At 46.0% G+C, this 68007-nt stretch overlaps 2 protein-coding genes across 2 annotated transcripts; one reads left to right on the top strand and one right to left on the bottom strand.

Moving 5' to 3' along the window:
* Positions 1-9753: 9753 nt before the first annotated feature.
* TSSK6 (testis specific serine kinase 6) lies at positions 9754-10617 on the bottom strand. Its single transcript, XM_074145711.1, has one exon. The coding sequence runs from the start codon at positions 10585-10587 to the stop codon at positions 9754-9756; it is 834 nt and encodes a 277-aa protein (XP_074001812.1). The 5' UTR covers positions 10588-10617.
* Positions 10618-57904: 47287 nt separating this feature from the next.
* NABP1 (nucleic acid binding protein 1) lies at positions 57905-67443 on the top strand. The gene is made up of 6 exons (XM_074145481.1): positions 57905-58231; positions 58387-58525; positions 61670-61741; positions 63020-63092; positions 63367-63433; positions 65002-67443. Exons 1-6 carry the CDS (start codon positions 58141-58143, stop codon positions 65184-65186), a joined length of 627 nt encoding a protein of 208 aa, XP_074001582.1. The 5' UTR covers positions 57905-58140; the 3' UTR covers positions 65187-67443.
* The last annotated feature ends 564 nt before the right edge of the window (positions 67444-68007 follow it).

The following is a 68007-nucleotide window of genomic DNA, read 5'->3' as shown; positions in this document are numbered from 1 at the left end:
GTACTGGGTTAACAGTAGGACTTGATGATCTTAAAGGTCTTTTCCAACCTAAACAATTCTATGATTCGAAGAAGTAGATACAGAACCTGCTGCCACGTCACTGTCTCTTAACAAAGCACAGTTCAATATTTCTCTCTCCCCTGGTGCTGATTTTATTGTTACAAACCAGGATTTGTATGGGATTTGTTTGGGGAGTGCTGGTAGCACCACCATGTATGTCCTAATGAGCACAGCTTTTGGATGCCACGTGGGGAAGCCAGACGTTGCAAGGCAGAAGGTGGTACAAATACAGGCTACTGTATGACTGCACCACAGCCAGGCGGATCGTTCAGAGAAACTAAAGATGAACACAAAATTAGTGACCCTGTGAAACCTTCACCCCCCTCTGGCTGATGATAAAATTCTCATTGGCTCTGCGGGGGCCTGAACCTCTCTCTGTTCACATGCAGGTTTCTGCACAGACACCAAGCAGATCATTACAGAGCTCCCAGCTGGGATCACAATGTCATTTCCTCTGCTATTTTCTCAGATTCCTTTTTCATATCTTCCCATTCCCTCCTCAGCCTTGCTGGAGAAGTGCTTTGTGAATCTACAGTTTACCTACCAGAGCTCTCTGGTGAAGAGGTTCTCCCGGGTTGCCAGAGAAATCCGTGCACCAAATACGGAGCTAGTGCCTACAGGAGGAACGGAGCAAAGTGTGTGCCACCACCTCGGGTCTGCGGATGCGATACGCAATGCGCACACTTTGACGTGAGTCCTCACGCTGGCCCACCTCCAGGCCAAGAATCGCATTTCCCAATCCCTAGGGGACGTGACGTATAAATCACTGCAGCTCGGCGATGCAGGGAATGTGCCACCAGTAATCCCCAGCCGTGCTCCTCTTCAAAGCAGGCACCGTCCGCTCCCTCCACGCACTTACGGCAAATCTAGACCATGGACGTATTTTCGGGGCCTTTGAGCTTTCTTTCTCGAGCTACACATGGTCTGACAGTGGACACGGAGATGGAAGGAAGAAGAAATGCGGGGAGGCAGCGCAGTGCTGGCATGCTTTAAAAGCCGACTCCTTTGCTCCAGATGTTCTAAATCACATGTGGAGAAGTGTTTGTGGTCAGATGCTGCTTGAAACCGATTGTTGATAGTCTCCTGAGACGGCTTGTGACAAATTGTATAATAAAAATGCTAAAAATAGCATAGTTATTCCCTGGAAAAGCAAAGTTCCCACAATCCAATGAGCTGGGAAAATTGTTGAACTTTCTTTGGACACAACATGGTCTTTTGTGTGTGTGTGTGTTCTTCAACCTTCCGTGGGCCTCTGGGGTTTTTTCTTATGACCCTTCCTCCTCCTACCAGCTCCAAGCAACCACATTTCCAGCCTCCCCAGCCCCAGTAGTAGCTGAACTGATCACTAGCCATCGATGTGAAAAACAGTCTCCCGCACTCTTGAACCTCGTGTTTTGTTCCTCAGTGTCGCTGGTTGTTGCGAGTTTGTCTTGGTAGAACATTCGGTTTTTTTTTTGAACTGTCAGGAAGGCTAGCTCACAAGACACGTAGTGCTAACACCAAGAGATCTTCACCGCAATAGACCATTCTTGGCAGCAGCAGTCCTCTAACCAGCCCAGCATGCCCAACCTATGCCACTGTTGATTTCTTTCCAACGTTGTCTGCTCATGGCGCTGCAATGCACGCTACTGTCCGCCCTTCATCAGTGCACAGGCAACCTCCTCTCGAGGGTTTGGTAGTGCGTGTGTTGTCCCCTAGGCAGAAAAGTTGAGGCCAGCAAGGCCAGGACTCCCTTCTGCAGCAGTGCTGGGTGAGGCCAGGTCCCACTCGAGAAATTCATAGTTTAATGAGTGGAAGTGGGTTTTTTAGTGTTGAGAAGGTTTGCTACGGTCTGCTTATGCCGCAGTAATGAGTTGCAAATCTGGTGGCAGAGATAAGAAAAGCCACGGGTAATGACAAGCTGTGGAAATGTTTGGTGTGCCCAGAGTGAGATCATGTGTGCTCTGCTAGTCAGCAAGAGCCCTTATCAGTTGGTAGATGCTAAATACATACAAGTGACTTGAGTCTGCTTACTACTGGAAAAAATATCCCTGTTACAAAAACTACCCTTCTGTGTGCAATTTTTTGTATTTCTCTGATACTGGAATTAGCTATAGATCCTGTCCTGTTCTGGCAGGAACTGCGGCTCTGCAGCCATCTCTTCTTAAAAATTTCTTGCCAGTAAATTCAGGGGAAGATCAACTTACGCAGTGCATTGTGATGATCTTTTTGTGGGTGATGATTTCAACCGTAACTCAACATAGTGATTTGTTTTATCGGACCATTCATTCTGGAGACGTGATATTTAAACTTTCAGCAGAGTTAATAATTGCAGTAGTCAGCATTTTAACATATGCATTTAGGTAAAGTCCCGGTCCTACATGCCAAAGTCTCCTCCGATGCACTTTGCTCGATGGGAAATTCCACACACACACCAACCCACTTACCAAAACCTCTGTTGCTCCCTTGCTGTCGGGTAGGTCATCAGACGATGTGCATTTTTGTGTCCTCCCTGATGGCTGTGGGGCCATGGAGTTTTGCTAGCGAAGCATCTGAGGTGCAGCTGTTCCTTGCCCTTGTAAAAATCTGAGGCGTGCAGCAAATTTAGGGGTAGAGTAAAACCACAGACATGGAGCAGGGGGCAATGAAGAGCACAAATGTTTTAGAAGCATTATAGACAAAATATGGAAAGACTCCAGTTTCATAATGAAATAAAGTTTGTGCTGAGCTGCTGGTCCAAGGTTTAGATCCCGCATGATGTCTTGAGAATAGCATTTGTAATAGATTTAATCTGCTGACAGACTGATGCTTTGTCCCAAAACCACCAGCACAGTTGTCTCCACGACCGTGTCCCTGCCAGGCGCTGCCTGAAATAGAGTCTAACAAAAGATAGAAAACTGAATTTGCTTTTTCTGCCATGAAGATGAAATGAAATACATGGTGGCTACAGGAGAGGCTGCAGTCACCACTGTGAATTTCCTCCAGGGAACGTTCTGGATATTTTTTCTGCCCTGAGTCATGTCTCGCTCCCATCTTCACAGTTAACCATGCCCCTGAATCAGAAACAATTGCATCATCAGCTCACAATGTGCTCGAGCAACAGTCTTGCTTACCCAGGCTGGCTGCACTCTGCCTCCCTGTCCCCAGCGAGCCACCTGCGCCACCGCTGCTCTCCCGCCCGACGCCACACTGCTTCCCCGGGCGCATCGTTCCCCATCCGCCCTTCTCAGACTCGGGAGGTCCATCCTCGCCTGTGCCTGGGCCACCCCTTTGCCCAGCAGGTGCTGCCTTCACCAGTAGTAGTTTCCTTCTACTGACACAGTTTGAAGACCTGTGGTTTGTGAGGACTTGCTTTTTGATATTTCTCCCCCTGTTTATAAGAATATATGCATTAATTTGGAGGCTGCTAGTAGCAAGTCCCTGGATCCATCACTAATAAATAAACACAGTTGTCAGTATTGGAAAAGATAATTGGCTGCATAATGCATGGAAAGCAAAATTGCCTTCCCCAAGATTTATTCATCAATTATGGTTTGCCCTGGATAGGGCAATTTGAGCCATTTTCTGGACAGGGGAGAAATATATCAAATAGAAAGAGAGGAAGCTATTGTTATAATAAATGACTGGGTGCATATGTGTATGACTGTGTGTTTTAGGTCTTCCATAATAGGTATCCTATTAACAAGCTAATGAAGAGGAGCCAAGGATTATCATTATATTTGAGACAATAACGCGTATGTTGTCTGGTTCGCTGGTGTCCCCTGGGTGAGGCTGTTTGTTCGCTGTGCTCTGCTAGGAGGATGCAGCAGCCAGCGTCCTGTGCAAGTCTTGCCTCTTCTTTCAGCACACTTGCTTTGGCATCCACCCACCGAGCCCTACCCTGTGCTTGTGGTGGAACTCCAACATCTTACCAGCCTTCAGGCTGGGGATGCCAATGCCTGAGTCAAAGCCAAAGCCAAGTCAGCTGCAGTAAACGTTCAAGCTCTATTTTTAATTAAGGTTTTCATGGAAATGGCATATTTGTCCCTCTCTGGAGAACATACTGATATGACAGTGCTGTGCAGAGTATTATGAAAAAAAGAGATGCTGCCAGTTACAGTTCCAGTGGATCAATATGGTACATGAAAAATATGCAAAGTCACCATATGGAGGAGAAGTGGTCAGGGATTTCTTAAGGGCTTGTCTGGTGGTGCTCAGTTTCCTCAGCTACTATTTACTTTAAAACCATTTAATGGGACTTGGGAGCTCTCAGCATCTGGTGGGATCCAGCCCCTTTGTAAATACACTCTTACGAGGGTGCAAGGTGGCCTGTGAACCTGTCAGCTACTATGCTGGCTCTGATGATGCTGCTATAGACCTTGTCTCATTATTGGTGTTAAATTGGTTTGCTAAGAGGCATTTAATTAGTTTCCTATTTATTAGCAGGAATCACTTGTATTGTAAAGCATACTGTGAGCCCTACTGCCCAGAAATGCTCCTCTGATGCTAGGTAATACATGAGGCAAACAGATCACCATGGTGTCCTACCATCCATTCTCTGTGATGCCACCTACAGATTGCATGATGCAGAAGGAGGTCCTATCCTGTGGCTAAGGTACCTCATTTAAGAGGTGAGATCTTCTGAGGCAGGGATGATCAATAACAAAATCTGTATGCAGAACCTCTCCCAACAGCTCTCCTGTGACATCTGAGATTTCAGGTGCTACCTGAATATAATGAACGTCTGTCAGCTGAGAGAAAGAAAAAACACTACATATGTCTTTCAAGGAATCTGTTGGTTGCTGCTGCAGCTGCTGCTAACATGAGAAGGAAGGAAGGACAACAGATACCTCACTCACCATTGTACAGCTCTTTAACTTCAAAGAGAAACACCTAACGACTGTGCTCAACCCTCTGTTCTGTCTTTTTAGGTGCTTATGTCGTGTCACCACCTATAAGTAAATAATAACCAAAACATAACTGGCAGATGCAGGCATTGCTTGCTGCCCCACTTTTTCACAGGTCTAGAAACTTCAGTTATTTGTTTCCCTTGCTGTCAAAATAATTGAGAAGTCTGCAAGAGAAGTAATTGTTGTCACCTCATAGCAGAATTTTGTGTTCATTGAATCACAGGGCAAGTCAGGCAGGAGGGGACCTTGGAGGTCTCCAGTCCACGGACCTGCTCAAGGCAGGGTCAGGACTGAGATCAGACCAGGTCAGCCCTTGAAAACCTCCAAGGATGGAGATCGCACAACCTCTCTGCGCAACCTGGGCTCACATTGCATCCTGTGGTGTGGGTGCTGCCTTGACTGTTGAAAATGAGTGTTAAATGCAGTTAAGAAATTTGGATTCCTTATTCAGGGCATGGAGAAGAAGCTCAAGCCATCTGCTTTTGTAATATATTCCCTTTCATTTATTTATGAGAGAAAATGAGATTGATTTGGAAGCAGTTTTGGGAGAGGGGAATTCAAATGTCTTTCCAGGCCATCAAATATTGTTGAATTTATTATTGTTTCAAGACAGAGTCATGATCTGCCTAGAAGACTGGAGAATATGGAAGTTTTGAACTGTGGTGTAAAATGAAATCCTCTTGGCTTGAGGTAAGCCACTTAGTCTGCTCACTATAACACGGGCAGAATAATATTTACCACTTGGTGCTAGTGTGAGGATTAATGTTTGTTAGGTGCTGTGAAAATGAAAATATTCTTCACAGAAAGCTTCTTGTCTGCAAGGAAGACTATGCACACAAGGAGCCCCTGGATCATGTCCTTTGGTGAGAACCTCTTATTAGCTTTTTTAAAATTATGCTTAATATAATCAAGTGTCTTAAAACAGGAAAATGTTTGCCTCCTTTCTCCCCCTCTATCACTTCCAACAGACAAGTAAGTGTAGAGACCCACAGGGTGATGGACTATGAAAAGAGAAGAAGAGGAGGTCTTAAACCAAAGAAGAGTTCAGACGTACACAGGAGCATGGGAGACCCATACCTTGCTGCGGTGTGGGGTTTGAAAAGAGAGAGGAGGACGCTAGGTAGCTGGATAAAAAAGCTGCTAGCACTAAAGACTGCAATTATGGAAAGGTTAATGTATTCAAGCAAAGTGAGGTCTATTTATTTGCTAAATTGCCTGTTGAAAGCTTTGCCTTCCCAACGAGGCAGGGTCACTCAGGTATGTCTCTCGCCCAACCTGCCTGCGCTGGCTCGGCCAAGGGTAATTGAAGCAGGTCATTAGCTACAGACTGGGCAGCTCAGCTTCGCTGTAGGCAGAAATGTACAGCCCTGAGAGAGCCAGCTCCAGAGTTCATGCAGGAATACATGAGGTGTTTGATTACCCAGCAGTGTTTTCCCACAATTCATGAATATATTTATCTCCAGAGTTTTGTAACATGTAGACTTTTAAATAGCTGAGTCCTAGAGCTTATCAGGCACATCAGCTATGACCTAAAATCTTGAAAGCAAATTTTGCTTACCTGAAAAGGGAGCTTTAATGTCAACGTGCAGTGAATTATCTCCCTTCCTTTCATTTTCCTGAAATAAAATCTGTATTTCAGGCAAGGTGATGCTGAATTTGGACAAAGAAGCAGTGGGTTGAAAGCTATACTAGAATCTGGAAGATGTCTTTGAAATGATTAATGCTCTTCTCAGATTAAATGGGGTAATATTGCTTCAAGATGCTTAGAAAATATCTTGAGAAAGTACTGTTCTGCTGAGTGTCATTTTGAGAGTCCCTCTAATTGATTCCAAGACATGAGTTTAAAAATCTGAAAGACAGAGAAAGCCCATTGAGTGACATAGGGTACGACAGCAGCCAACGACAGGGCTATGGATGGGGCAATGCTCGGATCATGCAGTAAGCCAACAGGAGCAAGATGGTGGCATACTGCAGGATTGCCTTACACAGTCTCTGAACATTTGCCTTCTTGTCCTTGAAGAGGGATTAAATAAAGTATATTTATTGTGTATCTTGCATGGTGATCAGCTCCCCCATAGAAAGTTATTTATTCAGTGCTGGTAATAGACAGGACCCTTCATTTCCAGATCGTACTGCACCAGGACGTTACAAACAGCCTGAGGAGGACAGAATCACATTGCAGAACGACTCCGGTGGGACTGATCAGGATATTGATAACCCAGTGTAGCTGTTTATGCTTCCCATGGGTGCTTGTTCAAAGTTCAAGGGCTCCCCCATAAATACAGGGAGCTGTGATTCACAGCCAGGATAGTGGGGCTCATCTGCCAGAAGTCAGGGAAGAGGCACTTCCATTGAATGTGTGCCTCCCAGGAAGGTTAAAAGGAATTTCTACTCTCCTGAGGCAGGCATAAACTCAGGGAAGCGGCAGGGTTAGCACACACAGAGACCTCAGGAGTCCTCCCGGAGCAGAGTGAGGAGGGGAGGAACGCTCGAAGGGCTCGGCCCCGGCCCCACTGCCTCCTGCCCAGCGCCTCTGGTTCTGCTCCCCTTCAAAACTGATTTCCCATCGGTGTGAATTAGATAAGAATTGGTTCAGCATCTTTAATTGTGATTTTTATTTTTAATCTGCATAATTAGATTTGTAATGGGCTATTTTCACAGTCTTGGGACTGCTCTGAGATCGTTAGTGCTGGGCCCTGTGAGATTGCCATCTGCGTGAAGGCGAGGGCTGCGGGGCAGCCTTACAAGCCTCCTGTGGCTCGTTCAAAGCACTTGCCACTTGAACCCCAGCTGCTCTCCCAAGCCACTCAAGGGGGTACATCCTTGCAAAACATTAGTCATCTGTCCCAGCTCAGGTCCTCAACAGATGCAATTGTTTAGGAAAATATGAAGCTGAGGTGAGATTAATAGGGTCCGGGTTTTAGAACAAGTCATTTTACATTAGCTTTGTCTTTAACGAAAGACAATGAAAAGAAAACAATAAGAGAAGCAATATAGTAGCACCAGGTCTGGCACCAGGTTTCTGCTTCCCAGGTTGTGGGGAGGTACTTGGAGGTAAGAAAGGGCTGGAATGAGGCAGGGGATGGAGATGAGAGGGTACCTGGATATCCTGGGGTATGGACCGGAGAGCTCTTCCAAAGGAAGGTGGTGGCTTTGGAGAGGGATGAGGCTGACAGGGTGGTTGGAAGATGAGTAGGAAAAAGAGAATTGAGCCTTGCTGAAAATCTCACTACCCTGAAATCTGCCTCCCAGCTTCCCATATCCTTACGACTTCTCTCCTTCTTTTCCATACCCAGCATCCTCCTGATCCTTCCCAAGCCTGTTTCTCCAGCCATGAATGGCCCCAAGACACCCTTCCTATCCCTTACTCTGTCTACTTTGGACTTTGTTGCTGCTATGAAGTTTCACTTTGCAGCTGCAAGGAGGCAAACAAAATAAATCTTCATTCTGGGGTGGCAAAATTCACTGTAGCCCATGTGCTGAAAAGGCTTGGGCTGGCTCTGCTGCCACATCTTGTTCTACTTAAACTGCTGCTTTTAATAGACCCAAAATGCGTGCTTTGCCAAAGATGTTTCCTTTTCTTCCAGCAGAACCATGTGCACTGGTTTGCTCATGTAAGACGTAGCCTGGCTGTGGGAGCTGCTGCCAGGGCTGTGTTGTGTTAGCTCACGTGGCACCAGCAACATGGAGGCTGACAGACCACCCAACTGGAAATCTTCTGCTTGACTTCAGTTTTGGTGGAAGCCAGATCGAAGATTGTTTAAAGGGGATTTAAAATGTCTCATGAAAGCACACTTCAGATGCCAGCTCCTACCTTTAATTGACCCTTTGAAAATGGGACTTGCCTGTAGGGATCTGTAGTAGGTTTTGGGGGTTGCATTCAGAGTAATTGGTAACTTTCTACATTGAAGCTGGACAGCAGGTGTTAGCAAAGTAGTTCTCCTTTATATCATTATCTCTTTCCCATTTCAGGTTCTCCATGGCCAGTGGCGTTTCTTTCTCATCAAATATCTTTTGGCAGAGATTTCAAATATTGGTAAGAATCAAAATCTGAAAGATATAGTTGAAGTAAGGTGTGGATCTCAAACCCACACCAAAACTTTTGGCTCGGTAATGCTGTCCAGTTGCCTGCAACATCCTTCTCTGAATTTGGCCTGTGAATATCACTGTGAGATTTAAACGGTGGTATACAAAAAACCCAGAAATTTTCTCTGCAGTAGTGATTTGCAGGACTACTTCTGCCCTCCCACCAGCTCAAATACAGTTTGATGGCGAACAAGGTTGAGCACAAGGCAAGACTCGTGTGAAAGCTGCTTTCCTCCTGCGGCGCTGGGCAGTGTCCTCTGCATACGGTGGCAGAGGGTGGGGAGCAGCAGAGAGGGGTAGCTGTGTGGGAGTTCTGGCATTCATTACATGCACTAAGGAGCAGGTAATTTAAAGGACGTTTAAATTACTGCTGCATGTAATTTAGATCAGGGAGAGCCCTGTGACCTGCCTGACGGGGGGTGCAGGTCCCCTCTGCAGTCAGGCACCCACTGCTGGTGTAAGCAGCCTCACGCTTTGCTCTTAACCCTACCTCAGCATGGTCATTGTGTCCTGAAACCCAACCTGCAGCAGACTCACATGTCTCCTTTGTGGAGGGATCTGACCACCTTCAGAGAGCACAAGGTCTTGTGAGTGCTTGAAGTTTAATCAGTTCCACAGACAGGCAACCCAGGGCTCAAAACGATCAATAAACCACAGAAACACTTTTTTTTTCCACTACAGCATTGATTGCACTAAAGTGTTGCTGCTCTTGTGGGATCTCTGGAGATGGCTTCCTCATTCAGATGTCCCCCTTCAGCCAGCTGTTCTTGGCCACCTGCCCCACACCAGGCCGGGAGGCTGGGCAGAACTGGAGCAGCTGGGCGATGAGGGCTCGGCAGGGCTCCGGCAGTGGGGGCAGCCCCTCTGGGTACAGCACCCCTTTCTTCTGCCGCTGGGGCATGCTGCGGATATGGGTATCGTCAAAGGGAATACAGCCAGTCACCATCACGTAGAGCATCACCCCCAGGCTCCACATGTCATACTTCTTGGCGTCATAGGGGATGCCCATCAGCACCTCTGGGGAAGCGTAGGCTGCTGACCCGCAGAATGTGGTGCTCAGGTCTGGGTAGCTGTTTGCCTCCTTGCTAAAATCGAAGTCACTGAGTTTGGCCCGGCGGCCGTCATCCGTGAGCAGCACATTCTCACACTTGAGATCCCGGTGCACCAAGTTGCGGTCGTGCAGGTAGCGCACGGCCGCTACGACCTGTGCAAAGATGTCCCGGGCCCTGGGGACACAGGGTAGCTTCCCTAGCTCCTGTACCAGCTGCAGCAGGTCAGTGGCTGCTGCCTCCATCACGATGTAGACCCTCCCGCTGCAGACCTCGATGAGCTCGAAGACGCGTACAATGTTGGGGTGCCGGATCTTGCGCATGATGGAGACCTCCCGGGGCAGAAACTTGTACATGAAGGCTGGGGGTGCTCGTCGCCGATCCACCATCTTGATGGCTAAGGGGCCCTTGTATTTGTTGGAGGTGGCTGCTTTCACCTTGGAGAAGCTGCCCTCCCCTAAAGTGTGACCCAGGCTGTAGCCCAGCTCACAAAGGAGCTTCTCTCCTGCATCGTTTTTTGGCATGATGTGTGATCCCACTGGGCTTAATCAAAGCTGGTGTTTTGCTCCAGTATTTGAAACATTTAATATATGGTGTGTGGAAGCTGTTGAGCTTCGTTCTCCCCCATGGTCCCACAGATGCCTCAGTGGGCTCCAGGGCTCACCTAGACATTGTGATGGGGTGGAGCGTTGCATGGCAGCACCTTTGTGAGACAACAAGGGTGGCTGATGGGGCCCCTTCTCTCAGGAGTGTCCCAGGCATGCCCACACACATGCTGGGGGAGAAATCCCACAGATGAGTAGTTTGGAGATTTACTGTTTTCTCCTCTTCACTTGAATTTTCAAAACGGGGATATTCTGGTGATGAGAGTTTAAACGTTAGTTTTCTGGGGTGAGGAATCCAACTGGGGACTTATACTTGTTTTCTGCAGGGTATTATATTAAAATCAGAACTACACAGAGTGGTACAAAGGAGTGTTTTCTACTGTCCCTAACTACAAACTACCTCGGATGGCTGTAAACATTTAGGTTTTTATTACAATGGTGCAGGGAGCTATTTTTCTAGGTAGGCTTTCTGACTTTGTCTGGTGTGGATGGGGAACCTTAAACTCATCTTTCAGAAGAAACAACTTTTCCATTTCTTGAACCTGGAATTGAACTCCCTCTGTTTTTATCAAATGACATTTTGGAGACTTAAAGAGAAGTGAGACCAGAAATCCTTTGGAGAGCTTCTGTAATTTAGATTTTAAGTGCTTTCAGTCAGTTTTAGTTTCCATAAGGTGACAGGGGAATTAAGCACGGGGCAGGAGCAGAAGGCAACTGGGCTGGGTCCCAACAGCCGCTCCTGGGCAAAGCGTCCCTCCCATTGCACCCTGCTGCGCCTCAGGCCAGTGTCAGCTCCACTCTCCATGTGCTGAGTCCTTGGCCCTCACAAACAGTTGTTTCTGGTTTGTGCTGGTTTTTCAAGCTGCTCGAGGATCCTGTCCTCCCTGTGGAGCCCGCATTTCCTTTCCAGCTGTACAAAGGAGCCTAGGACCACAAAACGTCTGTCTTCCTAAATACCAGCCCAAACGCTATTTTTAATTTTTGAGTATATGTTTCATTTTGCAAATCAGTTCTAGAGAGGAATAAGACAACCGAAGACTGAAGAAAACCTTTCTCGTGAGCATTCTCATCTTGTCAGTGTTCTGAAGTCCCTTGAAGAAATTAAATTAATTAAAAACTGCAAACATGGGTCTATATATGCTACAGGGGTGCTTTGCCCTGACTTCTAAGGGCAAATAATGGTTAAGTCAAGTTTTATCTGCTGTAGAAGTTGCGGGTCAAAACCAAACCACTTTCCCACTTCAGATGCTATTTCTACAGGCCATTTGGAAGCACAGGAATTAAACGTGCCATAGAAGCGCAGTTACCGGGCACGAACCCTCAGGCATGTATCAGGCATTTATCACCAGGTACGCTGTCAAAAGGCCAGGCAAGCAGCAGGTATGTTGCACAACAGAGGATTTGTTCCTGCGCAGGGAACCTACCCTGCTGACCACTGAGGAATGTCCTCAGTCCATCTTTATCTCCTCCGAAGAGAGCAGAGGTCCTGTTTGACGGCAAGGACCTTGTCTGGGGCTGATGTCTGTAGGGAAGTGGAGTGGAGACGGAATCCCCACACACATGCAGAAATGCAGGACACGACCCAGCCAACGTTCCCTTTCTGTTTGGGCCATCAAATAAATGCCCCCAGATTTCTTGCTGCTGAAGCGGATCAGAAAGAAGCCATTTCCAAAAGTTCCCATTCAGGAACTGCTGTTACTTAAATATAAAAAAATCCCGCCTAGCAATCAGTAGGCCAGATGCAGAAAGCCATTTTTCTGGATACACATGATTTCCTGGCACTTCTGTTTAGCCCATGAGTCATAACCACAGTGACTTCAGCAGAGGTCTAGGCTGGACTTTTCACAGGAGCTGGGAACTTTGAGGTGGCTAAACATAACCGAATGCGGGCATTTTTACAAGGGAAAATGCTTAGACCAGGCATCCCTTCCCCTCTTACTACCAGAACACCTCTGGAAAATGCCATCGTCGCTTGCTCTGACAGATAGAAAGATGCATGTGCAGTTATCTAGAGGGGCTATGCTGATGCTCAGTATATCTTTTGGAACAGGAACGGGAGTTCGTGTTATAGACACGTTCCCAAACCTACAGGTAAAATCCTCATTTACAGGAAACCTCTTTAAAGCCCCCCTGTAACAACATAAGCAGAAGAGGTGTTGTCCAAACCACAATGGAAAAACTGAAGCGGTGGCTACGAACCACGCTGCGATGGTAAGGAGTAATGCTGTGGAGTCCCGCCTTGCTGGGGGATTCTCCATCTGCTCGAAGAAGCTTGTCACTTTTGGAAGGTTTTCAGCAAGCTTGGCTGAGGTGGAGAGTTTGAGAGTCACTAATCCCTTCTCTAAGCCCAGAAAAAGGACTGTGCACTTAAATGCTGTAGGAGCATCCTGGGGGCTGAAGGGCTTGAGCAGTGCCTGGAAGGAGACAATGGGGAAGAAAGCTCTGGTGGAAACGGTAACGGAGCAGCTATTGTAGCAAACACTCCCCCTCCTGTACGCTCCAGGATAAACCCCTGCGAGATGGCTTTGCTGCCAGGGCTGCAGACATCGTTACCGTGCATGTCTGTGCTCCGAACCCACAGCTCGCAGCGTGGCCTGGGACTGCTGCAAAAAGCTACAAAGACAGACAGCGAGAGGCATGAATGAGAGGTTTTGGTTTGGCAGGATGCTGTCAGGCAGAGGAAGAGGAAAGATATCTAAGCGAGCTCAGCTTTTTGTGCTGTGCTTAGGTCACAGAGAAACAGATTTTTGCCTTGTTAGCTGCTGGCTCAACATTTATTGGTATAAAAATGCACCAAAACCCTCTTTTGCTTCCAATCCCTCCACCTCAAGTACTGCTGCCTGTGATATAAATATTTAGGTCACACCAATATACTTCAGTAGGGTACTCAGTACTAACATACAAAAGGATTCTGAGCTTTCTGGCAAATTTTTTACATCAAAGCTGTGTTTGTAGAACTGGCTTGTTCTATTGCTCTTGTAAACGAGAGCAATTGGAAATCAGGCAGCAATTACTGTTTTGTTCAGTTTGGTACATGAGCAGGAGGAGCTGGTCTGCAAAGGTATAAATTATTGGATCTCACCATCAGGGTTGTCATTATGGGCATGTTTTCCGACTCCAACGGTGTGGTTGTGCATCAGCCTGACACGTAGTCAGTTCCCCTGCCAAGGAGCTGATAAACTCCTGAATGAGCATTCATAGAATCACAGAATAGTCTAGGTTGGAAGGGATCTTTAAGATCGAGTCTAAGCATTAACTTAACACTGCCAAAATCACCACTAAACCACGTTCCTAAGCACCACGTCTGCTGGTCTTTTAAATACCTCCAGGGATGGTGATTCAACCACTTCCCTGGGCAGCCTGATCCAATGTTTGATAACCCTTTCTGTGAAGAAAGTTTTTCTGATATCCTTTCTAAATGTCCCCTGATGCAACTTGAGGCCATTTCCTTTTGTCCTATTGCTTGTTACTTGGGAGAAGAGACCGACGCCAACCTCGCTACAACCTCCTTTCAGGTAGTTGCTCAGAGAGCGATAAGGTCTCCCCTCAGCCTCCTTTTCTCCAGACTAAACAATCCCAGTTCCCCCAGCCACTCCTCATAAGACTTGTTCTCCAGACCCCTCACCAGCTCTGCTGCCCTTCTCTGGACATGCTTCAGCACCTCAATGTCTTTCTTGTAGTGAGGGGCCCAAAACTGGACACAGTACTTGAGGTGGGGCCTCACCAGTGCCCAGTACAGGGGGATGACCACTTCCCTATTGCTGCTGACCACACTATTCCTGATACAGGCTAGGGTGCTCTTGGCCTTCTTGGCTACCTGGGCACCCTGCTGGCTCATATTCAACTGGTTGTGAACCAACACCCCCAGGTCCTTTTCCGCTGGGCAGCTCTCCAGCCACTCTTCCCCAAGCCCGTAGCGCTGCATGGGGTTGTTGTGACCCAAGTGCAGGACCCGGCACTTGGCCTCGTTGAAGGTCTTGCATTCATGCTGCTGTGCAGTGCAGGGACACCAGAGAGCTACCAGGTGCCCCAGCAGCAACTCGCCTGTTTCAAACTCAGCATAAGTTAATTTACCTCTGTGGGTAAGTTCACCCAGGGTGAGTCCTGCATCGCCTGGGGCTGGACTGCTCACCAGAGACTAAGCTGTGCTGGGCATCACTTTACACCAAAACCAGGAGGAGCTCTGAGTTTACCTTGCCTGGGTCCTGGGTGCAAAATTACATAGCATGGTGTTCCCTGGGGGGTAACTCACCTTGCTGAGAAGACAGCGCAGCTGAAGGTCTACAGCCTTCTGCCCTGTACACAGCTACCTTCAACCAGAGAAGAACAAACAAGCCATGAGATGTAACAAAGGGGGATTTATTTTTTTCTTTCTGTGTCATCCCATATATTTTTTCGCTAACAATTCACTCTTCTCTTGCAGGAAAATCCTGGCTGTGCTGCAGTTGATAGTTGGGAAATCACCAGCCTGCTATCTGAACATCAGGGTTAATCAAACATGTCTATGCTGTGCCTTTTTGGGTGTCTGCCCTCTTGCCAAACCTCAGCGAGGCAGTACTACATCAGTGTAATTACTGGACTGAGGTAGCCACTGTCATGCAGGATGGCAAATAACTGAGCTAACAAGAGGGCCATTAGAGCATGCATACTTCTGAAACTTCTACCTGTTCTCTGTGATTCCGTCGTGCCCAAAGTCCCCCATCCTGTGACCCAATCCCTCTGGGCAGTCCTGCTGGCATGGGGGCAGAGTGGCCGCATGGGCTTTGGGTGCTGGTGACTGACCTGATGACAGATTGACACCTCTGGGGCAAGGACTTCTTACGCGAGCGAACGCTGTTGAGCATAATGTGGGTCCTTCCGGCACAAGCATACCGAAATACAACTCGTTAATGCAGATAGTCTACAAGCCAAAACAAACCATAGTTTTATACCTTAGGCCATGAGGCTGTAAGTTACAATGTGCAGAACGACCTCTGTAGTTGCATGGATCCCTTGAGATTTCTTTAAATACCTCAATTTCCATACCAGCAGAGATATTTTGCCCAGGGATTTTAACTTTCAAGACTAGTCAAGTAATTCCTGGGTGACCCACTCTGTGGCCAGTCTACGACCAGATTTTATTGCTTACCACCCCGTGAATGTGGGAATGGGCAAACAGCTACACAAGAAGTAAAAATAACTAATGATAATATTTTTGCTTGACTAGCTCGTTATAGATAGTGCAAAGGGCAACCACAATTTTTCCTAGCTAATACTGGTTAGCAAGATCTTCTTGCCAGTAATAGGTAAAAAGAGCTCTTTAAACATAAGCTTTTGATGTTTTGCCCTGTATTTGATTTTTATATATATATATACACAGTTGTTTTACAGAAAACACTGGACCGAAAAGAAACCCACTGCTTGTTAACACTATTTTTCATCTGTCTGGATGTTGCAGTGAGTTCGCGCAGGTGCTGCAGGCTGGTGAAAATTTTGCAGCTGAGAATTCTTCTGTAGTCCCGTGGAGCTATGCTATGTGCTCTAGGTATTAGTACCAAAGGGAACAAGCCAAGGTGAGGCTAACTTGTAACAGGTACAGACGCTCATTAGATAGGGCATAACCTGTAAAGACAGTTACACTATTGGCAAGTACTCTCATTTTTCTAGTGATGTTATTTGCCCCTTACTTGCCAATTACTGTTCAGTAAGCTATTTAAAGGTAATTGATTGCTGGCCTGTGTGATGTCTGAGCGGTTGGAAAAATGGGCCAGATCCCACCAAATCCAAGCTGCCTCAGAAGCTGAACTGCTGTCATTGCCCTAGATCCTTTCCTGCAAAATCAAGCCCTCTGTGCGGTTATTTTAGGCACTGGTATTAAATGGACCTAGAAAGTCAAAGGTGCAAAACTAATTGCAAAGCCTTTCCTCTGAATGCTTTATAAAAGCTGTGTGTGTGCCCACAGCTGCAGCCTGAATTTGGCCGTGGTTTCATGGCTCCTTACTGGCGACAACCGCAGCGTTGGCAATGAAGAAAACCAAAGTCGCAGGTAACCAGCAAGCTGTGCGTGGTAATGTACTGCTTTTTCTTTTTCTTTCTTTCTTCTCACATCTCAAGGATTGGTATTTGTTTAAAATACTCTGGCTATGTTGAGTTTTTTATTCCTTTGGTAGATAAGGAGATCTGGCACCTCACATTCCTGATGTTCAGAAGCAGCTGTGATCCCCACAGCTGTTTGCCATCAGATCTTGCCTTTAGCCTCTTGTTCACACAGAATAAACTAGCAAAGCTGGCTGTGGGACTAGTAAGAAGTCTCCTAGAAACTTGGCAGGATGAGAGGAACACTGAACAGAAAACTCTATGGATGTCCATTTGATTAACTAAGGTTGTTCTGACACCTTGTGTGCCAGAAACATCTCTTCATGTAAATGAGAATTTAAACCATGTGAGGGACATAAAATGGGCTTGTAAGCCATCAGGAATGAATATATGGCAACAGGCCACACCACCACCTCCTGGGCAGCTTGTGAGTGCCTCAGTAGGTGCCAAAGGAGATGAAGGATGGAAAGGGCTAACGGGCTGGTCTGCAAACATGATTTTGCAGCTGGTATCACCAGGCTGCACCTGCAAAGAATTTCAAACCTGAAGGCAATAAGCTGGAGTGCAGTGGGAAACAAAAGGGACTAAGCAGGCTTTGGCAGGCTGGTGGCTTGGGGAGTGGGAGGATTTCCCTGGTAGAGCTGCTATTTAGAGGCTTTGCACCAAAACCCCTTTTGGAAAGAGGGTGGGAGGAGAGTGAGATCTTATGCCTCCATCCTTCCGCTAAGTGGAAAGTCATGCCTGGCTTGCCAGAGCTAAGGAAAACCAGCTGTGTAGGGAGGCAAGCTTTTCCTTTTTGATGCTGGGATGTCTGCTGAGCATGGGGAGAGCTGGGGGAAGAGGGGTGGTTCAGCCCTAGAAGCTCACCCCACCCCTTTCCTGGCTGGAGATGCTGATCTCCCTATGTCTTCATTCAGATGGCTCCTTCCCACCACCTCCCTTCCGAGAGCGAGGAAGCTTTTTCTTCCTTGGCCGGTGCTGCAGACACTTGGCTTGGCGTTCAAGTGGCTGATTCCTGTGTACTTACCAAGGAGATCCTCCAGACACCATTGTGAGCCAAAGGGAAGGGCTGTGCAGCGTTGACAGGCTGCTGGGTCAAGAGAAGTGTCTAAGCTCGCTTTTCCTGCCCCTCCTTGAGGCCAGGGAAAGAGCCCAGCAAGCCTGCTGAGATACACCCTTCAACACTAGGCAGCTGGTAAGAAAGGCATGGGTAGGAACTGGGGCTCAGTGCTGCATGTCTCCTGAGACCAGGGAACATTCCTCTGCTCTCCTTGTTGCTTCAGGGTCAACAAATCTCTTTTTGTAGCAGAAAGATTAAATGCCTACCATGGCTGTGGACTTGCTTACTGTATTTGTGTGCCTGCTAGCCATGTCCCTAGGCAGAGCTGGCTGTCGAACATGAGGGAGAGGGTGTCAGGTGAGGCTTTAAGCAAGGCAGAGATTTCAAAAGCCGCAGTAAGCCCCTCTTGGGTTAGCCAAAATAGAGCTGGAATTGGGTGGTGACGAGGGTCAAGGGAAAAGTTGGGAAATAAGAAGCTTTTCTTAACACCTCAAGTTACAACTGTTGAATCCAAATATAATTGTTAGAAAAGCAGGTAAGTGTTTTGCGGTTAACTATCCCAAATGAACGATACTCACATATCTTCCTCACACTGATTTTACTGCCTGTGGAGAACCTCATCATAGAACACTTTGTATTCAGAAAGAGATTTAGTTTTCTGGCACCTACTGTAGTTAGTTTGTGGCCAATTAAGGACTGCAGAATTTGGCCTGTAATTAGGATATGAGAACCTATGGCACCCAGAGTTGAAAAGTTGACGGCAAAGTGTTATGGCTATGGAGAAGATATTTAAATGATACGGACGTTGTCAGAGGCTGACTTCATGAGTTGCTCTAGAGTTTGTGTGCTAAAACGCTTCCTGAAGGTGCTCAACTAATCACTGAGATGGCTTCTCCCACAGGCCTGGTTAGCCCTGGATGAGCCAGTCCTGTACAAGAGTCTGGCAGGGCAAGAGTTAAAGGAGCTAGAGATGCAAACCAGCAAGCTTCAGAGCTGTCAAGACTGATGAGAAAGTTTAGGCTGAGATTTGGAAGTGGCAGAAGGAGGTAAGCTTGGACCAGATAGTTGGTGTGGGTATGCACTTATCAAAGAGGGAAGCAGGCGCGCACTCTAGGAACAAGGCTGGAGGCAGCTATGAGGGTCTGAAGGTCTCTTTGCTGCTCCATGCAACATCTAACAGGATAGGCTTTTGTTGTATTTGAAGAAACTGCCTGAGAAACCATGAGAGAGTCTAGCTGTGACCCTGAGAGGAAAACCACCAAAGCAAACTGAGGCTTATCACACGCAGAGACAAAAGGACGGGTGGTTTGAGTGGGCAGCGAATACAGATCTGCTTACACAAGTACAGAAGACCTTGCATTACTTTTGTTAGTTTGCTTTCCAGAAAACTGAGCTTTTTGCTGTTCTCCTGCTTGCATGCTTCCCTGAGAGGGAAATAAATCCATCGAAAGCAGAAACTCCCCTTGATTTACCGACAGTCACCGCAGAGCTTGCAGATCAGGCATGCCAGGATGGGCTGGGACAGGAGAACGGGCATGTCTGCGCCCTGCTGCTCACAAGCCATGAAGTATATATAATATTACAGTGCCCTCTTGGGGGCAGGTGTTCACTGGAAATAGACCTTTATGATTTTATGCTGCAGAGCTCACTGCTTGCTGCCACCACCAGTGTTGCTTATTCTAGGAGTTCATGCTGCCTAGTTAAATCACGGATTTTCCTACCAAACACTGCTCTTACTAATGAAGAGATCAGAGTTCTGGCCTTGGATTTTTTTTATTTTATTATTATTTCAATATAAATCCCTTCTCTGCTGCTGATCTGAACTTTAAAATAACAGAAGCAAGGAGGGTGAGGAGCTCCCAAGTGAAGATGGCAGTCTGCCCTCAGAAATGAAACCTGTCTTGTTTAAACACTTTCAGATGACTCAGGCCCAGCAAGAAACAAATTGTTTTAACAATAGATTTAATTAGATGGTGTTTGTATTCCTTCACAGCATGCTTCTGTCCCAGTGTACCTGCTGGTAGACCTGTCTCAAAGCTCTGGCGTCTCCCGCAAAGGAGCGTGAAGAATGACTGAAGCGTTAAATAAGGACATGGGTAGGTATGGCAACTCTCTGCCGACTGCGGGAACAGCCTGGAGAGGAGGCGAATGTGACCCATCTCTCTTCACCTCCAGCTTTTGCAGTAGCGTCTTTTGTTAAATGGTAAGAAGAAATAAAACGTGAACAAAAATGCAACTTCCAGCAAATATTTGGGATGATCCTATGGAACCGTAACTGTATCACAGCCAATATGTCTCTTGATGCCCTACTGTTTGCCATTAATGATCTGAAAGTAGGAAACTTAAGACCAAACATCTTGCCTGCTTTTTCAGTGGCCACTCAGGTGCTCTAAAACAGACAAACAAACAAACAGAAACTTTTGTTCTAGTGCAGACCTATCATTTCCCTGATTCCTTATGCTTATAGGATTATAATAGAGCCTCTATTTTAAGGAAGATATGAAATGACAAAAATGACAAGCCTCTGACACTTGTGACAGTTTTTTCCAGTGTGTATGCATATGAGACTGTGTGTGTGGTTTTGGGTTTGGTGGTTTTTTTGTTTGCTTTGTTTTTTGGGGTGTTTTTTTGAACAAATTCAGCTAAAAGTCCATCTGTGGTAAGGATTCAGTTGAAAGAGATGTGCCACCTGGCAGATGAGTCCGTGACCCTAAAAGCTGGTTTCTCTGAAAAGCCAGCCTCTAAGATTGATGATGAGGGCTTCCATATCTTTTCTCTTCTTATTTTTATTTCTAGATCTAGTTTACTTCATGTCAGAAGTAGAATTTTCCTAAATGCCAGGTCTGAAAACTTCTTCCAGGCTCTGACAGCCACTCTTTCATGTTGCTGCTTCTCCCTTTCCCTCTTCCTGTGTCATTATCTCCCTAAGGATGATGCTGTTTCAAGGCAGCAGCCCTTGGGCATCACCCGACTATAGCCGGCAGCGCGTGGTGGTCAGTGTGATTGGTAGGGAAGATGGAGCACAGGCAAATAAATCATGGCATGAGGAACACATATCCAACTAGGTGTGGTTGGGAAATGCCAGGATAGATTTCCTTCTGTTTTCCTTGATTAGGCACCCCTTTGTTGAACTGGAAGCGGGGAGAAAACCCTGCATTTCTGAGTAGTTACTAAGTACCATGCTTTGTGTACTGAAGCCTTTTTCCTTGCAAAGACAACTCTTGGCCTCTCCGACTCCCTGCTTTGCTTTCTAGGCTCCCACTAGGTAGCACACAGCCTCTCTTCTGTGCTGCTCTTGCTTGTCCTCAGCCCTATAAAGGCATCAGCTGTTTTTGTTTTGCTATTTAGTGGCTCTATCTTAAGGGGGCAAGTAGCTTGATTGCTACTTACTGGATCCTGCTCTCAGTTTGCTGTCACTTCGGCAAGACTTCACTGCGTGGCCTGAGCCAGTTTGTACCAGGCAGGACTAAGCTGAGTATTTTAGGAAAGTACTCATATTTTAGGAAAGTATCACTTCTGTGGGCAAGGAGAGAGGAGGAAAAGCCTATTATTTGAAAGGCTGTGATAGTCTGACAGGGCAAGGCCTTGGCATCTGGAGGAATGACAGCTTCTGCTAGGAATGTGGCTTAAACCTCTTCAGTTCTGGCCAGCCTTGGAGTCTGAAGAGGCTGTGATTAGCAGAGCCCAGCCGATGCCCTGCAGGCAGCGGGTCCAGGCACAGAGATGGGAGGGAGAGTGAAGAGGCTACTGCTTGGGGCATCTCTGCCTCCAGGGCAAGCTTTGAATTTTAAGCAGATAAGAGCCTCTCTAACTCATCTTCCCCCTACCCCGAGTTGGTTTATTTAAACAGCTGGGCAGATATATTTAAAGTTTATTTTGGGGAATGACAAAAAGTATTTGGAGGTTCCTTCTTCCACCTCATGGCCTCCAGAGAAAACTGATTTTTTTTTTTTTTTTTTTTTTTTTGAGAAGAGAGTGGATGTAAAACCCATTTTGCCATCAAGCAGGTTGTAATGGTAGCAGGAGTGCAATGATGGCATCTCTGGGATCTTAGGGACTGCTGTAATTCTGACAGTGGTATGAATTGGGCACAGTCGGTTTGTCACGATAGTAAATGTTTTATTTCTCCCAGATATTTGGGTGTCGGGCAGGTGTGATAGAGAGAGGCAGCACTGTAATCATTAAGATGATAATGTTTCCTGCATGCTCTTCCTGCTGAGTCACTCCAGTGTCCTGAATGCATGAGGGGCATGGAGGAGTAATGAGGCAGGTTTTCATCAGTAGCTGTCAAAGGTAGAAATAAATAACTTCAAGCAACATAACTTCACTCAATTTGTGTCTGTTTGTGCTGGCCATACCTTGTATTTACATGGTGCCACAGGAAACTATCTCTAAATGTTAAAATTTAAATCACACATGGTCCTGCAGGCTAAATCTGTTACCAATGATAACATTTCCACTGTAGTTTGTTTTGTAGCACCTCAAGAAAAGCAGCTGATTGGAGTGATTTATTTTCATTCCTAGGGGAAAAAATAGCCTTAGAGCCTTTGTGAGCTCTAGAGGAAAAGCAACCGCAGCGCTGGGCAGGCGGTATCTGCAGTCACGGAAACAACCGATAAAAACTTTCTCATCTTATCACTCTGCAGATAGGCCTTTGCTATAGGGTGCAGACATGAAAGAGTCTCTAGGGTTCCTCTGCCCTACATGGGAACGCTAGCAACAACCCTGGCATAGTTTAAGAAACTGATCATCTTGGTCACTGTGTAAGACTTGGTTGACTGATGACATTGTAGGGAGGCACAAGGGCACAGGAATAAAGTGGTGAGAAGAGCCTGGGACTCGAAAGGGGTAGTATGTGGGGTGCCTTACACCCACAGCATGAAGGGAGACGGGTCCTCAGGCTGTTCACAGGGCACCCCTGCATTGCATTTCACCCAAGTAAGTGTGAAGTGCGTGTTTCTCTGTGCACATCTGGGTACAACTCGTACTTCGGGGTAATGACTGGTGATCCCACCCTTCTCCATGGTATAGGGCTGAGCCAGGAATGGGTGGCTATGCACCGGGGTGATCTGGAGGCACCAGTCTGAATGACCCTTGTGACTCTTTCTCTATCCAGGCTGGGATTTGGATCACACCATGGTAGCCTAGTCACACTGGTCACTATGGCGTGAAGACCCAAGAGGGGGCCAGACTTCAACTGCTCACCAGCCGCATAGTTTGTGAGTCTCAGACTTCATCCTACAATAAGTAGATGGGCATTTGGGAGAGTGGTGAAAAAGGTCCACGAAAAGGACCATCATGATGTGTTTGTGATGTATCTAGAATGTGGGGAATTTTCTACAAATACTGACTTGTGTTTTTGGAGGAGCGCGCTTATGTGCAGGAATATTTCCAGGGCCACATCTCTCTGTCTCCTTTCCAACAAAGCAACCTGTACCTTGTTGATTTGTGGCCAGCTGGTCTCGTCCCAGGCATCTAGGTCCAGAGAAGGGAGGTGGTGCCTGGTAATCAAATGTATAATACACTTCACCTTCTGTCTTCCCAGATACATACCCTGTTTGGCTGTGGTATGGGTTTTTTCTTCAGTAGTCCACTTCTTTGTGGATCAAACTAGAAATGGTGGCAGCAAAAGGAAGCAGCAAGGCCTAAACCAAGCCTGTGTTACAATGACCGTTGTGTGTCTCTCTTCAGTGCCTTTTATCCAGTTTGCACCCGTGCCTGGTAGATGCAGGCCTGTGCCAAGACAGGCTGGTTGGTCACAAAGGAGATACGGCAGTAGTAGTTCAGAGATGCTTCAGATCTTGGTCATTTACCAGTTCCTCGAGTGGCTTCCCATGTATGCTGCACAGCAGCAATGACAAAATTAGACCACTGATACAGTCAGATAACTTTCCCATGTTAATATATATATATTAAGTCAGTTTGACATCAGCTGAGACGGCCCCTGAGGGACAGTGAGTAACTAGATACCACCAGTGACTAAGCTCTTCCTGAAAGGTGTGGTCAGACTGGTGGTGTAGCAGCACTACACACCTCTGGGACTGACAGCTGGGAGCAACAGTGTGAACCACGGGTGATGGATCCAGCCCCAGCAGGGAGAGAATCCTGCTCTCAGTGTGCACGCTGGCAAAGTGTGTATTGGAAACAGGTTCATGCGTTTTTTGCTTTTTATTTTTTAATATTCAAGTGACGCTTTTATTTGTGTGTGCACGGTGGTCAATTTTTCATGAGGTCTAGATCTAATACAAAAAAACCAACTATGCAGTAAATTGGTGGTTATTTCCTGAACCAAGTGGGATTCTGCACAAGCAGTTTTACAACAGGGAGGTGATGGTGCAAATGGCCTGTGGTGTCTCTTTCCTCCTAACATCCCTCTCCATAGGTTCCTTGCATTGCTACGTGAGATACATCATTCCTTTCCAGATTTTAGCTCTAGTTTCTTAGACAGACTGTTTGAGGGAGTGTTTCTGGGTCAGAATTGCTGAAAAAAAAAAAAGTGTTTAGGAGCAGATGAGGACTTACTACTTGTGCCTGTTTTCTCTGCCTTTTCCTGATAGGAAAATATTCTTTACCCTTATAATGAAGGGGAATTTCCCACCTAGCTGCCTTTGTTTTCAGCTTGGATGTTCTTTCATCATCTCCTTACTGTCAGAGGCAGCCTCTGGGTAGGGAGAAACTGCTCTTTATCCATCCCTCTGAAATTCCTCCTCAGCTCTCAGAATACCAAACATATCTGATATGCAAGGCTTGCAGGCTTGATTGCAAGGTGTTGATCAGGCATTTTGGCCTCAGGCATGGGAACAGGTCCTGGATTACAAAATCTTCAATTACTCTGCTGGAAAAGCTAGTGGATTCTCCCTGTGTTTCTGTGACCTCCAGATGTCCTCCCTGGCAGTGGTAAGGAGAGCGTGGCAAGCCATCACCAGAGCTTTTCATTTGCTCTTTGTAGCCCCTCTTCCTGCCCTCTTCTAGGAGGATCTGATTTTAGGCACTTTTGCTTCATTTTCCTAACTCCAAAAATAGGTGGCTCTGTCTAATTATGCTTAATGCTTCTGCGTGCATATTTGCACGAGCCAGGTGACAGTGCACTATTCTGCTTCCTCATCTCTTTTATCCAAGACTTCATTTGACAGCTGATCGTCCCATCACTGTTTTGCTTGCATGCATGATTTACGGTCTCTTTCATCATGAATTCATCGTCCAGCCTATCGTTCAACCTGCTCCATCTGAGTTTTCTGGTGTTAAACAGGGAGAGATCCTGGTGGCTGGGCTGGGCTTTCTGAGGTAGACATGGGAATAGGAACACCTTGTCCTGCAGGCTCACTCTCCTGCGCCTGCCTGCTGAGATGAGCACTTCACTGCATCAGCTATAGCCAGGGGACTTGCTGAGATGTGCCCACTGGGTGGGCAACAATTACACTTGCTTGGGTGTCTGCCTCGTCTATGTGCCTCCTGGGGCACTCCTCACCACAGGGCCATTTCACAAAGTCTTTGTTGTAGCCATGAATCTCAGCTTTTCCTCTTGGATCAGCCTCAAACGGTGTTTTACTTTCATGCTTCCTAGCACGGGACTTGTGTGGGCACATCGGCATTTCCAGCCCTCTGCCACACATCTCAGAGAGAGATGTCAGTTCCTCAAATCCTTGCACAAAACACTCCAGGGAAGTTTTGCTGCATGCTTTCCCAAACTCTGTGAGGTGGCTATTGTCAGGGGCAGGGAACAGCACTGTAAAGACCTCTCCTCTCACCTAGCCTGGCTTCTATTGCATTTGTCCTGTCCTAAAAAAAAAAAAACCAAAGCCATTAGTTGCTGGGTGTTGTCATGGTGTTGCCTCCTGCTTCCCATTTCAGTTTGCTCTGTGTGGGCAGATATCATTTGTTTTCTTCTTTCTAAGGTGACTGCAGTCGGTGCTGTGATTCTTGGTTAATGCACGAGACCAAAACGTTTCCATTTGCGAAGCCTAATGACTGGTACCTGATGCAAATGTAATCCCCAGCGGCACTGCACCTCTCTGGGAAACTACATTTTGCAGGCAGCCTTTGCTTTTCTGCCTCTACCCTTCGCAGAAACAAGTATGAAAGGTCCCAGCATTTGACTGAAACCTGCCAGAAATGGTATCTGCTCCCTCCACTCTCCTGAGCCCACTTGTGCCGGCACCTCCCTGGAGACCTGCATCCAGTGCTGGTGCAGCACAGGGGCTCTGCAGAAGGTCAGATGCACCCACCTGGTTCCAGCTGAGCATTTATACTTCTCTGGAGCCTCCAGCTGGGCATAAACCATTGCTGCTGCAGGAGATTTCAGTTCAGTTGCCTCTCCAGGGGCTCGGGAGTGGCTTTTCTCTAAATAGTTAGTGAAGAGCAGCTCTCCAGTAGAGGACATCCTACCTGCTGCAGATGGGCTAAGGGAGGACTCATCCCCATGTGACAGCCGAAATGAAAGCCAGCTGAGCTGAGGTAGCAGCAGAGGCAAGGGAAAGGGCTGTGAAAGGAGTAAGAGAGCGTTGTTGAGAAAGGATGCTCGTGGACTTTTTTCACGCTGAGAGCCTGTGCGGAGAATTATCATTTATCATCAGTCTTTAAGAGCGTGTTCTAAACCCCTCCTTTGGGAAATCAAAGTCACTTTGTAATTCACAGGTTTCGCCCTTTATAAGACTTATTTTTCCACCAAACTCTTGCAGTAAGGGAAAATCTAGGGCAGGTGGGTAGCTTTAGCAAGTATCAACCTCCTGAACTGAAAACAACATCATCTTTCTTTATCTCCTGTTCTACATCTCTGTAACTTCGCCAGTGACCTCTCTGACAGATCCCCAGGAAGCAAAATAAACACTGGGTTTGGTCTGGTTTATTCTGCAGAACAACTACTTGCAAAATCAATGGCGGGTTGTTTTTCTTCTCCTTCGCTGAAGTTAGAAATAGGTCAAGCACCAAACCAGCGTTTCTGAGACAGCCGTGAGTGACTGGTGTACGTAGGTGTATTTCAGAGGTGGCCTCTCTCTGGGGTTAATGTTCTCCTGCCTAAAATCCCCGCAGCTTCCTTCTGCTCGAACAAGGAGGAAGTGAATTGTTTGCAGCAGAGAAATGAAACCACTTAGATTTCCTTGAACAAAAAGGGTAGGTTTTTCAATAGAAAATATATCTAGTACATCCTCCTACGACGCACTGTGGCCATGACACCCAGGTTTGCTTTTTCATGTTTGACGTCTGTGCTTGGGAGCTGCAGCCCTTCACTAAGACCCTCTCTCAATAGCATTATGCCTTGCCTGCCGTTAGGCTGCAGAAGGCAGAACACCTTCTTAATGGGAGTGAATGAAAGAGTCTTGCATTGTATGAAGCTATTTTAGATCACATATGGCGTTGTCAGGTCTATTCTTAGTCACACAAAAGTTAATTTGGTCACAGCAAGACGGCAATATTCACAGTACTTTAGGTCCCATTCTTCCTGTTCAGTAACGTTGTCCCACTTAATTTCCCTTGGAGAATCCCAGCCCCAGTGACTGGCTTTATTTTCTGCAGATCTTTCAGACCTTTGCTTGTCTCTTTTGAATGTCTGGCAGCATTTTCAGTGATACAGGCTGTAACAAACTGTTGCAAGAGCTTTCACAAGCAGTTGCTGCCTTGGAAAAAATAGGGGTCTTTGTTTTCTTGTGTGCCATGTGCCCCCCTGAGTGTGAAATCAACCCTTCAGAAAACACACCATCAGGGCACGAGGCTGACAGCCCACAGATCGTGTGGTACTGCTCTTAATTGTTAGGGCAGCAAACGAACAATGACTAGATGCACGCGAAGTTCTATTTCCTATCTATACTGTGGTTTTTCATATCAAACTGGCTTGCTTGAAAGGCTGAGTTCTTGGAGCTGAAACCTGGGAGACACAGGACAGCTGTCACTGACGTGCATGGGCTGAGAACTGCTGAAATGTTCCCCTCTCCGCTTCCTATGAGTGGTCAAGTCAGATAGCAGAAGTAATTTGTGGGCTTTCTCCAGCCAAGGTCATAGGAAAGAATTTTAAAAAAGCAAACAAGCCATCAGCCTGTTTTGGAAAATGCAAATGAGAAACCTGCTTTATCACAGCATCTGAATGGCAGCCGCTCGCAGGGGAAAGCAAAGAAAGCCAGAGATGGGAAATGACCTTCCAGAGTTTTCACTCTGTACGTGGCTCTGTGTCACTGGGGACTATTCACTAGTGTAGCCGCTGCGACAAGCCCAGCAGAGCCCTTTCTTTGTCCGCTTCCTCACCAGTGATCAGAACAGCCCTGCTCAGACACTACCTATTGTGCTCATGTCTATTTTCTCTCCTTCCATCTAAAGGTCTCTTTCAACATCTCCTGCATGTGTTGCTGCAGCCTCTTTCCCTCTCGCGTGCATATGCACAAGATCTCCCTCCAATCCAGAGAACACACAGCTAACTTGACCTTCTCATTTCTCCTTTCTTTGAATTACTGCATGAGCAGGGTTATGCTTGTTTTCAATTTCAAGGTCTTTCATGAGTCTACTCATCTTCAGACTTTCCTCTTACGTGCTCTCCTGTAATCCAACATTGTCTCTCTTCCTATTCCTACACAGTATCTCTGATTTCTCCCTCCCTCCATGCCATTTTATGTGCTATACTACTCTGTCCTTTAGATATTTTGGTACCAGTCTCTTGCAACCTCCACCATGTGGAAGTGTCCCTGGCCTTCCTCAGAGAGGGTAGCCAATTTGTACCTTCAACACTTTCAGGGCTTTGGAGCCAGTCAAAGTAGAAGCCACTGTGGGTAAAATAAAAATGAGCCTGCATTTTTGCAAGCTCAACTAACTTATGGACACATAGAACTGTGTTTAATTTCAAACCTTGGAAAAAACATGGCCTACCTTGCTGCTGAAAGCCTTATGATGGAGCATCTTCAAAACGAATTTGACTTATACACAGGTCTGACGCTTATCCAGGTTGAGTTGTCTGTGAAGCTTCTGAAATTCACTGATCAAATTCAGTGTTGGAGAGAAGCTCATTTCTTAGCTCCATTCATGTTTGGTATGGCCAGTGTAATATCACTTCCTTTTATGGAGCCCATAGGCTGACTTTGCATAGTATATGCAAAGGAAAGAGCTCTTACCCGCTCTTGTTGTTAATGATGGTTATTAGAGCAGGCAAGAGGAACAACCAGGAATGAGATCCCGTCGTGATGCACAGTGTATGAACACAGAGCGTTACCCTGGCCCTGCTTTATATTACAGTCTAATTACAGCCTGTCACAGTCAACAAACTGTTTCTTCCATAAAGGAAACCACGCATGCTGTGTATTATCCAGCATGCTAAAAGATATTGTGAGAGTTAGAGAAAAAAGCCTCAGACTTTTCATTGATGATTAATTTTCCTCAGTATGTATAATTTATCTATTCAATAAAGGGTAGTTATTCCCATATTGACCTACAGGATTTTAATAAAGGGTAACTGTGGACTGACAACCTTCTTCAAACTCCTACTTAAAAAGTAACAGATGTTAGGCTATCTTAAATAATATTCTGTGAACAGGATTTTTTCCTGGGTTCGTTTTTGGTTTTTTGTTCGTGTTTTTTTTAGAAATGAGAGTTGTGGTTTTTTTTTTTTCTTTTTAAAGAAAAGAGTTAACTTACACAATTTTCCCTACCTCTGTTATGTGTATTTTGGAGGCACAGTCCAGCACTTGCGCAGAACAAGGTGTTAGGGCATTAAGGGATGACCGTAAGGCAGTAAGTTATGGCAACTTGATGGGTTACCACATAACAGCTGAGCAAAACGGACTGCATCTACCTCCTGACCCCATCCCACCAGGGAAGGAAAGCCCTATTGCTTAAATAGTTGTTAGAATTGGGATGATAAAAGCGCTTGTCTTGCCCAGCCCCAGTGTCTCAGTGGCGTGTGATCTGCTTCACCGTTCTTTGCCCTCAACGCAGTGTTGATCACCAGTGCACTCAGGGCCCTGGCTCCACAGTTGAGGACTGTAAAAATAATACTGCTAAAAAAGCCTGGGAAGGTGCAGGGGCAGATGAGAAACACATCGTGTTGGTTTGTCCCTGGACTTTCCTGTGGAAGCTCCTATATGAAGGGGTTTGCTCCTGTTCCTTGTTGCTAATTTGATATTTGTATCAGCACTGTGGTTTGTCTTTTATATCCTGGTATTCTCGGGGAGGGGGACAACAAAAGATGCTGTTTGTTTGTGAGCCTAAAATATAAGGAAAGAGTCTGGTGAGAAAGCTTTGATTTCTCAACAGAGAGGAGACTGGGCAAATATTAGCAAGGAGAGCATAGATGAGCACAGGGATGCTCTGAAATGCCAAGATCTTGTGCGCATTTGTAATTTGTTTGTTAACTAAATTAAGTCACTCTGAAGCACAAACACTTGGGTGAAATCAGCTCAGCAAAGGAGTCTTGTTCTAACAGCAGCTTTCAGCAAAAGCAAAACAACAACAAAAAAAACCCTGGGAGACCCAGACCTCACGTTCATCTTTCTTGTAGCATCTGCAGCATCGGGGGACTTGCTTGTAACTTGATGCACCAAAGAGATCTGTGCTACAGCTCCCTTTCTCAGCCTGTGCTGTGAGGCAAGCAGGTCAGCTATTAACTTGCTCTTCCCTTGGGACTTCATCCCTCTGAAGTCAAGGCGAATCTTTGCGTTACCACCAGCTTCACAGACTTTGGAGCAGGCTCTGAAACTTGTCTTCAGCTGGCTGAACTCTATTCAAGTTCTAAAGCATAATGTTTCCTATTGGTTTCTTGTTTCCCAAGGCTGTGAACAGTCTCCTGTGAAAGACAGGGCTCAGGGACTCGAGTCTGAGTCTACTCCCTGAAGTCTGCAGGGGCTAAGAACAGAGAGGGGCTGCAGGAACAGCAGTGATGGCTCCAGACGTACCTACTAAGCTCCCTGTGGAGAGCTGGTCAATGAGGTCCCGTGACGCCTCTCACCCAAGTCAGCTCTAAGTGGCTCCAGTAGGAGCTTATCCCCATCATCTCCTTGGCTGTCAGCCACCAGGAAAGGAGAGGGTGAGGTGACAATGCTGTTGGGCTGGAATGGGCAGAAGGCAGGGTGAGGGGTACGTGAGTGGTACTCTGCTCCATCCCCACAAAACCCTGTCTACTGTGCTGGTTCCAGGTGAACGTTTCCTCCTCTCCCTGCTGGGGAAACGATATTAGCCATTTACGTATGCCCAAGTGGCTTTTTAATTTGTGTCTCACTGAGGAGAAAAGAGGAAGCTGAGGTATCACTTCTAAGCATCGGCTGCTGCTGTTTTGTGTAAAATTATTTTTAAGGCAGTAATCACTTTATACAGAGATAAATTCAGCTGAGCAATGTTAAAAGGAAAACAGTATTTAATGTGAAAGTGCAACCTCTGCAGAAAACAAAGATACAAAAGACAGACACAATGGTTGTTCTAAATCAGCATCTTTGTGCTCTGACCGTAGCGTCAGTCAAGAAGCACAGGCTCTTCTCTGCGAACAACCACGCAAAGGCCAACTAATTGGGAACAATATGTGAATGTGATCATGTAGTAAGAATGATTTAATCTTTTTGGATGAGTAGTGTGAAATGGGAGCTGATGAGTGTGCAGCTATGAGTGTGTGTGGCTTTGGCAACCAGAGCATTCAGCGTGCAGGTTGATGGTTTAGGTGCTAATTACTCTTCCACTGAGGGGGTAAAAAAAGATGATTGTTCTGTGCGGCCTTTAAAAGGAATGGCAGGGCTGTCAGGAAGCTAATAGTCATCACTGCAGGATGCATCTGATTCAGCTTTAGTATCATTTGGAAGGAATGATGGAGAACAGCCTCTCCTAAGGAAAGCTACCAAGGGAGCTGGAAGTCACTAAGACCAGGAAGGCCAGATTTTTGCTCCAGGCAGATTTTAGTAAGAAGGGTTGAGGCTGGTAGGGTTGCTCCTTGGCATGTGTAATCACCACAGACGTACTGAAGACCGTGCTTGGTGGCAGCTACCTCTATGTAGTGCTCCAGGGAGCCATACCAGTAGGAGAGTTACAGGGAGATAAAATAGACTAAATAATGAAGAACCGAGTATGGGCATGTGCTGCAACGCACCTGTACGCAAGCACAGCTTGAGTTGAGATGAGTGGTAATCCCACATTGCACAGCTCTCCCAGGCACTCAGACCAGAGTGCTGGCTCCATCTCTTGGTCCCTTTGGGGTCACTGTCCCACCCCCCCCGGGCTGGCAGGCAGCGAGGCAGCTCCACACTGAGCACCCCCGAGGGCCTCCTGGCTTTCAGGAGCTGGTTCTGCTGCCTGGCGGACAGCCCATAAGCTCCGTGCTCACCCTCGGTAATGCAAGAAGGAAAATGTCTGCCCCAAACTCCAGCCCAGCTGCCTGAAAGCCACCGGTCTTGTTTTCATGGGAGGGTTGCATTTCCATTGCCGCAAGAGCGAGCCAGCTCAGCCTCTCTGGGCAAGGAGGAGGAGGGTAGTGACCAGGAAGCCTGGCCAGCTCCTGACCTCTGAGGTCCACCACGACCTCACCTCAGGTTTTGGTGGCACCAACATCTTACTCCACCCTGCAGCTTCTGCTTTTTTTCAGGTCACTCTGGTTCCTGCTCTCCATGTCCCAATGTCAGACAGATTAAGACACGCTCAGTGTGTTTAGCCCTAGTTTAATGCTTTGCTCATAGCTGTTTGGTGAGTGCATTTACTTCTGGTGAGTGTATTTGCCTCAGTGCATTTACATCGGTGATACGGCTGTTCTGGAAATTACTACTGTATTTGCTGCTGGACATAAAATACAAGACTTGCTGACTAAAAAAGCCTGATAGGAAGAAAAATGATAGCTCTTCATTTAATTCAAAGAGGCTCCTTTTCCCTGGTTCCGATTCCCCCTTTTTGTGCTTTACAGTTGCTGTAATATTAACGTTATTTTAGATACGCTTTAAAATATGGTATTTTGCAACAGTTCACATAGGAAGATTATTCCATCACAGGGAAACTCTGGCACACACTGTAGTCAGTGAAAATCCTTTTGTGAATCTACTCTTGGTCACTGTCCTGGCATGAAACTGGCTCACAATGGGCAAGTCAGTCCCTTCCTCCTTCTCCATTGCCAGGCTGCCAGGAGAGGGCAGGCACAGGCAGCTGCCTGCAGCCGGCGGGAAAATGGGAAAACCCTCACACATGGGTAAGAGACGCAAATCCACCAACAAGATAAAAACCAAAAAGCATGGTATCAAATGACCTCTTGGCACGTCTAGTGACTGCTTGTTGAAATCACAGAAGCAGAAAAGTAATGCAAATCTGCTGCTACTAATAACCGACATCCAAATACCTGCCATGCTCAGGGATTCTTAAAAAAAATAGCTTGAGCCTCTCTTTAATTGTTTCTAAGTGGTATTTCGTTGCTTGCTCCTGGAGCTGACCTGCAGGCTTTCTAGTGTGCGCAGGCACCTGAAGAAGACTGATGAAGAAAATCAGGTGGAGGGGTTTTTCTGTCTGACTTCTTGGAGCAGGTAAGCCGGTACCTCTCGCAGGTGGCTGAGCAGACTATGGGGGTTGGGTTCTGCAGCCCTGGTATCACTTCCCAAAATCAGCAGCAGTTTCCTTCATGCTTCCTCTTGCTGAGCTGCAGCTGCCAGGTCATTTGCTGTGGCAGAGGGGAGGTCTGGTCAAGGGCTTGTGAGTCTTTCGCATCCCTGCTAGAGTTAAGGGTGTGTGGAGCCGGAGGCTCGCTCAGCTCAGCGTGCATTTTAAGTCCTCTTCCAGATTTTCTGTGTTCAGACTTCAGGCATGTTTTTATTAGGCCGATTTTTAATCTACCTGAAGGTGTTTTCAAAAGCTGCAGATGGGCACATACCTGTTTGTGTGCTGGCACAGGGGTACAGGAACTTTGAACATCTAGTCCACAAATGTCTGGCTGCAGCTGCTGCAGATTCCTTTAGCGTGCCTTTGCAGTGAACCTCCGGTGGCTGGCTACCTGCTCCCGTCAGCCAGCATTAGCGTGGGATCTGTTGACTGCACCCTGATATTGATACTCAGGGAAAGACAGCTTCTGTCAGAGCACATCTGAGAAACTAATACAGCAACTCCTACAAAACCAGTATTTTCTGTCATTTTTGACATTCCATAGTTCAGCGGCTTTTAAGTATGCACAGTATGCTGCTACAGGGTCCTCTGCTTCACAGAGGGTAGTTGCTAATAGGGCTCCAGCGTTTCCCCTTCCATCCCTAAGAATTGAATTAGAAATAAAGCTATAACCTTATATTAGGATAAGCTTGATTAATGAGGTAGCCCCCCCCGCCCCTGCCGGCTGCAAGGCAATGTCACCTGGGAGCCTCTGGGTATGATGCCTTGCTGTGTCTGCTTTCAGGACGAGAGTGCCTCTAGCTCCTGGCAGAGCTTTCGGTGGGGTTGAAGTGACTTCAGAAAGTGAGCGGTGCCTTGCTCCTTTGCAATCAAGTCTTCTTTGCTCTGCTGCAGCCTAAGGTGAGCTCGCTGTATGATGGAAGAGGTGCTTTGCCCCAAACAAGTATGATCCACCACTCACGGGGTGTTACTGTCTCAGGACTGGTGGTGCCATATTATGTGACTACAGGGTGTCTGGTTGGCAGAGCAGAGCATGTTCTCCTGTACCTGCCCACCAAAAGAGAGTACAGGAGTAGTGTTAAACGGCAAGTTGTGAAGGACATCTGATAGAGATTATTGACTACAGGGCAAGGAAAAGGGTTTGAAAGGTCCCTGGAGATGTGGGACCCTGGCTGTGGGGTGTACCGAGTTGTTCCTCTGCGCTGTAGGTATGCATCTGTATTAACACTGCGATGTGACTCTCTGCTAATGCGAGTCCAAATCTAAATAAGTCATCAAATGTCCTGGTTAGGTGCAGGGGGTGGGAGGCAGAGAATCCATTATGTGTGTTTTTAGGAGCAGCTTTGGAAACTGAGAATCTTGCGGAGCAAAAAAAGCAGGAGTGAAGTGCAAATCTGCTTAATAATAAAAGTTATCAATACTAAGACATTGTTCCAGTGCTGTGTGATAGGAAAAAATAATTAGCTTATAGCACAAACAAATGGAAGATCATGGATGATTAAAATTATAATTAAAGCATGGGAATGACAGTGGCACCACAGAAAACTCTACAGACTATTTGACTAGTGCATTAAACAAAGTCAATAATTTCTTCATAATAATGGTATTTACAGTAACATAATGGGAATGTAAGGCATTTCACTGCAGGCAGCCTGGTGTTTTAAAATATATTTACAGCGTTAATATCCAGAAAGAATAGGTATTGTCTGTGTTGAAAAAATGGTTAATTCTACAGTTCAATTTTCAGCTACTAGGCTTTGGTATAATAATAAGAAGCAAAGAAAATGAAAATGAGGGAGAAAGTTGAACAAGGGTTTTAAAAAGAGGATTTGCTATAGAGAGTTTAGAGCAGGATGATTTTGATTATGTTATTGTACTAGATAAAATGAAGCTGGAGGAATCATAATTATAAATGTCTATAATCCATGAAAAACAATTTAAAGATAAGGTGATAGAATATTATTAGCAACTTCAGGCAAAGCTTTCCTATTTGTGGTCATTATTAGTTGCCTTCTTTGTATCTAATTATAAAAAAAAAAAAAAAAAGACAAGATATAGTTCTGTTTCCGTGCCCAGCAGGCAATGAAAAACCTGAGATTTTCTTTTGCTCTCAAGGGCTAAACTTCCTTCCAACTAGATGATTATATTTTTGAGAAAAAGGAGGCTTCAAAATTGGGCTACAAATGTGTAAGTAGCTCTGGGAAACTTTAAAAAGTACTAGAAGAGAATACAGAGTGCCATCACATGCCATGCCACATTCTGCAATATCAAGAGGAGCTAATCAGGAGCTTCATTTCCTTTCTCTCTTTCAAGGATAAACAGGGGACACTCAAAGATATGTAGACTGAGAAGAGTTAAATCAATCAAAAAAATGTTCAGAATTAATTTGTGTAAATCCTTGCCACAAAATGCCACTTTATCAAAGAGGTTGGTGAGGCACAGGAGAGAGCGCAAAATGAAGTTCTTAGTACTTGCCATTGAGTTGTACCAGCCCTGTAATATGTCTGCCTCTTCTCTAATAGGTGTAAGAATTGCATTTTCTGTTTGGTATTTTTCTTTTTTCTTTTATTTGAAACACTTGGTACTGCTCACTTACAGTTTTGAGTTGTTAGTTTGCTCTGCGATGAGAATTGCCATACTCAAGTTACCTGATCTAAAAAAACCAACCACCACCCAACAGATTAAACTTGTAGATCTTTTCATCTGCTTTTCATTCACAGGTACAGATCCAACTGATAGCGAGGCTGAGCCAGCAGAGCTTCATTGCTTGGTTGGAAAAACCATGTCTTTGCTGTTCTAGTCTGCTGGGGCTCTTCCCCCTTTCCAAGCTGAGCTCTGCCGAGGCTCCAGCAGACCCTCACGCACAGTCAAGAGCTTCCACCGCAAGGCAGAGGCTTGAAATCAGCCACCTCTTCTAAAAAAAAAGTACCGGTGTCCTCCGAGGCTGATTTGGACAGTGCTGGCAGATGTGGAGCAAAGCCAGGATCAGTCCGCCTCACTGGTCACAGGAGTAAGTTCTCTACAGTATCTACTATTCCTCTCTCATTAGCAAGGCATAGAGTGAAGGAGCTGCTTTGCATCGAGCCCTAGCCAACAGTGTCGTCAGTCGGCTTGTCTGGGATACCCCATAGAGAGGGAACCACGTGCACTTTGTTGACATCACAAGAGGACTAAACTTCTTGATTTTGGGTGAATCAAACATTGCTTTAGGCAGGTTGTGGGGCCAGACGCTGATCTCCATTATACCAGGGGAAGGTTGATTACGGTTGAGTTACTCCAAGCTAGAACAACAGGAACAGGCCAGAAACTGGTGAGGTTTTGCCATGTTTCCAGGCACATCTACCAGAAAACATAAACAAACCCACAATTAATAGGTCCTTTGCCTTGCATGCGAAGTTATCAGAAAAATAGTGGGCGTACAAAAGTCAAGGGCAAAGGACCTTAAGGAGGTTCCTTAACAATGCTGGTACCTCCACAAATGTTTTGCTTGTGCCTTCAGAAGGCAGAACTTTCTTGCAGAAAAGAAAAAAAGCATCATGGAATCCAGCTGGTTTTAATGCCCTTGAAATCTTTTAGTAGGTTTTTGGTTTTTTTTTTTTAAAGACTAAAGCTATGGAAAAATATAGGTATGGTGCCGTACACAGAAAATGGGGAAGACAGCATGAAAGTGCTGCTAGAAGAGCGTTGTTCTCTACAGAATAGTGGTGAAAGAAAATATAGGCAGGAAGAATCTTCAATTAAGATAGTATAAGGAAGCAAATATTTGAGGAACCAGTAAATCAACTAGATAAGGGTAGAATAAATGTAATTCAAAGACCAATTTCTTGTTGTCATATGTTACAAACATCAGAGTGCAGGGCTGCATTTGATGATGGACTATAGAGTACAAAGTTGGAAAAGAGGCAGTAGCTCTCTTTAAAGCTCCCTGAAAGATAAATAAATCACAGAGGTTATTGTATCATGCTGTCAGCGAGGTTTTTAATAAGTAGGTACAATTATTTTAGGCATGAAGAAAATATAAGAAATATCTGCCCCCAAGGGCTGCTATTTTCTCAACAAATGTGCTGGCAGAGAAAGTCGAGCAGAGACATAAATATAACCGGATGGGAAACTATGTGCTGGGGAAAAGGAGTTTGTGATGCTGTTAAAAAAGTGCCCAGTACAGAGAAGCAGATCCCAGTGGAAGACTTTCGCAAAGGGGGGAAAAAACCCCCAAGTTTTACGTATGTCAATGAAAATGAGATACAAGGCATAAAGCTAGGCATCAGTAAACTTATACAAAGCCCCAGACTTACACGGCATAGAAATAGGCTTAGGACAATCTCTGCAGTTGATCGGTGCTGGGATGGGAGGTGCTAAGTCCCACTTGCATACGTGAGGGACAGTTTAGAAAGCCTTTCCTCTTACTGGTGAGCATTAATACTCATCATACTGTTGAAACCAGTGCTCTATCTGGGGTGAATAAAGGCTTCATCATTTCAATTTCAGGCCAAGTCTGATGATTCAAAATGAGTTTTTCCCAAGTAATGACCCTCCACATAAGGACTGGAGGATTAGAATAATTAGAGAATATTCCTATCAGCAATATGAGTACCAATAGAGGTTTTTTTGGTAGATAACTAAAGGAAGAATAACATTTATTTCTCTGTTAGGGAAAGTAAATGTAAAGTAATGGAGAAATGTCTAAAGTAAAGAACGATAAATGTGGCAGATCAAGGTTTCACACTTAGATACAAATGTTATGGGTACGTGGGCGGATAAACTAAATGTACACCTTGAATTTTAAAATAGTCGTAGTGACTTAAGAACGTGCCAAACTAAGCGCAGTCTAATGATACACTGTAGAGGGCAGTCCATGTATCTTATTTACAGGCTGCACAGCAATTTCCAGTCTCACATCAGGCTTGCTCCTGGCCTACCAATGAGAACCCTAAATTCTCTTTGTAATTACTGTTCTCCATTTCTGTAGCTATTTCAGTTAGTTTTTAATTTGCAATTTTTTAAACCTGACAATTGCATCTGGAGGGAGGAAATCTGTGGAGGCCTTTTGTTTGTTTGTTTTAAAGTTGTTAAAGAGCAGTCTTGCAGCAGCCCTGCGATGTCAGGTGTGGGTACTGGGGGGTACCATCACAGCCCACGCTTGGACCAAAGACAGCTGGTACTCTTTGTTTCAGGGCTAGTTTGTAGAGCCTGGCAGTGGCAGGCATTTTAGCGTGTGAGTTGAGCATACTTACAGTTTGAGGGGAAAAAACCCTCCTCTGTCTATCCCTTAGAAAAGAAAATTGCTGTGGTTACTGTAGTAACGGTGATCTCATCATCGCAGTACGACAACTTCTGAACGAACAGCCAGTACTGCAGTTGTGGAGTGTTGCACATATATGACTGTAGCAAATAGGGCTTGGATAGCATTTTCAAACTCATCTAGGCTACGCCTGTGCCCCAGGGCATGACTGGCTCTACCTTCACCAGGCAGGTGTCTGTCTAACTCGGTTTCTAAAGTCTCCAGTGATGGGGAAGGGAATGTTTTTCCTTGTCACAGCTGTTGCCTGTTTCGTCGCCTGCAGCGTGAAATGGATGGCATTTCCATACAGTTTTTATATTCACTGGTGTGAACTGTAGCTCATGTCTCTGTTTAATAGATTGCACTAATGACCAACTATTTGGGTAGTGATCTTTGTTGTCTTCCTTTTTTTAATGTCATGGGAGTCAGCATATAAAGATGTAATGCTTAGGAGACGGTGAAGAGCTGAGCTGTCTTCTGCCTTTCCGTGGCTGGAGAGCACCTGGGCAGACTCAAAATAAGCCTTTTTCTATCTAGTCTATTAGGCTGTATTCCTTATTTAGAGGATTGATTCTCTCCCTTGAGAGTAGTATCTCTGCCCTTGAAGTAGTATCAAATCGTTTTTGTTTGTGACTCAGTTCCTTCATTTTGGCTTTTAAATTTGCTGTCATCACTAAATAATAGATCTAGGATAACACCAGGTTGTAAGAATATCTAGGTCTTGAGGAAGAGAGAAATGGCCACCTAAGCAACTGCTGACCAGAAGGTGTAACGTGTTTATCAGATGCAACAAGTCAGAGGCCACAGTGCCTCAAGAGGAAAAGTGGATGGTTGTTTTAACTGAATTGATAGCCTCAGCACGAGCAACACACTCACTTGTTCAAACAGTTTAGCTTCCTATTACCGGCATACTTCATTTTCAACTAAGGCACTCCCAATTTTCAGGCATAAGAGTAAGAAACTAGTAATAGCAGAAGAAACACTATTTCAATGAAAGCCCTTCAGTCCCGTGATAACTATTTTTTTCTCTTTTATTTATCAGTTTGAGCTTGTGCGGCATCCTTTCACACCTCACTCCTGACAGCACCTCGGTCCATTGCCCTGAGGAGCAGGTTGGATGCAGATGCCACCTTATCACATCCTGCAGCAGGACGGAGGCAAGGAGATCATTCATCTGCCTCGCAGTGCTTTTCTGTCTCATACTTTGCTCCATTCAGGTGGTTACAAATGCTTTTGCAGACTTTCTGCTTTTAATATATTAATAAAAAATATGGAAGGTTTTTTATTTCTTTAGCTCTCAAAGTTCTTTTTTGGTTTTGCTGATTTCCACTTTGGGTTTTTCCCAGGTAATCTCTGTTCTGTTTGTTTTGCCTGGGCTGTGCTTTCATTTCCTGAAGGACAGGTGTAAAGTTCAAAGCGATGCATGAATCACTGCCGTTTGGCCATAAGGCTCATCTCTGCCCTGCCTTCCAATTCTTCTCCCTCCACTCCCCTCTTCTTTCTGGATAGAAATGAGATTGGCTTCAAAGTCTGGTATAATTTCTTGTGTAGCATCCATGCTGAGTTTAAGGATTTTAATAGTGGTATGGATGCCACTAAGAGCTCCTTTCCTAGCCCCCAGAAACTCTGCTTCTTCTCCCATCCTGCCTATTTCTCTAGTCCTTATTGAAATTTTTGCGTCAGAAGCTGATTTCTTCTTGAAGATACGGAAATTTAATGATCGCTCAGCAAGGGTAACTGGGTTTCTTCATGGACTCATTTCCGTCTGCCAAGCTGGATGCCATGTGAGACCTGGTGCTTTCAGGCAGTGCTTAGAAGAGCCCAAAGAGGCCAGAGGCACCGTCAGAAAGCATCAAAATGAGATTCACTCATGAAAAGGCAGGCAGGGACAACAGCTGAAGCCATCATCCTTCACAGGAGGGAGACTCCTCTGCAATGGAGAGGAAGGGACAGGTGTGGGGAGGGAGGCAGGAGGTCAGGCACTGCAGTCCGAAATCGGCAGCCTGGCCAAGGAAGTCCAGAACCAGGAAAGGCGTTTTAGTGCAAAGCCCTGCAGCCCCACACCGAGGCACTGCTCCCACCAGACAACCCAGCAGAGTAGCCCTGTTCTGCCTTTGCCCAGCTGGCAAGGGTGGTCCTCTTCCCACGAAAAGGGGTGGCCAGGGGAACACAAGGCTGAAGCCTCCCACCCATGTCATGGTGGGCCCTTGTCCCGGTTTGAAGCAAAACCGAACCAATTTTCTGTTCTGTAATTTTACTTCTCAGCTAGGCCTCCTCTAACTGTCTGAAATTAATGGTATATTGTGGAGAAAACTGCTCGTTCTCAGAATAAGACCAATGTTTGTGCTCCATGCCAAGGAATGGTATGCAGAGAGGCCCTTGCTTATACTTATTGCTATAACAACCAAGGTCAGCCAATTTCATTATTTGCCCCCTTAGAGGGTCGGAAATGGAAAAATGTAGAAGGGTCACATCTGTAGGGAGGAGCGGACAGGACAGGTGACCCAAACCTGACCCACTGGGGTATTCCATCCCATCTGCCCCATGCTCAGTATAAAAGCTGAGGGATCAAAGGGTCAACTCTTTTTCTTCGATGGCCGACGTCCGAAGAGGACTCTGTTCATCTGCCTTTGATCCCGATCCGCGTGTTCCTGACTCCAGAGCTGGAATCCAGGTCCCATCCATCACTGAGTCCAGTCTGGGACTTCCCCAGTGCCTGCCGGTGATGTGACCGTCATCCTGGGAGCTTGATACGGTTTTGTATATATTGTATCTATTTCATTATTTTCTTCTTTTTGATTTTAAGATTAATTATTCATTAAAGTAGTTCAGTTCATTTTAAACTTCTAAATCTCCTTATCTCTCCCTCTCCTCTCTTTTTTTGGTGGGGCGTGGGGGAGGAGGACCATCTGTCAGTCTGGTTTTGGTAAATTTGGCTGAAACCACTACAGCCCTTCTTAAGGACAGGTCCCCACCTGCAGATGAGGGTCCTTCAGTCATTTGGCAGAGTGACGGGATCACCAGGCTTAATTTAATTTTTGACTGGTCAAGATTTGAGTGATTTGATTACTGCAATTCTCTAGAGGAAAAAAAAAAAAAAGCCATTATTCCTGCTTCCTGCTGTATTTGACTTTGATAAAACAACGGATTAGTTATCACTGAGGTAAAGGCATCAGCTGACTGGAGTTTTCGGCGGGAGTATTGTGTGTTTAAATGATAACAGGGCTACGTGAACACACACAGCACCTTTTTGTTAAAGGTGCCTCCAACTTAATGAAGTGTTACATAAAAACTAAATTGTCCCCAGATAGTTTTAGTTGGGAGTATTTGGGTAATACACAGAGCAGTAGCTTATTAGAATGGAAGAAGCAAACAAAAAAAAATAATGATGAAAGGGATCCTTGATTCAAAATGATATTGCTTGCCTTACAGCATTGACATTTGTGTCAATACCGTATTAGTGGTAATCAAATTTCTCATTGTCTGCTGCAATGTAACCAACTCCTCGGGTATAAAACTCCATTAATCATGGAGGTGTGCTCTGTGTCTGTGTTGGTGGGAAGATAAATTAGGTGGCGCTTTGCAGATCTGCTGGAAGAGAGGACGGCATGCGCTGAGTATAGATGGAGAACGATAAGCAAAATCTATTCCTAGATCTTTTTCCTTGACATTTTCTCTCTGTACCAAGCCAAAGAATGGTTCAGAGACTGTAATTTTATTAACTATCCTGCATCAGTTTGTATCATAGTTTTCACGTTAGAGCAGATGAAAGTGTACTTCTCTGCTTAAGGCAACAAGTTGCGGGGCATGAGTTTCTGTAACTCCACGGGCATTTTCACCAGCTTAAAATGGGAGTAGGCTACTAAATTTCATAGTTGTCTTGGTCCTGATAGCAACTGCAATGCTGTCAGCAGACTCGGGAGACCTAAGTCTGCCATCGCTGCGCCACCGACCTCCTGCGTGATGTTGGGTAGGTCACTTCATTTTGCTCTACCTTGTTTCCCCTGTCTGAAATGCGGGTAACAGTACTCCCTGCACCCAAAAGGCACAGCGTTAATAATGCCACGTTAGTATTCATGAGAAAGATCCAAAGAAAGAACTTGTGGGTGTGGCTTTTTAAATATATTTGGGTTTCTGAAGCCGTGTGAGATGAGGATGCGCTGCACGTGGCGGATGCCAGATGGCCGGTGTTGAGTCTCTGCACCCACTGCCTGCACCCTGTCCCTGGCGTTCTCTGCACGGCTCTACCTACGCCCTTGGGAAGGCCACTCGCTGTGCCTGCAATCAGGGGGCTGCGCTGTAAATTAGCGCGCAGCTTCGTTGCAGCCTGGATTACATGCACAAGGAAACTTCACTCCCAGGACTTTTCTTTCCAGTAATCCCCCTGTCATTTTCTGGAGCCTGTTCTTATCCCAGTGACTTGCTTCCACATAGTTTGCCTGTGCTTCAGCCCCAGAAGTTGTGTGGGTTCTCTGAGGGGCTGTATGTTTGAGGAGGTGATTTCAGGTACTAAAGCATTTAAGTGGGTGGGGTTTACCTGAGGGATTACTTTTATTTAAAACTGATCATACCTTCAGTATGTTCAGTTGCAAAGTCATTACAGTACTTCTTATCTTCTGACATAGAGTTCTTGGTAATAAAAATGCCAAGTGTTGTTACTGTGTGGAGTGTGACAGGGCTCTGCTCTGTAAGACAGTTTAGGAATCTTTGGTTGTCCATAGCAACCTGAAGGCATTGAAATATCGGCTTGCACATACATGGGGGTTTGAAAGGCTGCTGTTACCGGAGGCTGCTAGGAAAAGGCTCTCTGCTTTGTCCCTGAGTTGATGTCCTCCTCATCACTCCTACCCACCCCATAGAGATTTCTGCTCTTGTCAGCACAGCGGTTTTTACCAGGCTGGTAGTCATCCTCCCTAGGAGCTGTGCATTGCCTACAGAGAGAAATCAGTACCAAAGCGACATGTGCAGGAAGGTCCTAACCAGAGTTAGCCCCTATCCTGCAAAGACGTCAGTGCTGTGATGTCCACCACAACAGAGGATGTGACAGACCTGGAGCCATCACAGAAGACCACTGAGTTCACTGGCGGCGGATGCATTGTAAAAAGGTAGACTTTCTTTTAGTCTAAAGTAGGAGAGAAAGGGACAGGAGCTACCTGTGTCTCACACTCTCAGGTCTCTCAGGCCGCAGTCTGGGCAAAACCTCTCTTCCCTGTGCCACAGTTAACAAATGGGAGCCAGGGCAGCATCCCAGGCTGTAGCCAAGGTCATCGGCCCAAAGTTTAGTTGCTGTGTGACATGACTCAACATCGCAGGATTCCCCTTCTGCTGCAAGTGTCTCAAATTAACACATCGGGTCACCCTAAACCTGTTACTGACCTTGTCAGAGGTTACATCCCTCATGTAATTTAGAAGACCCATGTGCCAGTCAGCTAGTGCACACTCTGTCCTGGTGCAGGGTGTTGTGACAGCCCTGAAAGGGTCACCACCGTGGGTGCTTCATCACTCCCTGTCACCGCCTCGCTCCTTAATACACCACTCTGCTGGGAGCGAGAACCTGGACGGACTGCTCAGCTGCACCAAGCCGCTTTTGCAATATTAGAGTATGAAGACATTTTCAGCAGCTTCTGTGCTTTTGGCAGCACCCAGTCCCTGCTGTAATTAGGCTTGGGTGTCCTCCAAACTGGTAGAAACTTCAAAAGCCCCGAGTCTAACCTTGGGGGAATGTAGGTAGGGCTGTGATCTCCAGGCAATATTATCCTGGGAGCCCTTCAGCTCCAGGCCAGTTTATATATTCAAGGCCTGACACAGGAAAAAAGAGACTTACGGTCTGATGCCTTCAGTCTTTTAATCCCTATTTCCACCAGTAATCCTTTTCCTGTGAGTACCCCCTACTCATGCAAGTAGTGCTTTTGGCTTCAGTGGAGTGTCTTTGACCTGCCTGCATTTAATGTAAACTAAGATTACTTTTGGCATCTGTGGAATCCTAAAAAACTAAAACAGCAAAGCATGATCCAGGGCAACAGGCTTTACAGACCCAGGAGGTCACACTGGAGTTTACATTCGCTGCTGGCAATTCCAGGGGATTGCTAGCACAGGCATAGCAGACGAATTTCCTTTCTGACTGCAAAATAAACACTGTCTGTGGGGTAAATATTAAAGGAGTTACTGTAACAGGAGTGGAAAGGGAGGAAGGCTTCTTTGTCAAATGCAGTCAAAGGATGTCTGTTTACCTGATGTCCCCACGTAGAAGACACTGCTTATTGGAGTGTTTTGGAAGTCAAGAGATAAAGCCTTAAATACGGACAGCCAGTGAGCAAAGATGACAAGCGCTCTTCCAGCTTTTCGAGTTTTGTGTAATTGTGGCCATTGCTAATTTTCATACCGTGATGGTTTAACAGTTCCATGCTTGTGATTGCACAGCCCGATTCACATGGGAAATGCTTCTTGGAGCCTAATAAGCACTAAGGTGCACATCCTTCATGCTGCCATGGCAACAGCGGGATGCAGGAGAGCTGGGAGGGCTGTCTGCCAGGAGCCGCTGCACCTTGGCAAGAGAACTGCCCTTTGGACGTCCAGATTGGCTTAATTACCGGCAGTGGAAACTATCTGGTGTCTAGTGACCAATTCTTCAAAGGAGTGATACTTCCCTGTGCAGAATTAACCCTTTGGGTGCTGGCTTCAGCTGCGTGCTGGGCCACCTAGCACAGCTGTGTGTAGCCAGGGGCAGGCAGACCCAGGGGGACTGTGGTGCTGTGCGGCCTGGCAGCGTTCCTGCAAAACTGTTAGTCTTGGTGGGGGAGCCTAGGTAAGCTTCACTGACAGTGTTCTGGCATTCCATGTCAGATTGTGTTTTGAGTTTTTGTTTTTACCCTGCTTTCCCAGTCATTGCTGATGCCCATCCCTTTCACTGCTGGCAGGGCACACGCAGGGCAGCCTTCACACCCTGCTGACCTCCTCCAGGCAGGGCTGAGCGGCCCTGGGCTTCTGGCAGGACAGCTGGTAACAACAAATTCTGTCCCACAGAGAGCTCTGGTACTTTGACACTTATTTTCCCCCAGGGGAGGGACAAAGAGTCATTTTCTCTCTGTTCTCAGAACATGACTCTGAAATCATAGAACCATAGAATGGCTAGTAGTTGGAAGGGACCTTAAAGATCATCAAGTTCCAACCCCCCCTGTCATAAGCAGGGACACCTCCCACTAGAGCAGGTTGCTAAAAGCCCCATCCAGCCTGGCCTTAAACACTTCCAGGGATGGGGCATCCACAACCTCCCTGGGCAACCTGTTCCAGTGTCTCACTACCCTCACAGTAAAGAATTTCTTTCTAGTATCTAATCTAAATCTCCCCTCTTCCAATTTAAAACCATTACCCCTTGTCCTATCGCTATACTCCTTGATAAAGAGTCACTCCCCATCTCTCCTGTAAGCCCCCTTCAGGTACTGGTAACTGCTATAAGGTCTCCCCAGAGCCTTCTCTTCTCCAGGCCGAACAACCTCACGTCTCTCAGCCTCACTTCATAGGTGAGGTGCTCCAGCCCTCTGATCATCTTCGTGGCCCTCCGTTGGACTCATTCCAACAGGTCCGTGTCCTTCCTATGCTGAGGACTCCAGAGCTTCCAAGTGCTGAAGTCAGGTTTTCCAGGTCAGCCAGGCAGAGAGTTCCCCTGTCTGAGCAGTGGCAGTGCCCACAGAACAGCGGCTTGGATACCCCATGTTCTCGATTCTCCTCCGTGGCCCAGATTTCCAAAGGGGAACATCTCCTGTGCTGTGTCCTGGCCAGGAAAACCCCTGTTGCTGCTGAGGGGGGACAGCAGGATGGAAAATTAAATGGGGGAACGTAAGCCATGTAGGAGAATGGGGGCATGAAATAATTTAACTGTAGTTCCTATTAAGTACTCTGACAACTTGAGTATATACCTCTTCATGCCAAGCTGAACCAACACCAACTGTTTGGTGGTTTGTTTTTTTTTTTTTTTCATTCCATTTGACAAACTCAAGCAGTTTGATTAAATTCCCACGGACCTGAAACTATTTTGCTGTGTCTTTACTCGTGCTTTGGTAGAAATGAGTATTTCCCACTCTTAGGTCTTGACATTAAAGAAAGGGAGCGTTTTGCACTTGCCACCACTGCTAATTTCAGTTGCTTGATGCAGCTTTAGCGATGGGGTTCCTGCCACTGTTATACCTCTTGCTTCTGGGATGAGGGGAGTGATGACTGATAAGAGAGCCTGGGGCTATTTATAAAGCCCTTAACTTGCTCTGCAATTTGCACACCAGATGCCTCCATGCCAAATCAACCCCGTGAAATCAGAGGGTGGCTATCAAAATGATGCTCTGAGCATCTCACACACCTCAGCTGAGGTGAATGGGTAACCTGTACCTGATGAACTCTCCCAGGAAGAGCCTGTGTGGCCATAATGCCAGCATGGAGTGGCCCGTGTGACATCTGCTCCACGTGAGCTTTCTGCATCCTCCCCTGATGCATCATTTGGCTGAAAACAGACAACACTTCCTGCTAATTACGTGCTGCTCTGCTACCTGCTAATTAAGGAGGGCTGCAAAGTTGAGATGTGGGCTCTCCAGGGTAGTGACCACCAAATTTAGTGAATGTGGAGGTGAAGGATAAAAATTTTAATAGTGAGAGAACCTGGAATGGCTAATACAGCAGTGGTTGGTCAGATTTTTTTAATCTTCTTCAGGATTTATTGATATTCCTGTTCAGAATTACGCCAATATTGATTGGGATAAATGTATTTAAGTTCCTAACTCTAGGGAAGTGAACACAATGTGGTAGGAAAAGCCATTTCTTCTTATCTGGCTGGAAAAGAAGCCCAGTTGTGCTCACACAGACGCATTTTGGAAAAATAAATAGCAGTGAGAGACACAGCACCGTGGCTTTGCAGGCTTGCAGAAAGGCCATCAGAGGAGGGAGTTCCCTCTGCAGGCTTCAGAGAAGGCTTCAGGGAACTGAAGGAGTGGCTCCCAGTGCTGGGAACTCGGCAGGGTTTCCTGGGAGTGAGCAGCCATGGAAGGGGCTGTGCTGAGAGAGGGTTTCTGTCAGGCTAAACAAACCTCTCCCTCGCAGCAAGGGGTTCTTGGTCTTGCTGGATGGACCCTGTGCATTGCAGATGGGCAGGGACGATCAGATGCCCAGCTCTGTCACGCTGGACTGGCCATGATTTCACCTTGGCAGCTAGGCTGACAAATGTTATGAGGAGTTTTCTTAATATAACCTGTGTACATTGCAAAGTTTCATTATAGTTCCAATATAGGGCTGGCTTTCAAAACCAGAAAGGTGCAATCAAGCTTCTGAAATTAACATCTGGTTAAAGCCCAGCTTATATGAATGTTTAAAAAACTCTTTCTGTATCACAAGATAAAAATGAACTTGAATATGGAAAACCTGTACGAAAAGTATTCATAATGTATGTCATTATTTATCTTCTTTTACGTAGTATCTGATGATGATCAGGATCTAACTTATTTAGAGGGTTATTGAACCGTGTTATTGAGGTGTTCATGTATCAATTCTGCATCACAGCAGCTGAAGCATAGTCATAAGAGATGGATGACTAAATGGCAATGAGCAGATGATGTGCCTCCTTAATGATCCTGCAGGAAATAAGCAAACCGGACAACATGGAAGATTTTCCGTGGACACACATACGTCCCAGTAAGTACTTTCTCAGTCGGACTCTCCGTGTGTGAGCCCATGTGGAAGGGAGAGGCAGATTGACTCTGCTCAGACCAGTAAAGTGCACTGAGGGTATCACAGGAAATACTTTGCATCAGGGAATAAAATACTACTCCTACTCATGTCAGTGGTGAGATAATTTTGATAGCTTGCTGTTTGCTTCCTTTGGCAAGAAATAGCAGACATTGCAATGCAACTGGCAAAATACAGATTTTACTCACAAATCTATCAAGTGCCAGACTGAGAAGGTACCCCCTTTCCTCACTATCTCATCTGTTAATCAAATATAATACCCATTAATTTTCCATCATTTCAAGCAGTTAAATTAATATACCTTTGATAACATGCCTGGATTCTATCCAACAGAAGATGCTAGACAAGTATAAAATATAATTTGTTTCATCAGTATTGCAAGATAAGTGGGTTGTTCTTCTAGGATTTTGTTCTAGTCTACCTAACAATATTTTAACAGTGTAGCCTGTAGTGTAACTTGCTGGAAAAACTCCCTCTTGGTACAGGAAAAATCACAGAACACAGCAGAAGTTAAAATACTGCTGTAGAAGGAGTGAGATCCACAAACGGTAAAGATGACTTACATAAAACAGTTGGATTGATGCTCTTCTATTTCTTTATAAATTACAAAAGAAGCTTGAAATAGGTGTAATACAAGATAATTTCCTTGTATGCTAAGACTTCAGTACTGTCTAGCTTGACTGGAGAACTTAATGAAACTACAGTATCAATAGACAGTACAGCTGCAAACCGAACAACCTGGAGGAATTTTTGGTCCTCCAGCTACATAAGGCTTTTTATTTATGTTTGCTTGTTAAGCTTAATTCCAATAATTAATTACCCTTTTGCAAAAAATACATTTTATTAGGTATTATCTACTACTACCCTGCAGCGAAGATGAGACTCAGAAATGCTTTAAATATAACCCCAACAGGAAGAAGTATACCTAGCAGAACCAGTGTCTTCATGGTTAAAAACACAGAAAAAATTAGTTCATACAAGAATCGAATTTTTATATCTCCTTTATATATATATGAAAGTAACAGGAAGGGAATGGAGTGACTTGCTACAAAACGTGAAAATGGTATCTGCTATTTTACTATTATTGAAGCCTTTTTTTGGTCAAGGAGAGCCAGCAGAACAGAAGCAATAATTATTTCATGGTAGTGTAAGTTTTACAATAGCAGAAATACACCCAACTGGCAAGCCCCTTTAAATAAAAGCAGTGAAGGCATCTGATGCCTTGGGATAACCATTTCCCCAGCAGTGCCGGTGAGGAGTCATGCTCTTCTTTAACAAAGTGAAGCTGCATTCAGTGAGACATCTGATACAGGTTGTTTTGGTTTTGTTTTTTTAAAAAAATCCCGTTTGACTACGTGGTGCCTACTCCACTGGCACTGGCGTCTCGGAGGAGCTCCCAGGGACTGCAGTGAGAACTAAATCAGGCTTCTAAAGGTTAACCTGCTGGTAGGCGTAAGATGCCAGGAGAGAATGATCACCCAGCTGGTTTGCGGCCGATGATGTGAGGTCTGTAACCTGAGAGCCTGTTGCACAGCTTTTGTGCCCGGGGTTGCTGTGGGATCATAAGGAGCTGGATGGCTCTGTCCCTGTTTGTGCAATGCCCGAGCAGCTCGCCCGGCCGCGTTGCCCTCCCGAGTGCATGCCTTTCAGTTGGGTCTGAATTCAAAGTGCAACCCCTATTTCCGAGTAACTCGCAGTGTGGATGTTCCTATTCTGAGCTGCCCTGCCTGGATTATTCAGGAATGTCTGGAAACATGTGTTCCCAAACTGTTAGTCATCAGCAATCCCAAGAGCTGGGAAGTTTTAGGAAGCTTTCACTGTACTCCATTTATTTTTCCATTCCCTCCCACACCCTAACACAACATGGGGCAACAACACAGACTGCAGTAAAATGGTTCCTACAAACATGTTATCCGTATGTTAGGCTTTTTTTTTTTTCTGTTTTAAAACATCCCAAAATACAACTTGGTTTCAAACAGTACCTTCCCAGAGGTGCTCATCACAAAGCACCCCTTGGAGTACTCATTTGATTTCACATATATTGGTGGCTTTCAGAAGGAATAATTTCCCTTGTTATGCCATCTGGACAGGAATGTTGATGCTATACATGGTCAAAAAATGGAAGAGGAAATGCAAAAGCTGTGGTACAAAAACCTCTCCGTGTTGCCAGCGGCCCTTGAAATGTGCCACATCACCAGGCTTGATGGTCTGAAAGAACATTCTTTTATGTTCTGACCCCTTTTGGCCCAGGCAGATGATTCTGAGGTCCTTTCCTGATGTTGTAAATAGCAGTGATAATGTAGAGCCTTTGGAAATCTGCAGCAACTGATAGATACTCATTAGTCACTGACACAAAGCTTTGCACATCAGAATCTATCTACAGGTGCCACAGGGAGAAGGCAAGAAAGAAAAATGTGTCATACTCTGAGGTAAACAGCTTGATTTCTTATTAGTCTGCAGGAGGCTGAATTAGTAATTTATGAAGCACTTTGCCATGATGAGATTTGTTTAGTCCGCTTAGGATTTGTTTTTCACTGTTAACACAGAGCTAAACATCTGAGACTGTGTCTACATGCTCTTCTGCAGACACGAGCTTGCTCCGTGCCCTGCGCCCGCCAGCTCTAAGCCACATCACTGGAGCACGGCCACGTTGTTTGCACAGCATGGAGGGCAGGGCTAATAGTCCCACAGTTACTCATCCCAGCACCGCACCCCCCTTTTTTCCACCAGGTGTTGCAGCCGCTTCTGACGTGCCAGCGAAAGGGCAGGCATGCTGTCTGCCTAGCAGGAATGCAGCTGGAGATTGGAAGTCATGCTGGGAGGTCAGGCAGGAGGGATGGTGACTACCTTGGGCAGGGTGGGGGTCAGCACATCTTCATCCAGCTCTGCGGCAGTGCGAACAAGATGCTGTTCCTCTGCCTAGGAAACAGACCTGTGGGAAGATTGGGTTTTTTCCATCTTTAACACACCCTAGAGCTTATTAAGATTTGAGAAAGCTAGAAGTCACACAGAATCACAGAATCTTCATGGTTGGAAGGGACCTTTGAGATCATTGAGTCCAACCACAAAAAAAAAAAAAAAAGAAAAAAAAAGTCCATATTGTTAAGACCACTAACAAACTTTCAGAAAAGAGCAGAACTGCTACAGAAAAAAAAACAGAAATAAAAAAAAAAAAAAGAACATAGAAAAGAACCCCAAATCTCCATTACAAAAAATAAATCCAAACGAAATTAAATCTTCAAAGCCTCCTTCCTGGACATAAATCCCCTATTTTTCTTTTGAAGGTCAGCATTAGATGATGCAAGACCAACACTGAACTTCCAGCCCATTAGCCTCTGAGGAGCCAGCCGGCAGACAGGGTGATGTGGCATGTCTGCATACCTCCTCCAGGCACTGGAGAAGAGGTGAGAAGCAAAAACCCTTCCCAGGCTGGAAAGCGTTAAGAGATCCTCGTCATCTCTAAGGGCATGTGTTGCTGCCATGGGGGTGTCATGGGACCTAGCCCACAGGAGACACCCCTGGCAGAGACAGGGCTGGCGAAAAAAGGCATTTGCAAAGCCTTTTGAAACGTTGCCTCCTCTGGCTGAAACAGATAGGAAAGGGCTCGCCTTGCTGGTATTTGAAGGGTTTCTGAGCCACTTCAGACAACTCGCTAGTGCTGACTGCCCTGCGCTGAGCCACCAGTGTGAAACCAGTCAGTCACTCGGGGGAAAGGCAGAGCTCTGTGCCCCTCTAGAACTGTCTTCTTCCTCTGACTCGAAGCGCTTGTCTCTCTCTTATCAGCCAACCAACCATGGCAGTGGGGCTAGTTTAAGGGGTCGCTCCATGGTTTTGTTGGTGTAAAGCTGGTATCTATTTTCCCTATGTAAACAGGAGTTACTGGATAGGTTTAGGTGACTATAAGTGGTGTCCTCATGAACACAGTGCAGGTTTTTCTGGCACCGCTACAGTGGGAAAGTGCTAATCCCCCCATCTGCACTTGTTAAACCTTTTCAGTAAAGATCAGGCTGATGAAGGAGCAAGGCTGTGAGGTCTGGTTTTTGCTACAGGACTCGCTAGAGACCCAAGAAACTGCAATTGCGAGTGGTAGTGGGCTCACAAACCTTTGACACTTGTTGTGCCTAGTCCTTTGGAGCTCTAACGGAAAAGATGACTAGCGCTCCTATGCTCTCCATCTGTATGGGACAAATTTAGACCCAAATTCTTCTGGTCCAAGCCCAGATTCACAGCTGAGCAGGAAAGTTTGCCCTAGAACTGCCCCACATGAGGGATTTCATGTAAGTCATCCTACTGATGTGTGTGGGATTAATCAAAAGAGGGAAGAACTTCCATAAACGCCTTGCAGGACTGGCTCCTCTGATGAAAGCATCTGCTAAAAGGTGTGGAGCCTGGGAAGAAATACTCCAAGGCCAGGCTGGATGGGGCTTTGAGCAACCTGGTCTAGTGGGAGGTGTCCCTGCCCACAGCAGGGGGGTTGGAACTTGATGATCTTTAAGGTCTCTTCCAACTCTAACCATTCCATGATTCTGCAGGACATGTACATGGCTCCTTCAGAAAGAATGCTGCAAATTCAGAATGTTTACTTTGCAATTACTTTTTTTTTTTCTCTGTGGTACATTACAGGGCCGTAGTACTCAGTCTTGCAGTCAGCTTTGTTGGCTAACACTTGGTGGGCAGACAAAGCTGTCTGAAATCCGGGTGTCAAGACACCTGGCAGCCCTGCCTGCTTCAGGCACCATGCAGGTACACTGCTCGGAGCAGGGGAGGGGCAGAAGGCAGTTTGGGTCTGTGTTCCTGAGCCAGCAGCAGGACTAGATGCATGAAATTAGCCCCCACCCCAATGGAGCGGGGGTTCCCCCACCGCATCCGTCCCACTGACTTCTGGGCTGAAGTTCCTCTGAAGCCTGTGTGGCTTCCCCTGACCCCGATGGCTGAATACGGTGTGCTCAAGAAATGCTGAAGGCACCAAACCACTGTTTTCTGGGGTCTCCAGAATGCCAGACTGGATGCCAGCTTGTTAAATGAGCCCTGAAGTGTCATCAATCTTAAAAATCAGCTGACCGAACCTGAAGCTTAATTTAGAAGCTTGTCAGACGTATGGTAATGGCCTGGTAAGGCTTGGTTAAAGATGTCGTTTGGGGGCTGCCATACATTTTTAATATCTGCGTACAATAAAATATTAAACTGCAGCTCTTGCTCTTGCTGGCAGCTTTCTTGCAGGAAAATCTACTCTGGGACTCCAGTAGCACTGAATACTGAGCAACTGAAAGAAAGGGGGGAGTTTGGACCGGTGTCTCTGCTGGCGTAACTCCATTAAAGCCAGAGGGTGAAATCCCAGCCCTGCTGAGATGCACGGGATTTTTGCCAGACTTGCGACTGCTGAGAACTCTTTTAACAACTCAACCCTGATTTTGCTTTGGACTGAAACCTCCCCATGAGTCTTAGCCTACAAACACTTATATCTTGCACACAGAAGAAAAATGTTCCGCAGAAAGCAAATGAGCTTGGAAACGGATTCAACTTCATCAGTGGAACCCCTGCTGTAGACATTCATTGAGGGCTAAATTTGGCTTGTGTGGTAAGACACTGACTGAGTGGCATGCGGGCATGCAGCTCCCTCAGTGGCGGAAAGGCTCCTGCTTTGGCTGCAGTCACACAGTTTATTCTACATGCTCCCTGTTGCTCCTGTGAACTGCACGAGCCAAGCTTTGGTGCTGCCTCTCAGTATGACCCACTCATGCAGCCAGTGCTTGTTAACATTTTGTTAAGGCCAGGTTATTGCAGGAACCCTAGATACTGACTGCGTATCTCTCTTCTCGCTTTCCATTCCATATTGCTGCCATGGCTTCTGGACTTCTTTTCAGGCCTACCCATCGTTACAGGGTATGTACAAGTCTTCTGGAAGCTCTTGTGGTTGAAGATACACCTGCATCAAAGCCCTCTGTGCTCCTCCTGTTTGTGGAAGACTGACTACGCCTCCAGCAAGGAGGTCAGAAAGCTGGTGCTTCCATCACCCACAGCTGCCACTTGATAGCCTTATGGTTCCAAGGTTAAAAAGAAGCAGGAAAGAGGACACTAGAAAAACAAACTAAATTAATAATAATTTTAGTTTCTTTGCACATTTAAAGGAGGGAGAAAAAACTGTTTTGCTTTGCAGGTCACCTTCGCAGCAAATAGGAATCGTTCAATTACTGCTGGATAATACCAAGGGCACTCTCAGGCGCTGGCAATTGGAATGACGATTAAAAAAATATGAGCAAGATTTCAAGTGTCTCTTTGTGAAACAAACAGAGCAAAATTGTTCATTAGTGGTGGAACAGACACTGTAAATGCTGCCTTAAAATGAATGTGGAAGGAAGGTGTGTGTTCCTGATAATAACAGGGAAGATGACGAGCTCTGTCTTCCCAGCACAGTCCCAGGATCTTAAGGACATAGGGGGAGTTGTGATGTTGCCTTTCTACTCCGTGCATCAAACTTTCTGGACCTCTGTGTCTCTTTTTTCATTTGAAAAAGCAGATAGGAAATATTTCACAGAATCAACGAAGTTGGCTGGGACCTCTTGTGATCATCTAGTGCAACCTCCATCAAGCTGGGTAAACTAGAGCAGATTGCCAAGGACAGTGTCCAGCTGGGTGTCAAATAACTCCATGGATGGAGACTCCACAACCTCTCCGGGCAACATCTTCCAGTTTTGAATACCCTCACAATAAAAAGAAAGTTTCATTGTGTTCAGATGGCATCTGATGTGTTTCAGTTTGTGCCTCTTGTCCTGTCAGTGAGCACTACTGAGCAGAGTTTGCCTCCCTCCCATCGCCTGTGCTTGATTTCCTACTTGTTGGGATGGCCCTTCCCTGAACTTGGAGGAGGTGATCTTTGAAAGCCAGCCAGCTCTTCTAGACCCCTGTGCTTTCCAGGACCACATCTCATGGCAGATCTCTGAAGAGGCCAAAGTCTGCTCTTCAAAATCAGAGTTGTGGTCCTGCCTTTTGCCCCACTCTCCCCTCTTAGGATCCTGAATTCCACCATCTCACGGTCACTGCACCCAATGCCTTCATGTCCCCAACCAGTTATTCCTTGTTTGTAAGCATCAGGTCCATGACAGCACCCTTCCTTGTCAGCTCCTCCATCACTTGTGCCAGGGAGTTGTCACCAGTGTGCTCTTGAGCTCTCCTAGATTGCCGTATTGTCGTTTCTAGTTTAAACCTCTTCCTACAAGCTTTGAACTTAATCTTAGTATAAAATAAATCAACCTCCTTCTGTGGCCACTGTTGGTCACCACGGTCCCTGCTGCAGGCCTGGTGGCTCTGCGCTGGCTGATGAGCACCAGGTGGCCTGGGCATGATGTGTTGCAGGGAAGTGGTCACACTCATTGACGCAAAGGCAGCCCGACTGCCTAGTTTCAAGTATACTGACTACAACAGCAAGGTGGCTCAGTAGCCCAGATCTGGCGTCCTGTGCGCCTCTCCCAGTTGCTGTGTTACATTGATGCCTTTCTGGACAGATGTTCGCTTGAAACTACCTCAACAGTAACACGTAACTAGAAGCGTGTCCATGGTGAAGTGTTTTTAAGTATTTTCTGCTTTTGAGCTAACCACCCTCGTGACTTCCTCTCTGCCTGGGACTTGTAGTGAGCATTCTTTTAACTGTTTTTTTCTTGCTAAATGAAGGGGCCTCCTCAAACCTCCAATGAGATTTCCTGTATGATCCACCTTCTCTTTTTTTCTCTCCTAATAAGTCAGAATGCGAGAGCTGGGACTGGTTGTGGGGGTTTTCCATAGGGCTGCTCTCAATAAGGCAGAGCAGCACACAGCCTTTGGCTGTCCTGTCCCAGATGTTTTAGTCCCAAGAGTCACATTCTGGTTTGGTAGTGTCCAGTGAGTGACCCAGGACAGGGTCAGTCCTACTGTGCCTGGGGCTGAAAACAGAAGATATAAAATTATTCTTTCCCAAGGGCTCTAAATAGATGGGGCAGACAAAAGGTGGAGAAGAAGACAGAAAACCCCCATCTGTACAGAAAAATGTTATCAGTTATATGAACAAAAGTAATTTTTGTCCAGCCTTTGTCAGGGACACTGTCATTCCTAGAGTTTGAACTGCTTCCCGAGTGACTAAATTAAAGCAATTCATGTAGTGACACTAGGTTTTAGTGCTACCAGATTAAAGTTATAAAGCCAGTCAGGAGAGAGGCCACTGAGCGAGTCTGCCATCCCCTCCATCTGCACCGACTGAAGGATTTGGGACAGAAGTGGATTAAGCTCTTGGGGGCTTTAAACAAATTCTCCTGTGGCTCATGTTGCCTTCCTCTCAGATTCTTGCAATCTGCACATTTTATTCCAAGCACCGAGTTGCACCCAGCAGGGCTGCTCCACTGCCTACATATAAGCATTGCACAACATTTGTTGAACCAGAACTCCAGTGTGGATGAACGCGTGGCCAAGCATTTCACAACTGCTGTCATCTATGGATTTGTGCTTACAGAAACGGGAAAGCCCAGCTAGCTCAGTCTGGCTCTGAAAATGAAAAGCCAAGCGTACATACACTGCTCTGCTACCTTTCCTAAGGGGGAGAGCTGAATTACAGAACCACCTGCACACCTTTGGACGGTTCTGTGGCAGGGAGTTATCTCCTCAGAACCCTCCAGCCAAGCATGTCACAAAGCTGACGGGGCTTGTTGTCAATCCACTACCTTGATGGCTTTCCCCCTTGGAGAAGCTGCCCTCCCCTGATGTTTGACCCAGCCCATAGCCAAGCTCTGAGTGATGTGTCTCCACAGACGGCTCCTGGCAAAGGCCTTTTTACTGCTCAACGGGATTTAGGCTTACGTTTTTTGGTACTGCACACGCCTAGGCATTCCCTGCATCCACTGAGCATTTGAACCTGGGATTACTACGACGTGCTGCAGCCCTGCGAAATCCCGGGGTGCCAGGCAGCACCACCGCCCTCCTGCTCCTCCCTCCAGCCCCTACATCGGCCATTTCTGCTCGGTGGAGACCAGGATCAGACTCCCCGAGTAACAACAAAACTACGCCTAGCTGATGTCGCAACGGATGCGTGCTTCTCCTAAATAAGTGTTTTTTTCTCAGTGAAGGAGCCCAGAACTCCTGGGGAATCGCCCTCCGAGAGATCTTTATGACAAGACCCCTCTCAGGCCCTAAAATGGCGCGGGCAAGGGGCGAATCGCTTGCGAACTCCCCTCTGCCCCGCCGGCCGCACACCTGGGCGCTGCTAGGCTGTTTTCAGGGCGGAAGAAGTGAGTGCCTGCGCCGACCCAGACCACTCGGCGATTCAGCCCCGACCGGAGCCTAGCACACCCCTTCTCAGCCCTGCAGCGGCGGAGACAGCGTCTGCCCCAGCGACACCGCAGAAGGGGAAAATGGCCGCGGCACCGCCCAATCAGCGGGTAGCGCCGGCCCGCGCCCGCCTGTTGCCCAGTCCCGGCGCTCCGCGTACCCCGGATGGTTCCATTCGGCACCGTCCCTCCTTCCCCCCCCGCCCGGCGCCTGGGGTGGGCCCGCCCGGTTGCTATAAAACGGAGCGCAGCGCACATGTGCTCCTCAGTGCCGGCGGGAGCGGGGCGGGTGTGGGTTCTGTGTCGGTGGTTGTCGAGCGGGAGAGGAAGCGGTGGGGGTCGGGTGTTCCGCACAGTCACCGCGCAGCCCCTCGGTGCTCGTGTCCCCGTCCCCTGTGAGGGCTTGCCGGTGCCCCCCTGCCCGGCCCTGCGCCGCTGCCGCCGCCGCTCCCCCACGGGATGCGGGCTCGGCCCGCCCCGCCAGCCCTGCCCCCAGCGCCGGCCGCAGCATGAGCGCGGCGAGCGATACGTACATCCTCATAAAAGACATAAAACCCGGACTGAAAAACTTAAATGTCATCTTTATTGTGCTGGAGATCGGTAAGTGGGGCCCAGCACGCCCCACCCCCGGGTCGCCCACGCGTGTCCCGTGGGGAGGGGGGGCGGGGGGTGGCTGGGGGGGGCTGTTGCCCCCGCCTCGGTTCCCCCCGCTGAGCCGCGCTTCTCCCCCCCCACCCCGCACCCCCCCCCCGCAGGGCGAGTCACCAAGACGAAGGACGGGCACGAGGTGAGGTCCTGCAAAGTGGCGGACAAGACGGGCAGCATCACCATCTCCGTGTGGGACGAGATCGGCGGCCTCATCCAGCCGGGGGACATCATCCGCCTGACCAAAGGGTGCGTATGGGGCCGGGACCCCGCCTCGCCCCGCTCCGCTCTCCCCGGCCCGCGGGGAGCCCTTTGTCACCCAGGCGAAGGTGCGGGGTCGTGAGAGGGCTCCGGCCGCCTGCCGAGAGGCACGGATGACACAGCTCCCACCCCCCCCGCCTTTGGACCGGCTCCTTGTTACCGAGGCAGCACCCTGAGATCACTTGCCAAATTAAAACCTCCTTCTCCACCCCAGAACATGCCTGGCATGAGCCTGCAGTCTAGTAGAAGGCTAGGAAGGGCTTGTATTTTTAATGAGGAGGTGGTGTTGAAGAGACTTGGGGGTCTTGTTTTTGTTTGTTTGGATATTTTTTTTTCCTTAGGAAAATATTTTTTGGGGGGAGGTTGGGGGGGGTCTGGGGAGGGGAATGCAACAGTCATCCCTGGTCTGTAAATCAAGCAGGGAAGTCAAAAGCATGTTCTTATTTTTACAGCCCATTCTTTACTGTAGCAGTCAGCTCCTTAATGAAAGGAGGAAATGATTAATGTGCCTCATGCAGAAAAGTTGCTTTTTGTTGCAGTGGATTTAGCAGAAATGACAGAGAAGGAGGTGCTTTCCAAATTCACTATAAAAATTCATACTAGGGCTACACTGTAGAGCATGTTAGTTTGTTTAGGTGCAGTTCATTTATCTCAGAGAGCTGGTTTAATTGTTTAAAAAGAACCCTTGCGTTTATTATTTGTGAGAAACAGTACTAGTTTAAATTTGAAAATCCTTTTCCATGTTGCTTAAATTGTCAGTAGCAAAGCGATAGTCACTGCCATTCGAGTTCTTCACACCAGTTGGGTTACACCTAGAAATCCATTACACTGATCCCTTGGCCTACAGCACTCCAGGAGATGGTGAAACCAAGACGTGTGTAAGGCTTTTACATTAAAGGTTACTCAGCGGAGCTGCTAACTGAGCTGCTCGTAAGTTGTTCATTTGAGTGCGGTTGTTGGTTTTGGAATGAAATTAGATGACCCTTGCCACCAAAACTACAGCTGCTTCCTCCTATGCAAATGTCCTTTTACATGGAATGGGCTGACTCCCTGGCAGAGGTGGTTCTGGGGAAGCCTGCTTGCGTGGAGAGCACGTGGAGCGCTGGGATGGGTGGAACTGAACCAGAGCCCTGGGCCAGCACTGTGGGTAGACGACACCTAAACGAGTTAGGTGTGGATACTGTTCAGCACTGTTACTGTACTCTGCTGTATGACTGGCTTACTGTAGCTGCTCTGGTGTTTCAGTGCAACAAATGGGAGGGTCTTTGCATCCCTTCATGTCAAAAAGTGAGTTTGGCTTGTGTGAATTAAATTCATGAACTGACATCACTCTTCTTGGTGGATGGGTAAGTCATGCCTTCGTTTACATGAATTGCTTGCTCACTTAGGACTGCTTAGTGAGTGAAATGGCAAAAGCTGAATAGATTCTGGTTCGGCTCTCATATTAAGAAAAATGCCCTCGTACGTGGTTCACCAAACACAGCTTTATACTTTAGTCAAATCATGACTAATTTGGGTGTGCGATGTTGCTATTGTAAGGCAGGTAAATTTCAGCTCTAAAGGCTATCTGACTTGTCAGTGCAGGATACTCACTGTTATGAGCAGAAAAGCTCAGTTAGGCCCCACATGTCAATATGCTCTTTTTTTTTTCTGCTGAATTTCAAGCTGTAGACGCATTCCTCTGCAAAACCAGACATTTGCTGATTTTTTTCATTGGCTGATTAACTCATTTACAGGAAGCTGCTGCAGTTAGTATTTCTAAATTAGAAGTTAGTTCTGGAGTTCAATGCTTTATGGCCAGCTTTTTCTGAGACAAAAATAAATGCTTGCATACGTGGAATAACTTTGTGCTGGAGATAATCAGTCCCATGATTTGCTGGGTCTCGTCCCAGTCAATGTATGCTTGACTTACTTACATTTATTATTTCGTAGCTCTTTTCCTTTGTGGTCTGCCACAAGACTGTACAACTAGTTGGTTATTAAAGGTTTAGCATAGAGGGAATCTTTGAAGTGAAAGGCAGCATTATGGAGTGAAGAGCATTAATCCTGCTTCTGGGTGGAAAGCTCCCAAGATGGGCACTGTAACTGTAGATACTGTGCTTTACTGCTTGCGCTGAAGTACTACAGAGAAGGTTATCGTTGTGCTGGCATTATGGTCCTGCTCTGCCAACCTGGCTCCTCCCTGCTGCCTCTGTTCAAGGCCCTGCATGCGGCCGGATGGCTCCCGGTCTCAGCAGATAAGACAAAGGGCAAGAGGAAGGTTTGTTATCTATGTTCCAGAGATAGACCTGGAGCCTAAGGAAGTGGTGACTTGTCCAGGTTATCTGTGACTCCTGAGACTCCAGTCACAGGGACTCTCTATTCCTTTGCTAGAAGACACCCATATTCCTGTTAACTCCCTTGCGCTGCACCTGGGTTTGTGGTCTGCATTTTCATCATTTTCTTTGCATACATGATGCTCCTCATTGAAGGGAACAATTATACAGAAAGTTTTACATAGCTCAAATTCCAGTGCTTGAAGTCAAGTGCCACTATAGAGTGCACTTGTGCTGTCTTGTAAGTGAATGTTTCCGCAATCAAGAAGTGATTCCATTGCTTTTCTATATGTCACTTGGAACATGATAGTGAAAACATGTTCCTTAAAAAAAAAAGAAAAATCTGGTAAGGACCTATACTAAAAAAGTAGGCACTTCCTATTAGACATATTCAGTAGCAGTATTCATATTCTTCGGTGAACAAAGGTAATTCTTCCTGGCTCCTGCTGAAAGCAGAACTGAGAGTTGTCAGAGAATGGTAACACAGATACTGCTTTTGGCAAGATGCCATTCCTCTGGAACAGTCCCCATGGAACAGTCATAAGGGCTGCTCCAACCAAGGAAGGAGCATCTAGTCTGAAAATAATTAGCTGCTTTCCTGGAATTGCCAAAGGAGTCAACTGAACTTCCAGTACCTTTTGTTAGAAGTAAAACATGGGCATCTATAAAATTTTAGTGTGGTAAAGTTGGAGTCCCTGGCAATGTCCATTCATGTTGATGGGTAATACTCATTAACATAGCATGCTTCTACTTTCTTTTTCAACAGTGGTATTTGTCACTTACTAAGAGACACCACTTTGCTTCTTTCTTTGGCCAGGTACGCATCTCTGTGGAAAGGATGCCTGACACTTTACACAGGACGAGGAGGCGAGCTGCATAAAATTGGGGAGTAAGTATTGCATGTTCATACTTGCAGTGTCACGTACTGCTCTCAGCAGAGCATCACAGTAGGTTTAAGACATGGTGGCTCTTAGTAAATGGAACCTAGGGCAGCAAAAGCCTGTTGGTTGCTGGTGGATAGGTACAGTACAGGCAACTGTGGTGTTAGTTTTTACATGCTGTTGCGGTAATGAGCTCCAGCCCTCTCTGGGGTCTAGGTTTATTGAGGAAAATTGTCCTCCATCATGGCAGACGTCTGGGTTTTACGTAGAGGGGGAATTGTATAAATGACAAGTGACTCAATCTGCATTGTTTGTTTAGACCTCATCTTAAATAACCATTTTATTTGCGTGGAAGCTGTGTGTGTGTGTATCATACTTTAGAGACAAGCAGTGCAAAGAAGGAAGACAAAGGCAACTCCAGTGAATCATATCTAAACAGAAGCAAGCCTCATTAAACCTTCTTTAAACTGCCCACAAGCTGAGGCGGTGACTCCTCATGACTAAGAACAAACATGAGTAACATACTTGACAAGCAACAGGAAAAAATAGCAACATTTTCTAACGAGAAGAGTACTTCCGCTGTTGCACAAAATGCTGTGGGAGGCTTTGTAGCCATCTGAGAAGTGGGGCTGTTGTGCCTCCCCACAAGAGGTGGGAGTTCCACTTCTGCTTAGCCAGTCCAAGCTGTCTAATGATCCAAATCTTTCTTCCCCTCTGTCATAATTTCCATGTGGTGAGTTGGTGGGTCTATTCCTCCATAGTCCCCTTGAGTGGAAAATGATGCTTTGAATTTCACTCCCTGTTTTGGATTGCTCTGTGCTATTTTGTTAATGGGATGCTCCATAGCATGGGACTGTGGGGGAGTGCTTAAGTTTCCTGTAGAGATCTAATGCAGTCACAGTCTGGGAGCAGGCTGTGTGACTCTGTGCCTCAGGTGACCTTGTGAGTGGGTGCTGGACAAGATTGTGCAGCTGGAAGAGAGGTGAAGGGAGCCCTTTCATCACCTTTTGTTTTCTTAAGGCCAATTTACCTCCTAGAGTAAACGTGTACTTGCTTCTGCTTGACTGAAACACCCTCATCAGGAAGATGTGACAGCTTCACCACAAGCCTATAAAGGGATCAAAGAGCTTTTTAATACCTATGGATACTCTCTGAACAGTGGGGTCTGGATTAATTACTTCTAGGTGATGGGATATGTCAAAAACATATGCTCTTTGCCTTGGGGAGTTAAGAACTTTGTTAAAAAATGGCTTTAGAACTTCCTCATAATCCTAATTTCTCCCCAGGTTCTGCATGGTATACTCAGAAGTGCCAAACTTCAGTGAGCCCAACGCAGAACACGTCGGGCAGAACAAACTGGTATGTTAAACTTGTCTGAGGCTTCTGGCATAAAGTGCTCTTTGCTCTGAATACTTTACACTAGGCTGTGATCAGATGTGATTCTTCTGGAAAAATGGACTTGAAGTGATGTATAGACAAAAGTGAGCCAATAATTACAGTAGCAAATAAATTCCATGTGGAGCCACTATAAGAACACAGGAAAAAAAATCAGCCTTTTCTGTAAAAATGTGAGAGTTCTCTCTCTGATCCATGTCTTGTATTTTTTTTTTTTTTTTTTTACGTTTCTCTGAAGGCACAGGGTGAACAGAATAATAGTTCTGCATCAAGTAATATGGGTTCTTGTACTTTCGGGCCACTGGGTAAGTTTTTTCATTTTGTGAAAGTGAAAGAATGATAAACACTTAATGGGAATAAAAAGAAATTTATCTTACTAAGGATTCTCCACTCTGGGGCAAAAGTGTACTATCTAAAAAGTCTTTTGAGACTGAGGCCTGAGCCTGCAAGCACATAAGCGTGAGTGTTTCCTGAATAATGGTTTCAGGATTTCTTCCCTAGAAGAGTAAGAGATCAGAATATTGAAGGTGCCTATATCATCTAAAAGACTTGACTAATCCTAAATTGTTTTGATGCTTTCAAAGAGTTTTTGCAGCACTTGGAATTCTGTTTTTTAAACCACCTGAGACCTTGGCTTTAAAAATAAATGACTTATCTTGCCAGTCACCTTGGCTTTCCGGCCAGATTAGCTCCCCAGAACAGAAGCGGTAGTAATCTGAATTTCAATATTTGACCTGGCTGGATCATTTTGTGATGTATTTAAATGTTGAATCTCAGATAAGAAAATGCTCCAAAGACTTGGATGGGTGTAAGCTTAGAGGGGACCTTAGTTATGGCCTGCCTACACGATGTCCAGACTCAGTACCTGGTGTTGTATAGCTTAGCTCTGCTGGTGGATGATGGCAAACAGATCCAAAACTTGCTGTTAAAAACCTCTGTGTCACTTCAATTCGGTGACTGTCTGCTTCCTTTTTAGCAACATGATTTCCATTTCTCTTATTTTACTTCTCTTACAAGCCCTTTGTGTTCCTTTGAAAATAAATGATTCTGAGCAAAGAAGGGCAGTGCTTTCAGACCAGTCTTTCCTCAGTGACAGGGTGAGACGAGTAGGCTTTCATCCCAATTAGCATGTAGGTACTTCCTTGATGTTCCTGCTTTTGGGTGGTTAACAGCTGTTTTCACTGAGCTTGTGAATATCTTCTGAAATTTCTTTTTTCTCTTCCTGCTTCTTGTATGGTCTTTAAATGCAATGATTTCCTTTTGTCTTTTCCTTCTCTCCCTATGCTTCCTGTCATCATTCTGCCTTTTCAGCACTGTCCCTCTTCCTACCAGCAAAACATGAGCAGTGATGCTTATGAGGCTCAAGTTCATGAGAACTTGGTGCTAGCTGAGTTGCTTCTGCAGCTGAATTTCACAAGGCTGCTTTCTATTTCTGTGTGCCTGGTAGTGGGGGATGACACAAGGAGCTTTGTGTAGCCTACTTTTCTTTCACTAGTTTCTCCTTGACTTCTGCTGCCCTGCTGTCTCTGGAACATCTTGCTGTGTGACCTACAAGCCAGTATGTGTTTCTGAAAGCACGAGTCTAGTTTGATGAGACTCCAGTCTCTCTCCTGGGCAAAGAATCAGCGTGCAACTCTGACCCTTCTTGCTTTAGTTGAGAGTGGGGGGTAGGTATGGAGGGGACATAGTTGGGAGGTGGGGGGAAAGGTAAGCTGTGGTTTGGGGTCTTGCAGTGCCAGAGGGGCTGAGCTTTTCCTTCTGGTGCCTGGGGTTCACTGGTTGCTGCAAACTCCATGCATTTCCTGTTATAAACTTATAGGAGCAGTGATTTCAGTCCATGGAACTTGCAATAACCTTTTCTCTGTCTTTTTAGGAAATGGCTTACAAACTGGACCTGAGTCAAGTGGATTTCCATTTACATATAATCATGGCCACACTTACGCAGGTAGTGGGAGAGGCAATGGACGAGGACCCATAAATCCAGCACCAGCTAATAGTGTTCAGCCTCTTCCTACTGTCAGTAATGGGAGGGACCCACGCAGAGCCTTTAAAAGATGACTATGCCAAATGTGGTTGTACAGCTTGCTTAAACTCTACACTCTACTTGAACACTTATTGCACTTTTATTTATAGTTAACTGTGAACCAGTTTGTCCTTTACTGTTGTTTTTTTTACCTTTTGGTCTATGGAGCAAACTTGATGTGATCTATTTCTTGTTTTGCTTAGGGAAGCCCGGTGAGTCTTCCCCATAAATTAAGGGGGTAGGGGGAGAAGGAGAATATAAGAAAGTAAGGGTAATGAGTTGAAAAGTCTCAAAACTCAGTACCCTTTGCTAAATGGAAGAAAACTTCAGTTACATGTATGTATTTTTCTGTTTCTGTTGGTCAGCCATATAGCCTTAAAAGGTCCATTATGTCCTGTGCGTGCATACGTTGACTTCCATTAGGGTTAAATGGGAGTTCTTCGTATTGGAAGAGCAAAGATGCTCTAGTGAACTAGGTGTCCTTGGAATGAATATAGCTTGTAAAAGCAATAAGTATAAGGAAATGGTGGTGCCAGCACCTAGTGGTGTCTTCTAAATCAGAGAATGGATAACTCAGATGAAGGTTGAAAACATGGTGAGTGTTTTGAAGCTTGACTTCTGATTCTAAAAAGGTGGACACTACTTAAAAGAAAAATTCTCCATAAACACCATTATTACTATCAAGGACAGTGACACTGATTTTTTTGCTTTGGATAGAAGCGTGGATACTCATTCTTGCTTTGCATGAAATAGCAGGAGAGAAGGATCTAAATTCAGACAGCATTGGAGAATATGATGTTTGTAGCCACTCCTGGTGTAAATGCCCAAGATTTCTTTGGAGGAGTATGAATTTCCAGGAAATAACTGTTTTCAAATGCTGCATTAACTGTCTCTTCAATGAGGCTGCCTACTTCTCCTTCCTTCATTCACTTTTCAAAATGAATTATGTATTAGATGAAGCTGTATGTGTGGATTGCAGAGGTACTGGTCAAGCACACAGCTGCACTTCTGATGCTGTTAAGCTGCTAAGCTTTCCTTCCTCTCTTTTATATGAAATACAAATTTTCCCTTAAAGAACTTAACCCCACCACCACCATCTCCCGGGGGAAGTAGCTGTGGTTTTATTTCTAAGATCACAAATGCCTTGACTCTAGATAAGAGTCCAGTGCCATATTTCAGATCAGGTTCAAAAACAACTCGGAAGCTGAGGTGTCATACTGGATTCATCTGTTTAACTCTTCTTATAGCTGACCTCTCAAATAAAAAATTGCACTAACCATTTCAAAAAACAAATCTAACTTTCTTTCTGTCAAGCCATAAAAGACTTCGTGACAAAAGGCTATTTCTGAATTGAGTTGTCTCTGTGGTTGTTCATGTTAATCGAATCTATTACTGTGTCACTAATGTTTACAAGTTATTTACATTTGATACTTCTGCTTTGGTACTCTGTCATGATGATATGTTGAAAATTGCTTCTAATTGACAAAAGTTCCTTGCTTATTCTGAAATACTGAACTCTCTTCTTAATGCAAGCAGCAATGATGACAAACTTCTGAAGGGAGACTTAGAGAGACCTGTTGTGCCCAGACACCTGAGGGGTTTTTGTCTCTGGTCTGGTAAAGTGCTGTCCTGATACCTACTTCCAGGTGGAACTAGTGAAACTTGTCTTGGACACAAGAGGGTGGCATGCCTCATGAGATCACCCACGGGTCTTGTTATGGAAGAACAGCGCTAACTGGTGAACCAGAAAGCACCCAATGACTTCTGGGGAGATGGCGTAAGGAGGTGATGTGTAACTCAGGGACTTTAAATTGCTTACTTATTTAAATAAGTCATGTGTAGTCTAGATGCATGAACAACCTCTTATGCACTGTTGCATTAAGACATTTGATATGCTGGTGAGAAGGAAGCCAAGAGGGCTTCTAAACCTGTAAAGTATGTATGACATGTTCCAGAGGTAAATGAGATGTATGATGTATGGTGATGTATGAGATGTACGAGATGTATGGTGTGAGAGCTGTGTTTTCCAGTAGTAGCTGTAAAGGTAGCAAGTGAACAGCGCAAGTGATGGCAGGGACTTCATAGTCATCGGGATATGTCCACTGTGGATCTCAAATCCTGGTGGTCTCGGCTTCTCTACAGCATAAAGAAGGTTGAAATAGGGGGGAGCCCTGTGTCAGTGTGTGCTGAGGTGCCTGATGTTTGTAGCTCTATGCATTTGAGCTTTTACTAAGCTAATAAACAGAATACTTGTTCACAAATTCCAAATAAAAAGTAAGATGATTACTGCTGATAAGTGGCATAAGATTAAAAGCTTGCTGTCAAGTGGATGATTGATTTGCAGTTGGAAGGAAAAAAGCAAGAGGCTGGTCTTCATGTTCTCAAGGTTAGTAGCATTCTTGCCTCCCCGTTTCTTATGTGAAACTATTTCAGTTTATTAATAAATTTTTACTTCTTTGCAGGGGAAATCTGTGCCCTGAAAAGTCGCATGGACTTAAAGTAAATTATCATAGTAATTTTTCAAGATCATCTGATCTTCCAGTGAACCTAAGACAAAGTTGTTTCCCTCAGAGATATCAGTGTGAAGATAGTGAGTTCTCAGCTTGCAGAGGAGTCTGGGAGCTGCCTTGCATCCGTTTGGATCATACCGCCTTGGTGTATGGAGAGACAGACACATGTGTTTCTCTATGTAAACAAGCAGTTGTCATGAATTACTCTGACACTACAAGGCAGTTCATGGGTGCCCAGTAGTTAGGTCATTAGGGACTCTCTTTGGAGATGTCTTCCCAAGATATTAAAGGTAAGGCTGCAGTTAGGGGAGTCTCATTCTAGGTAATACAGATTGCCAAAGGGAAA

Source organism: Numenius arquata, chromosome 3, assembly GCF_964106895.1.
Source record: "Numenius arquata chromosome 3, bNumArq3.hap1.1, whole genome shotgun sequence".
NCBI classification, from domain to species: domain Eukaryota; kingdom Metazoa; phylum Chordata; class Aves; order Charadriiformes; family Scolopacidae; genus Numenius; species Numenius arquata.
Note: the sequence above shows the minus strand (reverse complement) of the source record. Positions and strands in the feature narration are given on the sequence as shown.

Bases quoted from the DNA above. Each gene is read 5' to 3' on its own strand.
- TSSK6 (XM_074145711.1), bottom strand. From the start codon at position 10,587: ATGCCAAAAAACGATGCAGGAGAGAAGCTCCTTTGTGAGCTGGGCTAC.
- NABP1 (XM_074145481.1), top strand. From the start codon at position 58,141: ATGAGCGCGGCGAGCGATACGTACATCCTCATAAAAGACATAAAACCC. The intron at 58,526-61,669 runs GTGCGTATGGGG...TTCTTTGGCCAG, and splicing joins ATCATCCGCCTGACCAAAGG to GTACGCATCTCTGTGGAAAG. The intron at 63,093-63,366 runs GTATGTTAAACT...GTTTCTCTGAAG, and splicing joins ACGTCGGGCAGAACAAACTG to GCACAGGGTGAACAGAATAA.